The following is a 72089-nucleotide window of genomic DNA, read 5'->3' on the forward strand; positions in this document are numbered from 1 at the left end:
AAAATAAAACTCTACTTGGATATCTAGCAGAAATCTCAAAATTAACGTTCAAAAACAAATTTGCTCACCCACCCTTTGCACTTATTTTCTTTAGTGAGCCCCATCTTAATAAATGGTACTTCTCTCTGCCAAATTTTAGATACTTGGTAGTTACCTTTGATTCCTTTTCCTCCCTTACCTCATCTCCAATCACTCTCTGAGTCCTCTTAGTTCTACCTCCAAAATAGTATCTTCCCATTTGTCTCCTACTCTAGTTCCAGCAGCCTAGCCCAGACCATTATCATCTACTGCCACTACTGTATTCTAAACTCTCATAATTGGACACTGCCTAACTCAGCACCCTGCATTCCTTCTTAGCCCACTAATATTATTTCTCTATACAAGGTCACAATAATCTTTTAAAGATGAAAGTATGATCACATCAATTCCCTGCTTAAAATTTTGAGTGGCTTCCGACTTGGCAAACAGTGTGCTCAATTAAGGGTATAATTTAAGAGCTATGGCACTCTAGCCCCAACTTAGTCCAAGTAAACATCATCTCTCTCTCACCTAGATTAACATTTCTTTTGCATATAACCATACTTACCTCCTATTTATTATCCATATGATAGAATTATTTTTCTAAAATACAATTTTGAATATATATCTCTTTCTCCTTTATTCTAAACTCTTCCCATGGCCTTTTGGAAAAAGTTCAAAATCTTTAATATTGACCACAAGGTCCTTTATGATCATGCTCCTGCCCATTTTTCCAGCATCATTCCATGCCACCATAATCATTGATCATATATCCTTCAGTTATATTGTCCTAATGTTTCTTGAAGCCAAGCTAACTCCTATTTCAGTACCTTCATATGCATTTTTCTCTCTGTCTTGAACAGGACCCCATCCACTTTACCTGGCTAAAGACTATTCTTCTTTTGGATCTTATTTTAAGTCCTACTTTCAAAGAGAGATCTTCCCTGATCCTGTAGACTAAGTATTAGTTATATGCATCAAACTCTATACATTTTCTTTATAGAACTATTACAGTTTTAATTATGTAGCTCTTTGTGGATAATTTATTTAATATGAGAATTTCTAAGATCTATGAGTTCAGAGGCCATGGGAATATTGTAAGGTCACCAGCACTATCTAGGAGGATGCTGGGCAATAGTAAGCACTCAATAAATAATAGGATGAATGAACATGCCACAAGAATAAAAGAGAAAAATAAATTATTTCCATCTAGGAGGATCTGGAAAATCAGGAATTAAAGGAAATATGTGTTTAAAATCAAAGAGTTAGGAAAGTTCTTGTAATATTTGAAGACTAGTAAGCTACCTTTTGTAACTAAAGCATAAGGATTTCAGTGATATATGGAGTGACTGAATCAGAATATTTTTTAGGGAAGGTAACTAGAATTGGCAGTGTGTAAGATATACAAGACATAGAAAAGAGTAAGAATATGTATACAAGTAGGACATACTTGGTGCATAGCATTTGCATAGCAAGCTATATTATGCATAGGACCCTCCTAAAAGGTTACAATTATGTGTGTGTAATGTCACTCTGATACATATTATTTCATTTCAAAATTTTCATTGAAATTTTTGTTAAATATGGTTGTAGGTCCTCCCATTATGCCCTCATGATATCATAATTCTTAATACTAACAATTCTAACAATATGAAATTACATTAGCCTGACATATTTACCTTTTTGAAGTATGTTCACATATATTACCTTATTTGATTTTGACCAAAACTCATAAACTAGAGACAGCTTTTCTCATTTATCAAAGTGAAAACTGGACTCACAGAGGCTAAAAGACCATCCTAAGTTTATATAACTAGTATATGCAAGATGGAGCATTAGATCTTTTTTCCTAAGTCCAAGGTCATTCTCAATTCAGCACATATCCATGCATTTCAGCACTAATTTAACTGTCATTACTTTTTATAACTAATGCTTTTTATAAGGACTTCTTTAACAAGTTCTTAAAACTTTGAAGTAACAACAAGGTTAGCATTTGCTACTTTCAAGTTGCTCTTTTGAAATATTTCCACAATTTATAAGGCCTGAAAAAAGGTTGAACAAATGATTATATAGATAAATGGATTACAAATGTAGTATTCATTAAAGTTCAATGTTAGTTATTTATTAAAAATAACACCTATAGGGACACCTGGGTGGCTAAGTGGTTGAGCATCTGCCTTTGGCTCAGGGTATGATCCCCGGGGTCCTGGGATTGAGTCCCACTTTGGGCTCCCCACAGGGAGCCTGCTTCTCCCTCTGCCTATGTCTCTGTTTCTCTCTGTGTGTCTCTCATGAATAAATAAGTAAAATATTTTAAAAACCCTATTATTTTAGACCTTTTAAAAAATCTAGGGGCTATTTTAAAAGAGAAAGAATGAGTATCCATGTAAAAGAATTGCATTGGGTTGGTAGAACAGGGATCATCTCATTATCTTTAGAAGCTGAAGAAAGGATGGAAAGAAACGAGTAGAGATGCAAAAAGATGGAAATGCAAATATGATTCAACATCTTTTGAGAAAGATGATACAGCGTGTGTATTGTTTATAGTAATTTTGTTCAGAATGTCTTTTTAAGACTCATTTTTAGAGCAATTTTAGTTTTACAACAAAATTGAGAGGGAGGTACAGAGATTTCATATATACTCTCTGCCTTCCATACCTGTATAGCCTCCCCCATTATCCACATCACTCACCAGGATGTTTTTTAATTTTTTCTGGAGGATGAACCTATACTGACACATCATAATTATCCGAAGTCTATAGTTTACCTTAGAGTTTTCTTCAGATGTTTATGGGTTTGGAAAAATGTATAATGACATATACACTATTATAGTATCATACAGAGTATTTATCACTGCCTTAAAAATCATCTGTGCTCTGCCCTTTCATCTCCCCACCACTAGAAACCACTGATATTTCTATTGCCTCCATAGTTTTACCTTTTTCAGAATGTCATTCACCCCCACCCCTGCCCTCCTCCCCTTCCACCACCCCTAGTGCATTTCCCAGAGTTAGGAGTCTTTATGTTCGGTCTCCCTTTCTGATATTTCCTACCCATTTCTTCTCCCTTCCCTTCTATTCCCTTTCACTATTATTTATATTCCCCAAATGAATGAGAACATATAATGTTTGTCCTTCTCCGATTGACTTATTTCACTCAGCATAATACCCTCCAGTTCCATCCACGTTGAAGCAAATGGTGGGTACTTCTCATTTCTAATGGCTGAGTAATATTCCATTGTATACATAAACCACATCTTCTTTATCCATTCATCTTTCAATGGACACCGAGGCTCCTTCCACAGTTTGGCTATTGTGGACATTGCTGCTAGAAACATCGGGGTGCAGGTGTCCCGGCGTTTCATGGCATCTGAATCTTTGGGGTAAATCCCCAACAGTGCAATTGCTGGGTCATAGGGCAGGTCTATTTTTAACTCTTTGAGGAACCTCCACACAGTTTTCCAGAGTGGCTGCACCAGGTCACATTCCCACCAACAGTGTAAGAGGGTTCCCTTTTCTCCGCATCCTCTCCAACATTTGTTGTTTCCTGCCTTGTTAATTTTCCCCATTCTCACTGGTGTGAGGTGGGATCTCATTGTTTGATTTGTATTTCCCTGATGGCAAGTGATGCAGAGCATTTTCTCATGTGCGTGTTGGCCATGTCTATGTCTTCCTATGTGAGATGAAACAGAATAGAGAATCCAGAAGTGGACCCTCAACTTTATGGTCAACTAATATTCGATAAAGGAGGAAAGACTATCCACTGGAAGAAAGACAGCCTCTTCAATAAATGGTGCTGGGAAAATTGGACATCCACATGCAGAAGAATGAAACTAGACCACTCTCTTGCACCATACACAAAGATAAACTCAAAATGGATGAAAGATCTAAATGTGAGACAAGATTCCATCAAAATTCTAGAGGAGAACACAGGCAACACCCTTTTTGAACTCGGCCACAGTAACTTCTTGCAAGATACATCCACAAAGGCAAAAGAAACAAAAGCAAAAATGAACTATTGGGACTTCATCGAGATAAGAAGCTTTTGCACTGCAAAGGATACAGTCAACAAAACTAAAAGACAACCTACAGAATGGGAGAAGATATTTGCAAATGGCATATCAGATAAAGGGCTAGTTTCCAAGATCTATAAAGAACTTATTAAACTCAACAGCAAAGAAACAAACAATCCAATCATGAAATGGTCAAAAGACATGAGCATATTGAATATTCTTAAGCACTCTTTACAAATTTATTGTTTATATTTTCAAAATTCCAAGTTTCTTATTGTTTTAAAGATTTTATTTATTTATGAGAGACATGGAGAGAGAGGCAGAGATATAGGCAAAGGGAGAAGCAGGCTCCCCACAGGAGCCTGATGTGGGACTCCATCCCTGGACCCGAGATCATGCCCTGAGCTGAGGACAGACACTCAACTGCTGAGCCACCCAGGCATCCCCCAAGTGTCTTATAAAATCAGTAAAGTGGTGTTAGAATTTCAAGGTGACATTAAGAAAAATGAAAAGCCACAGTAAGATAAGCCACTTGCCAAATTAACCAGTGAGATTGCTTGTTAGTAGGTAATTTGATTTAGAAACACCAAAAGTTTTGGTTGAGTTTCAGGGAAGCATGCATAGAATGTGATGATAAATTAGAATGGTAAAATTTAATCATTTAACAGAAGACTGAATTACCAGAAAAAATTACTATGTTAGGAAAAATTGGAGAGCTAGCTGTGAGTTTCCAGCAATGTCTAGGAAAGGAAATTTCCTAATTACCAAATTGGAATAGTCTAGTCCCTGACCCAATGGTGGAGATGGGTAGGCAGATCAAATTAAATCTTGAAGCAGTAGTCATTGAGAATATCTACTGACTACTTTTCTAATGATTCCTGGCTCACTGTGGTAATTTCTTATTATAATTTTTATATATGTATTATCTGATAAATTCAGAATATGCTGGTTATCAAACTGAATATCCCTGTGTTTACAGTATTTCCCATTATAAACTAATAGATGGGCATTCTGTTTTACATGTTGTCTTGTAACTACGGTTTGAATTAAACTCCCCAATCCAGTACTGCTAGAACACTGATCAAGTCCTAAATAGTATCTACACAGAAGGAAGCAAATATTATGTCTGTGTGGAAGGACACATGGGTGACATCCATTTGTAATCAATAAAACAACTAGGTAGTACTACAGAATATGCCTATTTTTCCTATTTCTACTCTTTCTTATTAAAATTTCCCTTATGGCAATGGTTTTTAGACTTTAATTTATAGCATAATAACCTAAGGAAATTGTTAAAATTACAAATTCCTAAATTTCATCCACTGCCAGAGATTTTGATACACGTAATCTAGGATGGAACATAGGAATCTGCATTAAAAAAATCCTATATGATTCTGATCTTGAAGGTTAGTGGACTATACCTTAGCACCACTGTTCTACAGAGAATTTTGCTATCTTTAAAAAAGCCTGTGGTGCTTAAAGCATTCTTCACTGCTGGGCAAAATTTCATTGGTTTCTATTAGGTTTATGTTAATTGGCTAAATCAATAACATTGGAGCTAGTTCCAGGCTTCTGATTGGTCAGAACTGTGTATGCAAATTACAGCAAGCATTGAGGAAGTAGAAGATAACAGCTTTATGAGGATAACTGATTTGGGGTGGGGCTACGTGAAGACAAAATGGCTGCCAGCTTCACGGTGCCATATGCTTCAAGGTGAAAAACAGAAAATAAAATCCGTTGAGGAGGCCTTTGCTGTTCAGGAACAGAATCAAATAAGTACGTGTTTATGCCAATGAGTAGCCTAGGGGATATTTTCCCACTACCAGATCTCTCCATTTACCTTAAGTAAAACCTATGTAAAAGCGACGTGGTTCCTGTGGAACTCAACATTAAGCCCGTGTCTTTCTCTAAGATCCAGATGATTGCTGCTTCTAAACTCCTATTACATAGAAATTTTTGAGTTCCCTCTGGAAATGAGGAACTATTTAATTGAGGATGTGCAGTTGGAAAAATGATTCAGGAGATGGAGGGAGGGGAAAGTTCTTACTTAGGTAATCAGTGAAGAGTGGTATAGGCTAGTGTTGTAACAAGGAAGCAACACAACTAGGGTTTAAATCCATCAGACTCCAAAGTCATTTTACCTCTTTATTAGAATTTTCTAATATTATTATGCATAAGAGTCACCTGAAGGTTGTGTTAAAAATATAAGTCCATGACCCCTGGAATTCTGAAGTCCAGAAATCTATATTTTTTTTTTGAAATCTATATTTTTAACAAGTATCCTAGATGGCTGTGATATAAATGGTCAGTGTACACTCTGAGAAACATTTTCTCAGAGCAATGGTTCTTGAAGCTTTTGGTTTCAGGATTCCTTTACTTCATTACAAATTACTGAGGACCCCAAAGAGCATTTGCTTATGTGGTAAACAGTAAATAATATCAGATAAATAATAGCTATTGATACTTATGGTATTAAAAATGAAAACTGAGAAGTGTTTAAAATATTTATTAGGGATCCCTGGGTGGCGCAGCGGTTTGGCGCCTGCCTTTGGCCCAGGGCGCGATCCTAGAGACCTGGGATCGAATCCCACATCGGGCTCCCGGTGCATGGAGCCTGCTTCTCCCTCTGCCTGTGTCTCTGCCTCTCTCTCTCTCTCTGGGATTATCATAAATAAATTAAAAAATAATAATAAAAAAATAAAAATAAATTTGTATTTAAAAAAAATAAAATATTTATTAACTCATTGAAAATACCAGTTAATAAGACCATTGCATTTTAACTGGATAACATTTTAGGAAAAGTAATTATATCTTCCAAATTAAAAATATGAAAGAGCAAAGTGTATTATTTTATATTTTTAAATCTCTTTAATGCTGACTTAATAATTCTCATGTATGTTTCTACATTTAATCTATTGTGACATGATGCTTTGGTTGAAGTATATTAAAGGCCTCATATAAATAACATAGTTGGAAAAATGAGAACCTTGAAGACACCCTGAGAGCATGTTGGAGAACCCCACGGGTCCTGACACCACATTCTGAGTTACAATTTTAGAGTAATATCTGTTTGTTGCTGTCAGGAAAGTTTATGTTGGGCAGTCCATTTTGGTTATAAATGTTGAGAAATATCAAGGAAGGTAGAAAGTTAATGTATTCCAAAGATTATTTTAATTTTGTTAAATTATTTCATAAAATTTACTCATATTTCTTTTATTAATTTACTCTGTCAATTTGAAAGCACTGTAGAAATATAAAGTTAGGAGTCCAGATGTTGGAGCAGAATTTTCTTTAAAGAAATTGAGTTTCAGAACAATGATTCCATTGAAGGTAGAAAAATTTCAACAATAGGGAAGAATACATTAGGTGACCAATTATAAGTAGGAAAAGTGTGATAACAAGGAGCAATCTATAGTTATTTACAGTAGTTATTTACAGTTGATTAAATAATTATAATGGTGAGAAAGTGCTAATCATAACCTTTTATGGAGGATGATTACTTTCCCTGAATAAAAGAACATTTTGTTCTGGTTAGCATACATTTTCAAATTAGATTATTACATTTTTTTGTTGCTTTTAAGTTTTAGTTCTTTAACCTAAAACTTACCACCAGTTTGGTGCAAGAACTTTTACAAATATTATTTCTTATTTCCTTTTGGTCAATGTGAAAGAATCTGAAAAGGAAACTGGAAAGGAGCAGCTGGAAAAGTGAGAGGAAAATTAAGAGTGTGTGTAATCCTGGAAGCCAATTGAGGTTAAAATGTTTCAAGGAAAAGGGAGAAATCCACTGTCAATTGATGTTGATTGATGAAATTAAGATAAAGAATGAAAATTGATCATTAGATTTCATGACATGGAGGCTATTAGTGACCTGGACAATAAAAGTCCTCATGGAGTGGTTGAAGTAAAACCCCAGATTGGTGTGTATTCAAGAGAGAATAGTAGAAGAGTTGAAAATAATGAATAAACAGTCCTTTCCAGAGGTTTTGCTAAAAAATGACAATAGAGAAAAGAAACAAGATAATGGGAGAAATGGGGTTGAAAAAGGTGGTTTTTCCGTTAGTTTTTAAATGGAACACTTAGCATGTTATACACTAATGTCTTCTTGAAAGCTTCACTAGTGATCACAATACACATGGAATCCTTTCCTTATAGAACTCATAATCTAGTGGAGAAAAATGGTATTAAATTATTACATAAATAATTAGATAATTATCATTGCAATTAGTATTAAAAGAAACAGTACAAAGTTTTATCAGAGTATAATTGCCAGACCTAGCTTCTTCAAGAAAATCAAGACAAGCTTCTCTAAATAAATGATATTCAGGTTGCACATAGGGAGAGGAAATAGTAAATGGAAAGGCCCTGGGTAGAGGGAATGTGGCATATCTGAGATATTTAAAAAGGCCATTGATTTTGAGGTACAGAGAGAAGATGAGTGAGACAGAAGGTAAAGAGGAAGAGATAAGCAGTGAGGAGGTTATTTAGATTGGAGACTATATACTTACTTAAGGTCTTTGGTTTTTATGCCAAGGGTATTAAGGATCCTTGACTTTATGTGTTGGCCACAACAAAAGTGAACCAGCAAAAATTAAAAAGTTAAAGGTGGAAGAGATAGGAAGCAAAATAGAAAGGTGAAATGCATGTTCACTATTTATACTGCTGTAGACAGGACATTAGTCTGAGTCTATTTGTAGCTTCGTAATCAGTTATATCTCAATATATTCAATTTATTTGGTTTTCAGCAACTGAAGGATTTTTATCTAACATCAAATCATACAGTAAGAAGGTCCAATTTGTTAAGATGCCCAAAATGACCGATCATATCATTCCTTATTTATTATATTCCAATTGTTCTTTTTTCTTTTCTCTTAAAAATTAATATAAAACTTATTGTGAAATTTTCAAAAATGTAGAAAACTCGAAAGACTTTTGCAGTGAATATTGACGTACCCACAACCTAGAGTAAAGAACTTTTGTCATTTTTTTGTATATGCTTTCTCTGTTTTGCTGTTCAATTTGAATTACAGACCTCATGATGCTTCAGATGCAAATTTTTCAGCATGCATCACCTAAAAATAAGGATATTTTCTTCTATATTATCAATATTATAATATTTAAGATAACTAAAAATAATTTTCTCATATTTTCTAATATTCACTACTTTTAGATATCCTTCAGTGTCCCCTCAAAATGTTTTTTAAACTGTTTTCCTGGGGAATAATTAAATTATTCATTTTAAGTGTAAGAGTTAATTATTTACTGCAGATGTTTTTAATATCACAATCTAATTTTAGAAGATTTCCATCACTCCAAAAAGAAACCTCTTATACCTGTTTTTTTTTAATTGAACCAGGATAATAACAAAGTTCACACATAATATTTAATTTTGTCTCCTTAAATCATCTTTTTTTTTAGAATATCTTCATTTTGTTCCATGTAATTTCTAGAAAAGACCAGCTGTGTGTTTTATAGACTGGCCCACATTTTGGATTTATCTGTGTGTTTCCTCATTATGTCATTTAACTTGCTCCTTTATTTATTTATTTTTTTAAATAAATTTTTTATTTATTTATGATAGTCACACACACACACACACAGAGAGAGAGAGAGAAGCAGAAACATAGGCAGAGGGAGAAGCAGGCTCCATGCACCAGGAGCCCAATGTGGAATTCGATCCCGGGTCTCCAGGATCGCGCCCTGGGCCAAAGGCAAACCGCTGTGCCACCCAGGGATCCCTAACTTGCTCCTTTATATTCTCATATACCTGTCAATATTTTCTGTTAGTCTTGATTAGATACCTTATGGCTTATTTGGAATAAAGTTCAAATTTTTAATTATCTTCCTCTTCTAAAATGTATACCCCATGAAATCATGGACTTGACCTGTCTTGTTTAACATTAGTGCCTGTCTCATAGTAAAATCTCAGTAAATGTTTGTTAAGTGAATAATTGTATTACCTACATTTAGATTATGTATTTCCACATAGAGAATAAACCTTACTTTAAGATATTTTATTATTTTTTTAAGATTTTATTTATTTATTCATAGAGACAGAGAGAGAAAGAGACAGAGACGCAGGCAGAGGGAGAAGCAGGCACCATGCAGGGAGCCGGACATGGGACTCCATTCCGGGTCTCCAGGATCACACCCTGGGCTACAGGTGGCGCTAAACTGCTGCGCCACCTGGGCTACCCAGTTTAAGATATTTTAAAATTTAGTATAATCAGAATAAAGTTGTGGAAACATGATTTATGTTCTAAGCCAGTGATTCAGACTGATGAAAAGCAAGTCTCTTTCCATTTCAGCATGTGATAAATGATTTAGATGTTTCTCTGCCTTTGCTCAAATATTTTGGAATAGATTAAGCTACATAACTTACAAAGTTTTGGTAGCACTGCTTATCAGAAGATTTAAGGGACTGCATTAAATCTGCATTAAATAATCTGCTGGGATCCCTGGGTAGCGCAGCAGTTTAGCGCCTGCCTTTGGCCTAGGGCGTGATCCTGGAGACCCGGGACTGAATCCCACGTCGGGCTCCAGGTGCATGGAGCCTGTTTCTCCCTCTGCCTGTGTCTCTGCCTCTCTCTCTCTATCATAAATAAATTAAAAAATTTTAAAAAATCTGTATGCTTATTATTTTTTTAATCTTCTCATCTTTTTTTTAATTGGCGTTCAATGTGCCAACAGATAGCATATCACCCAGTGCTCAACCTGCCAAGTGCCCCCCTCAGTGCCCATCACCCAGTCACCCCAACCCCCCCGCTCACCTCCCTTTCCACCACCCCTTGTTCATTTCCCAGACTTAGGTGTCTCTCATGTTCTGTCACCATTTCTGATATTTCCCACTCATTTTCTCTTCTTTACCCTTTATTCCCTTTCACTATTTTTTATATTGCCCAAACGTATCAGACCATATAATGTTTGTCCTTCTCCAATTGACTTATTTCACTCAGCATAATACCCTCCAGTTCCATCCACTTTTTTTTTTATTTTTTTAAGATTTTATTTATTTATTCATGAGAGATAGAAGGAGAGACAGAGACAGAGACACAGGCAGAGACAGAGCCAGAGACACAGGCAGAGGGAGAAGCAGGCTCCATGCACCGGGAGCCCGACGTGGGATTCGATCCCGGGTCTCCAGGATCGCGCCCTGGGCCAAAGGCAGGCGCCAAACCGCTGCGCCACCCAGGGATCCCCTCCATCCACTTTGAAGCAAATGGTGGGTACTTGTCATTTCTAATGGCTGAGTAATATTCCAGTGTATATATATATGCCACAGCTTCTTTAACCATTCATCTTTCAATGGGCACCGAGGCTCCTTCCACAGTTTGGCTATTGTGGACATTGCTGCTATAAACATCGGGGTGCAGGTTTCCCGGCGTTTCACTGCATCTGTATCTTTGGGGTAAATCCCCAGCAGTGCAATTGCTGGGTCATAGGACGTATCTATTTTTAACACCTTGAGGAAACTCCACACAATTTTCCAGAGTGGCTGCACCAGTTTACATTCCCACTAACACTACAAGAAGGTTCTCCTTTCTCCACATCCTCTCCAACATTTGTGGTTTCCTGTCTTGTTAATTTTCCCCATTCTCACTGGTGTGAGGTGGTATCTCATTGTGGTTTTCATTTGTATTTCCCTGATGCCAGTGATGCAGAGCATTTTCTCATGTTTTTGTTGGGCATATCTATGTCTTCCTCGGTGAGATTTCTGTTCATGTCTTTTGCCCATTTCATGAATGGATTGTTTGTTTCTTTGCTGTTGAGTTTAATAAGTCCTTTGTAGATCTTGGATACTAGTCCTTTATCTGATAGGTCATTTGCAAATATCTTCTCCCATTATGTAGGTTGTCTTTTAGTTTTGTTGACTGTTACTTTTGCTGTGCAAAGCTTCTTATCTTGATGAAGTCCCAATAGTTCATGTTTGCTTTTGTTTCTCTTGCCTTCCTGGATGTATCTTGCAAGAAGTTACTGTGGCCAAGTTCAAAAAGGGTGTTGCCTGTGTTCTCATCTAGCATTTTGATGGAATCGTGTCTCACATTAAGATCTTTCATCCATTTTGAGTTTATCTTTGTGTATGGTGTAAGAGAATGTTTCATCCAGTTTCATTCTTCTGCATGTAGATGTCCAATTTTCCCAGCACCATTTATTGAAGAGAATGTCTTTCTTCCAATGAATACTCTTTCCTGCTTTGTTGCATATTAGTTGACCATAAATTTGAGGGTCCACTTCTGGGTTCTCTATTCTGTTCCATTGATCTATGTGTCTGTTTTTGTGCCAGTACCACACAGTCTTGATGACCACAGCTTTGTAGTACAACCTGAAATCTGGCATTGTGATGCCCCCATCTATGGTTTTCTTTTTCAGTATTTCCCTGGCTGTTCGGGGTCTTTTTTGATTCCATACAAATCTTAAGATAATTTGTTCCAACTCTGTGAAGAAAGTCCATGGTATTTTGATAGGGATTGCATCAAATGTGTAAATTGCCCTGGGTAACATTGACATTTTCACGATATTAATTCTTCCAATCCATGAACGTGGAATATTTTTCCATCTCTTTGTGTCTTCCTCAGTTTCTTTCAGAAGTGTTCTGTAGTTTTTAGGGTATAGATCCTTTACCTCTTTGGTTAAGTTTATTCCTATGTATCTTATGCTTTTCAGTGCAATTGTAAATGGGATTGACTCCTTCGTTTCTCTTTCTTCAGTTTCATTGTTAGTATGTAGAAATGCCACTGATTTCTGGGCATGTATTTGTATCCTGCCCCACTGCTGAATTGCCGTATGAGTTCTAGCAATCTTGGGGTGGAGTCTTTTGGGTGTTCTATGTACAGTATCATGTCACCTGCAGAGAGGGGGAGTTTGACTTCTGCTTTGCCAATTTGAATGCCTTTTATGTTTTTGTTGTCTTATTGCTAAGGCTAGGACTTCTAGTACTATGTCGAATAGTATTGGTGAGAGTAGACATCCCTGTCGTGTTCCTGATCTTAGGGGAAAGCCTCCCAGTGTTTTCCCATTGAGAATAATATTTGTTGTGGGGTTTTCTTAGATGGCTTTTAAGATGTTCAGGAATGTTCCCTCTATCTCTGCACTCTGAAGAGTTTTAATCAGGAATGGTTGCTCTATTTTGTCAAACGCTTTCTCTGCATCTATTGAGATGATCATATGGTTCTTGTTTTTTCTCTTGTTGATATGATCAATCACATTGATGGCTTTACGAGTGTTGAGCCAACCTTGCATCTCAGGGATAAATCCCACTTCGTCATGGTGAATAATCTTCTTAATGTACTGTTGGATCCTATTGGCTAGTATCTTGTTGAGAATTTTTGCATCCATGTTCATCAGGGATATTGGCCTATAATTCTCCTTTTTGGTGGGGTCTTTGTCTGGTTTTGGAATTAAGGTCATGCTGTCCTCATAGAACGAGTTTGGAAGTATTTCATCCTATCTTTCGGAACATCTTTAATAGAATATGTATTGTTTCTTATTTAAACGTTTGATAGAATTCCCCTGGGAAGCCATCTGGCCCTGGACTTTTGTGTCTTGGGAGGTTTTTGACGACTGCTTCAATATCCTCCCTGGTTATTGCTCTGTTCAAGTTTTCGGTTTCTTCCTCTTCCAGTTTTGGTAGTTTGTCATTTTCCAGAAATGTTTACATTTCTTTAGATTGCCTAATTTATTGGCATATACCTACCTGCTCATAATGCATTTTTAAAATCATTTGTATTTCCTTGGTATTGGTGTTGATCTCTCCTTTTTCATTCATGATTTTATTAATTTGGGGTTTTTCTCTCTTTTTTTTAAATAATGCTGGCCAATGATTTATCTATGTTATTAATTCTTTCAAAAACCAAATCCTGGTTTTGTTTATCTGTTGCACACTTCTTCTGGTCTCTATTTCATTGAGTTCTGCGCGAATCTTTATTAACTCTCTTCTTCTGCTAGGTGTAAGTTTTATTTGCTGTTCTTTCTCCAATTCCTTTAGGTGCCCAGTTAGCTTGTGTTTTGAGTTCTTTCTAGTTATTTTGTGGGATGCTTGTATTGTGATGTATTTCCTTCTCAGGACTGCTTTTGCTGGATCCCAAAGATTTTAAACTGTTGTATCTTCATTCTCTTTAGTTTCCATGAATCTTTTTAATTCTCTAATTTCCTGGTTGGTCCTTTCATCTTTTAGCAGGATGCTCTTTAACCTCCACATTTTTGAAATTCTTTCAAATTTATTCTTGTGATTGAGTTCTAGTTTATGCATTATGGTCTGAAAATATGCAGGGTACAACCCCAGTTTCTTGGTATCGGTTGAGACCTGATTTTTGACCCAGTATGTTGTCTATTCTGGAGAAATTTCCATATGTACTTGAGAAGAATGTGTATTCAGTTGCATTTCAATGTAAAGTTCTGTAAATATCTGTGAAATCCATCTGGTCCAGTGTATCATTTCAAGGTCTTGTTTCTTTGGAGATTTTGTGCTTAGAATATCTGCCTTTTACAGAAAGCGCTGTGTTGAAGTCTCAGTATAAGTGTATTATTGTCCAAGTATGTGTTAACTTTGGTTATTAATTGATAAATTTGGCAGCTCCCACATTAAGGGCATAAATATTGAAGATTGTTAGGTCCTCTTGTTGGATAGATCCTTGAAGTATGATAGAATGTTCCTCTTCATCTCTTACTACAGTCTTTGGGATCAACTTTAATTTATCTGATATGAGAATTGCTACCCATGCTTTCTTTGTAGAACCATTTGAATGGTAAATGGTTCTCCAACCTTTCATTTTCAGGCTGTTGGTGTCCTTAGGTCAAAAATGAGTCTCTTGTAGATAGCAAATAGTTAAGTCTTGCCTTTTTATCCAGTCTGAACCCCTGAACCTTGATGTGATCATAAAGCCCATTCACGTTCAGAGTTACTATAGAAAGATATGAATTTGGGGATCCCTGGGTGGCACATCAGTTTGGCACCTGCCTTTGGCCCTAGGGCGTGATCCTGGAGACCCGGGACTGAATCCCACGTCGGGCTCCAGGTGCATGGAGCCTGTTTCTCCCTCTGCCTGTGTCTCTGCCTCTCTCTCTCTATCATAAATAAATTAAAAAATTTTAAAAAATCTGTATGCTTATTATTTTTTTAATCTTCTCATCTTTTTTTTAATTGGCGTTCAATGTGCCAACAGATAGCATATCACCCAGTGCTCAACCTGCCAAGTGCCCCCCTCAGTGCCCATCACCCAGTCACCCCAACCCCCCCGCTCACCTCCCTTTCCACCACCCCTTGTTCATTTCCCAGACTTAGGTGTCTCTCATGTTCTGTCACCATTTCTGATATTTCCCACTCATTTTCTCTTCTTTACCCTTTATTCCCTTTCACTATTTTTTATATTGCCCAAACGTATCAGACCATATAATGTTTGTCCTTCTCCAATTGACTTATTTCACTCAGCATAATACCCTCCAGTTCCATCCACTTTTTTTTTTTATTTTTTTAAGATTTTATTTATTTATTCATGAGAGATAGAAGGAGAGACAGAGACAGAGACACAGGCAGAGACAGAGCCAGAGACACAGGCAGAGGGAGAAGCAGGCTCCATGCACCGGGAGCCCGACGTGGGATTCGATCCCGGGTCTCCAGGATCGCGCCCTGGGCCAAAGGCAGGCGCCAAACCGCTGCGCCACCCAGGGATCCCCTCCATCCACTTTGAAGCAAATGGTGGGTACTTGTCATTTCTAATGGCTGAGTAATATTCCAGTGTATATATATATGCCACAGCTTCTTTAACCATTCATCTTTCAATGGGCACCGAGGCTCCTTCCACAGTTTGGCTATTGTGGACATTGCTGCTATAAACATCGGGGTGCAGGTTTCCCGGCGTTTCACTGCATCTGTATCTTTGGGGTAAATCCCCAGCAGTGCAATTGCTGGGTCATAGGACGTATCTATTTTTAACACCTTGAGGAAACTCCACACAATTTTCCAGAGTGGCTGCACCAGTTTACATTCCCACTAACACTACAAGAAGGTTCTCCTTTCTCCACATCCTCTCCAACATTTGTGGTTTCCTGTCTTGTTAATTTTCCCCATTCTCACTGGTGTGAGGTGGTATCTCATTGTGGTTTTCATTTGTATTTCCCTGATGCCAGTGATGCAGAGCATTTTCTCATGTTTTTGTTGGGCATATCTATGTCTTCCTCGGTGAGATTTCTGTTCATGTCTTTTGCCCATTTCATGAATGGATTGTTTGTTTCTTTGCTGTTGAGTTTAATAAGTCCTTTGTAGATCTTGGATACTAGTCCTTTATCTGATAGGTCATTTGCAAATATCTTCTCCCATTATGTAGGTTGTCTTTTAGTTTTGTTGACTGTTACTTTTGCTGTGCAAAGCTTCTTATCTTGATGAAGTCCCAATAGTTCATGTTTGCTTTTGTTTCTCTTGCCTTCCTGGATGTATCTTGCAAGAAGTTACTGTGGCCAAGTTCAAAAAGGGTGTTGCCTGTGTTCTCATCTAGCATTTTGATGGAATCGTGTCTCACATTAAGATCTTTCATCCATTTTGAGTTTATCTTTGTGTATGGTGTAAGAGAATGTTTCATCCAGTTTCATTCTTCTGCATGTAGATGTCCAATTTTCCCAGCACCATTTATTGAAGAGAATGTCTTTCTTCCAATGAATACTCTTTCCTGCTTTGTTGCATATTAGTTGACCATAAATTTGAGGGTCCACTTCTGGGTTCTCTATTCTGTTCCATTGATCTATGTGTCTGTTTTTGTGCCAGTACCACACAGTCTTGATGACCACAGCTTTGTAGTACAACCTGAAATCTGGCATTGTGATGCCCCCATCTATGGTTTTCTTTTTCAGTATTTCCCTGGCTGTTCGGGGTCTTTTTTGATTCCATACAAATCTTAAGATAATTTGTTCCAACTCTGTGAAGAAAGTCCATGGTATTTTGATAGGGATTGCATCAAATGTGTAAATTGCCCTGGGTAACATTGACATTTTCACGATATTAATTCTTCCAATCCATGAACGTGGAATATTTTTCCATCTCTTTGTGTCTTCCTCAGTTTCTTTCAGAAGTGTTCTGTAGTTTTTAGGGTATAGATCCTTTACCTCTTTGGTTAAGTTTATTCCTATGTATCTTATGCTTTTCAGTGCAATTGTAAATGGGATTGACTCCTTCGTTTCTCTTTCTTCAGTTTCATTGTTAGTATGTAGAAATGCCACTGATTTCTGGGCATGTATTTGTATCCTGCCCCACTGCTGAATTGCCGTATGAGTTCTAGCAATCTTGGGGTGGAGTCTTTTGGGTGTTCTATGTACAGTATCATGTCACCTGCAGAGAGGGGGAGTTTGACTTCTGCTTTGCCAATTTGAATGCCTTTTATGTTTTTGTTGTCTTATTGCTAAGGCTAGGACTTCTAGTACTATGTCGAATAGTATTGGTGAGAGTAGACATCCCTGTCGTGTTCCTGATCTTAGGGGAAAGCCTCCCAGTGTTTTCCCATTGAGAATAATATTTGTTGTGGGGTTTTCTTAGATGGCTTTTAAGATGTTCAGGAATGTTCCCTCTATCTCTGCACTCTGAAGAGTTTTAATCAGGAATGGTTGCTCTATTTTGTCAAACGCTTTCTCTGCATCTATTGAGATGATCATATGGTTCTTGTTTTTTCTCTTGTTGATATGATCAATCACATTGATGGCTTTACGAGTGTTGAGCCAACCTTGCATCTCAGGGATAAATCCCACTTCGTCATGGTGAATAATCTTCTTAATGTACTGTTGGATCCTATTGGCTAGTATCTTGTTGAGAATTTTTGCATCCATGTTCATCAGGGATATTGGCCTATAATTCTCCTTTTTGGTGGGGTCTTTGTCTGGTTTTGGAATTAAGGTCATGCTGTCCTCATAGAACGAGTTTGGAAGTATTTCATCCTATCTTTCGGAACATCTTTAATAGAATATGTATTGTTTCTTATTTAAACGTTTGATAGAATTCCCCTGGGAAGCCATCTGGCCCTGGACTTTTGTGTCTTGGGAGGTTTTTGACGACTGCTTCAATATCCTCCCTGGTTATTGCTCTGTTCAAGTTTTCGGTTTCTTCCTCTTCCAGTTTTGGTAGTTTGTCATTTTCCAGAAATGTTTACATTTCTTTAGATTGCCTAATTTATTGGCATATACCTACCTGCTCATAATGCATTTTTAAAATCATTTGTATTTCCTTGGTATTGGTGTTGATCTCTCCTTTTTCATTCATGATTTTATTAATTTGGGGTTTTTCTCTCTTTTTTTTAAATAATGCTGGCCAATGATTTATCTATGTTATTAATTCTTTCAAAAACCAAATCCTGGTTTTGTTTATCTGTTGCACACTTCTTCTGGTCTCTATTTCATTGAGTTCTGCGCGAATCTTTATTAACTCTCTTCTTCTGCTAGGTGTAAGTTTTATTTGCTGTTCTTTCTCCAATTCCTTTAGGTGCCCAGTTAGCTTGTGTTTTGAGTTCTTTCTAGTTATTTTGTGGGATGCTTGTATTGTGATGTATTTCCTTCTCAGGACTGCTTTTGCTGGATCCCAAAGATTTTAAACTGTTGTATCTTCATTCTCTTTAGTTTCCATGAATCTTTTTAATTCTCTAATTTCCTGGTTGGTCCTTTCATCTTTTAGCAGGATGCTCTTTAACCTCCACATTTTTGAAATTCTTTCAAATTTATTCTTGTGATTGAGTTCTAGTTTATGCATTATGGTCTGAAAATATGCAGGGTACAACCCCAGTTTCTTGGTATCGGTTGAGACCTGATTTTTGACCCAGTATGTTGTCTATTCTGGAGAAATTTCCATATGTACTTGAGAAGAATGTGTATTCAGTTGCATTTCAATGTAAAGTTCTGTAAATATCTGTGAAATCCATCTGGTCCAGTGTATCATTTCAAGGTCTTGTTTCTTTGGAGATTTTGTGCTTAGAATATCTGCCTTTTACAGAAAGCGCTGTGTTGAAGTCTCAGTATAAGTGTATTATTGTCCAAGTATGTGTTAACTTTGGTTATTAATTGATAAATTTGGCAGCTCCCACATTAAGGGCATAAATATTGAAGATTGTTAGGTCCTCTTGTTGGATAGATCCTTGAAGTATGATAGAATGTTCCTCTTCATCTCTTACTACAGTCTTTGGGATCAACTTTAATTTATCTGATATGAGAATTGCTACCCATGCTTTCTTTGTAGAACCATTTGAATGGTAAATGGTTCTCCAACCTTTCATTTTCAGGCTGTTGGTGTCCTTAGGTCAAAAATGAGTCTCTTGTAGATAGCAAATAGTTAAGTCTTGCCTTTTTATCCAGTCTGAACCCCTGAACCTTGATGTGATCATAAAGCCCATTCACGTTCAGAGTTACTATAGAAAGATATGAATTTGGGGATCCCTGGGTGGCACATCAGTTTGGCACCTGCCTTTGGCCCAGGGTGCGATCCTGGAGACCCGGGATCAAATCCCACGTTGGCCTCCTGGTGCATCGAGCCTGCTTCTCCCTCTGCCTATGTCTCTGCCTCTCTCTCTCTCTGTGACTATCATAAATTTAAAAAAAAATTAAAAAAAGAAATATATGAATTTTGGGGATCCCTGTGTGGCTCAGCAGTTTAGTGCCTGCCTTTGGCCCAGGGTATGATCCTGGAGTCCCCGGATCAAGTCCTACATCAGGCTCCCTGCATGGAGCCTGCTCATCCCTTTACCTGTGTCTCTGCCTCTCTCTGTCTCTCTCTCTGTCTCTGTGTGTGTGTGTGTGTGTGTGTCATGAATAAATAAACAAAATCTTAAAAAAAAGAAAGAAAGATATGAATTTAGTGTCATCATAATACCTATTCAGTCCCTGTTTTTTGGATTGTTTCTTTGGACTTCCTCTTTCTTTCACAGAGTCCCCCTTAATGTTTCTTGTAGAGCTGGTTTGATGGTCACATATTCTTTCAGTTTCTGCGTATCTTGGAAGCTCTTTATCTCTCCTATTCTGAATGAGAGCCTTGCCAGATAAAGTATTCTTGGCTGCAGGTTCTTCTCATCTAGGACCGTGAATATATCTTGCCAGACCTTTCTGGCCTGCCAGGTCTCTGTGGAGAGGTTTCCTGTTAATCTAATATTTCTCCCCGTATAAGTTAGGGATCTTTTGTCTCTTGCTGCTTTAGAGTTTTCTCTTTATCTTTGGAATTTGCAAATTTCACTATTAAATGTCAAGGTGTTGAACTTTTTTTTTTTCATTTTAGGGGGGGATCTCTCTGTCTCCTGGATCTGAATGCCTGTTTCCCTCTCCAACTTAGGTAAGTTCTCAGCTATGATTTGTTCAAATATGCTTTCTGTTCCTCTTTCCCTTTTGGTGCTCTCTGGAACCCCAATTAGATGTAGATTTTTTCCTTCTGAGGTTGTCATTTATTTCCCTTAACCTTTCCTCATGATCTTTTAATTTTTTTTCTCGTTTTGTCCTCAGCTTCTTTCCTTGCTATCAACTGGTCTTCTATGTCACTCACTCTTTCTTCTACCTCATTAACCCTCATCATTAGGACCTCCAGGTTGAATTGCATCTCATTTAATTTATTTTTAATTTCGGCCTGATTAGATCTAAATTCTGCAGTCATGACATCTCTTGAATCCTTTATGCTTTTTTCCAGAGCCACCAATAAGTTTATAATTGTGCTTCTGAATTCGCTTTCTGACATCGAATTTTAATCCAAATTCTGTAACTCTGTGGGACAGAGTACTATTTCTGATTCTTTCTTTTGTGTTGAGTTCTTCTTTCTAGTTATTTTGCTCAGTGCAGAGTGGTTAAAAACAAGTTGTACTTGAAAAATGAAGGGAAAAAAAAAGGAAAATTCAGGAAAAAAAAACAAGAACAAAAAAAAAAAAAAGAACAAAAACAAAGAAACAAAAAGAACGAAAACCAAAACCAAAACCAAAACCAAACTAAAAAAACAAGGAGGGGTATCCTCTGGTTCTGTATAATGTAAGTCCCTCAACTTCCCCTGGAGCTTTCCATCACTGCTTGGTCAAGAACTTGGGAAGATCTTCCCCTGTCCTTCCAGCTGGTCTTCTGGGGGAGGGGCCTGCTGTGCTGATGGTCAGGTGTGTGCACCTGGGGGAGCTGCCCAGTCCCCTGCCGGGTGCATGGCTCAGTGGGAGCTGTTTATCCTGGTGAAGCCCCCCTTCCCTGGCATCCCGACCCTCCCAGGGACAGGGTGACACCAGGAGGAACAACAACACTGGCGGCATCCAGCTCTCTAGCCCTGGAGTCAGCTCCCTCAGTAACCACCGCAGCTTCCAGTCCGCTGTGCCCTGGATGCTCCGGGGGGCGGGGGTCGCTGATCTGCATGGCTTGGGGGCACCCGGTGGCAGGAGCGTCCTCACTGTCTTGTGGCCTCCCGGCCTCCGCCTGTCCCAAGGGGAGCACAGAATCCTGGGCTCTGTCTTGCAGCGCCCTGGGATCCAGGGCCTGTGCTGCTGGAATTGCTCTCCATGGGCCGCACAGCCCCCTTCGCTTGTGGCCGCCTCTTGAGCTGTTCCCAAGGCCCTTCCGGGTGTGCACCCCAGCCCTTTATGGAGCTCGCCCCGCTGGGTTTAGCCGCTGTCCCCTGAGGCGCACTTCCTCTCTTGGTGAGATTGGAACCTGGGTGTTCCACTGCCCCTCCTGGGATCCTGCACGAGTTCTCTGTGAGCGCCTTTCAGTCTGGGAAGAATCCAGTGCAGATTTTTGAATTTCCTGCTTCTTCGGGGCTGGGCTTTCCTGTCCTGGAGGCTTTCACAGCCTGGCCTTAGCCGAGCCCCTTGCGGGGACCTGTCCCCCACTGGATTCTTTTTTATTTTTTTTTCCCATCTTCCTACCTTGTTAGAAGCCCGAACTCTTCTCTCTGTAGCGTTCCAGCTGTTCTCTCTTTAAATCTCAGGCCAAATTCGTAGGTTTTCAAGATGATTTGAAAATTATCTAGGTAACTTGGTCAGGACAGGTGACTTGGGGACCCTACTCTTTTGCCATCTTGCCCCCAATCTGTATTCTTATATTCAAGGCGGTTGAAAGAATTTCAGATTAGAATTGACTTCTTCCATAGAGAACAATTTATCTGGAACTATTAAGTTTGGAGTAAGTGAAGCAGTTACTTGAATCTTTAGATTTCGAATTTAGGCAATTATATAGGCATATTATTTCAGTGTCAGTCAAATGGTGAAAAGATTTAGGGGAGTCTAGGTAAAAACAGCTGACTTCCTAGTATCAACTTTACTATGTTTCTGAATACTGTATGACAACTGGCACGATATAATAAATAGGTAAAAATAAATGATATGAAATGTTAAGTGTCAAGTTAGCAAATCCTGTGGCTCAGAATATATGCCAAAGCAGTGAATAGAGTATGGTAGTCTAGGCAATGCTATGCCTTTATCCTTTAGGGATCTGCAGTTCAGGAAGGGAAAAGGAAATTAGAAAAAACAATCTACAAATATAAATGGCAGAAACGTATACATATGTGCAAAGAAATAGAGATAAGTGTTAAGTAACCTGTACTATAAAGAAAGAAACTCTTAGTAGTTTACAGATTATCCATGCTCATTTGGATAGTTTCCATTTCCTTTTTTTTACTGCTTATAGTTAATACTGTTACTTAAGCATCCCCACATTTGCAAGTGAAAAGAGAAGGGCAAACTTGAATTAGTCCATTTTAACTGTTCTGGTAATCATCAGGTTGGGTAAGGAAAGAAGTTTAAAATAATAACTTATATGGTGATTTGAGTTTTCTTTACATTCCCGTTTTCTCAAGGTATCATTGCTATCACAAAATTTAGTTGTATCCAGCCACATGGTAATACAGAAAAGAAACATTGACTGGCTTAGGCTAGACTCCCATCCCTACCCCCACCCCAAGAAAGATTTATGTTTCATATATCTGAAAATTTTAGATTGCTTTGACAAACTAATGGAACTCCTGCTTCAAGTTGTCCCAATTTAGAGAAACTGATAATATCAACCAATTTAAATTTTATTAACATTAGACTCTCTTCTGCCCTTTCAAGTAAGTACTTGTCCTGTGACCTTCTGAACTTGAGGGATAGAGGTACAGCTACAAATAACCATCATATTTTCATTAGAGTTCTCAGTGAGAATTTGTAGGTACTTTTCATGCTATAACATTCTTTAATAATGCAGGTTTTAAATCAGGCTGCTACAAGTCTAATCTTGGTTCTAGCACTTACTAGCTATGAGACCTTGGATATTTTACTTAATCTTCCTGAGACTGAGTTTCTTCTTCTATCAAATGGGGAAATTAATAGTATCTACTTCGTGGAGTAGTGAGAATTAAATGAAATAAACCATGTAAACTACTTGGAACAGTACCTGTTTATGGTGAATACTCAATTTACTGTTCAATATTCACCATGAACAGTGAATGATAGCCAAAGAGTATTCCATTTGAACCTGGAGGCAAGGAATGAGATTATAAGAGAATGATCATATATAAACTCAACTTTCAGAAATGAGAACTGAGATACAGAGATGTCATATTATTTGTTGAGAGAATTCAGCAAGTAAATGGATGGGCCAGGCCTTCAACTCTAATGATAATGAATTCCAATGATGATTTGCTGCATGTATGAAGTTAATATAGTCTGCCTGTTGAATTTTTCTGAGATATTTTACCTGCCTTCATTAAACCATATCTTTTTCAGTGTTCTTCCTGGAATTGAAATCTGTTTTATCTTTCCCTGAGGATGAATACTGAGTCATTTTTTCACATGGTTGTTCAAATTAGGCCAGTCATGGAAATGACCCTTTGATTCTGGCATAATAAAGTAATGCTAATACAAATTTTTAGTCTGTGATGCTTCTGAGCACAGCTTACTATTGTTTGCAATAAGCATCATAATTTAGTTATTATAACAAGTCTATATGCTCTGGTATTTGATTTTTTAGGAAATATATGTATATAGTCATTTCTAATGTGAAAAGAGATGTGACCCATGTAAATGAACCCAGCTTTAGTAAATAACCGTGATGCTTTTAGCTATTTCATAGCCAGTATATTCATACATACACATTACATCAAATTATCTGTTCCGTTTTTTGAAATAAATTTTAAAAATTATGTTAGGGTGACAGGGTACAGAAGGTAGTGATTGAACCATTCATTCATTTAAAACCATTTAAGGCTATTTAAAGCCATGCATAAATAGATGTTGTTTTTTTTAACTGTGTTCTCTGGCAAAAAAAAAAAAAAAAAGACAAGGAATTCCTGCTGGTATTTTGCTTCCTATGTTTAGGGCCTTATCTTTTATAAGCTGTTAGATAGATGACACATTTTAGACTACAAATGGATACACAGTGCATTGCTTTAAGAAGCATCTTATGATCCTCTAATATAAAATATATCACTTTAACACTGAAATATAGCTAAAATTATAAGGAATATGTGAAAGGTGCAGTCCAATCTCACTTTGAAAGTCTATTATATGAATGGCATTCCATTTACACTCTGGCCAGGTATGAACAATATTGATTTTAGATGTTTAGTGCTGAAAAACACTGACTTAAGAGATCTTGTCAAAGGTTTCTACGAAATTCATATTGCGAGACATTTGTTAAAGAGAAACTAGGTCTTGTAGGGAGAAGATATGTGGCAAACCTTATTTTGGGGGTATATTTTCATAGGAGTCATATCACACAGATAGAAATAAACTACTATCCAAATTAGCTTTGGTTTATGTAAGAGGACTCCTTGAATAGAAGAACTGGAATTTTCAGTGCTCCTAGGACATTTTGGTTACATCACGTACAGCCACATCTTATCACATCTGAACACACATTATAGGGCAAAATTTATTGTTAAGGATGACTCAAGGAAGTTGCTAGTGAGTATCCAAAACTTACCAAATGTATTTTCTTAGAAAATGCTTAGTTGAATTTGGTATATAATGGTTTTCTACATAGGGTTTCTCAAAACATTAACACTGGCACTATAAACAATAGCATTATTTTGTTCATGGCTTCTTCAGTAGGGCAAAGTGCTAAAGGGGCAGAACTAGTTCTTCTTATGGCCTTTGCTCTTTTCTTTAGACTATTAGACTTTTCAAGCAACTTCAGAAATAATTCAGTAGAGCTCCTTCCTATTAATCAAGAAATAATCATAACATGGACTCTTGATTAAGACTCAGTCATATCACCTCAATACCCCATTATAGTCAACAAACTGTTCTGTGTACCATCTGTAAATAACTTGTACTCGTTGTACAAGTGCCAGATATTTATTTCAAACTTCATATGTGGGATCCCTGGGTGGCGCAGCGGTTTGGCGCCTGCCTTTGGCTCAGGGCGCGATCCTGGAGACCCGGGATCGAATCCCACATCAGGCTCCCGGTGCATGGAGCCTGCTTCTCCCTCCGCCTGTGTCTCTGCCTCTCTCTCTCTCTCTCTCTGTGACTATCATAAATAAATAAAAAAAAAAATTAAAAAAAAATTTAAAAAAAAAAAAAAAAAAACTTCATATGTGATTGAATAAATTTACCACTTCATATATTTCCTAGCCCTGTCTACTAAGAGAGCCTAGTGCAGTGATACCTTGATAGGATTCTAGGGCTAATGCAGGGGATATACAAAATGATTCTTGAGCATCTTAGTCAGAAATCAGGGACTGCTTAAGAAACAATGTGATGAGTAGGGGATGGGACAAATCGATGATGGATATTAAGAAGGACACTTGTGTTGAGCACTGGGTATTATATGTAAGTGATGAATAACTAAATACCACTCCTAAAACCAATATTATACTATATTAACTAACTAGAATTTCAATAAAAATTTGAAACAAAAAAGAAACAAAATGATGAGGGTATGTCAAAAGGACACTGGAGCAAACTAAAAGAGCTCACAAAGGCCAAAACTAGAACTATTTCAGCAACAAAATAAAGTGGCACTGAAATACTACCTAAACTGTAAAATCAATACTCTTGATCCATACTGATACAAATAAGTGAAAAAACAAACCCGTGGTTATGAATGGACAAATCTCCTACACACATAAATTTCAAATAACTTATGTAGATAGATACTTCTCCATCAAGGAGGTGGAGCATCTCTATTCCTTTTGTGTGGACTGCACAAAGTGACTTCCTTCCAAAGAGTACAGTATGTAAAAGGAGGGTAATCTTAAAGTGGAGAAATATGACAAACACTACCTTAGTCGGGTGATCAATGCATGTACCCTTGATATATGATGTAATAAGAATGGTACCTTACCTGTGTTCTTTCTTCTAAGAACTTAAACCTAACTACAACATGAGAAAAACATCAGAGAAACACAAATTGAAGTGGATTTCAATAATTTCTGATCAGTACTCCTCAAAACATTCAAGGTCATCAAAACCAAGGAAATTCTGAGAAACTTTCATAATCATGTGGCACCTGGGAGACATGAATTTCTAAATGTAGCATGATATCCTGGTTGGATTCCTGGGATAGAAAAAAGACATTAGTTTAAAACTAAGGAAATTTGAATAAATAATAGACTTTAGTTGATATGAATATGTCAGTATTGGCTCATCAGTTATGACAAGTGTTCCATATTAATGTAAGATGTTAAATAAGGGAAACTGGGTACAGAGGACACAGGGATTGCAACTTTTCTGTGAATCTAAAAGTATTCTAAAATACAAATTTTGTTTTAATAAACCATTTCACACAAAATTGATTATTAAAGACATAAATGTAACACCTGAAAACATAAAACTTTTAAAGGAAAACATGAGCAGTAATCCTTTGAATATTGGCCTTAGCAACATTTCTCTGAAGATGTCTTCTCAGGCAAGGGAAACAAAAGCAAAAATATACTATTGTAATTATATAAAAAATAATTTTTCAAAGTGAAGAAAACCATCTACAAAATGAAAAGGCAACCTACTGAATGGGAGAAGACATTTGACAATGATATATCCAATAAGGGGTTTATCTGCAAAATATATAAAGAATTTATACAACTCAACTCACACACACAAAAATAAAAACAATCTGATTTAAAATAGGCAGAACTGCATAGACATTTTTTCCAAAGAAAATGTACAGATGACCAAATGACACATGAAAGGATGCATGGCATCACTAGTCATCAGGAAAATGTAAATCAAAGCCATAATAAGATATCACTTCATACCAGTCAGAATGGCTACTATTAAAAAAAACAAAGAAATAACAAGTGTTGGCAAGGACGTAGAGAAAAAGGAACCCTTGTGCACTGTTGATGGGAATGTAGATTTCTGCAGCCACTATGGAAAACAGTATGGAGGTCCCACAAAAAATTAAAAATAAAAATACCCTATGATCCTATAATTACACTGTTGGGTGTTTCACCCAAAGAAGACAAAAATACTAATTTGAAAAGATACATGCACCCCTGTTTATTGTAGCATTATTTACAAAAACCAACATATGAAAGCAACATAAGAGTCCATTGATATATTAATGGATTAACAAGGTGTGTGTATCTGTAAAATGAGGTATCACTCAGCCATAAAACTGAAACCTTGTCATTCATGACAACATACATAGATGGACTTAGAGGTTATTAATCTTAAGTTAATTAAGTGAGACATAGAAAGACAAATACTGTATGATTTCACTTACATGTGGAATCCAAAAAAAAAAAAACAACAACGAAACAAATTAGTAAAAAACCAAACCGATTCATAAATACAGAGAACAAGCTGATGGTTGCCAGAGAAGAGAGTATAAGGGGATGGGCAAAAGGGGGACTAAGAGGTACAAACTTCCACTTGTAAAATGAAAAGTCATGGAGATGAAAAGTACAGCATAGGAAAATAGTCAATAAAATTGTAATAACTTTGTATAATTATAAATGGTATCTACACTTATTGTGAGCATTGCATAATGTATAGAATTGTTGAATCACTGAAACTAATTGTTGAATCATCTGAAACTAATATAATATTGTGTGTCAACTATACTTCAATAAAAAAATCCTTTCCAAACCAGAATTCATAATGTATATAACTATATTATGGTATGTTATATTAAATTGAATTTTTAAATAAAAATATTAAAAAGCATTTACTTCATTGGCGTAAATGCTAAACAGTAATGATGATTTGTTTTTCTAAATATAAAATACAAAATATGTTACTATATTAAGATAAATAAGAGGGTGAAACATTCATTTTTTAGACAGCTAAAATTTATGCTTACAAATTCTACCCTCGGGATCCCTGGGTGGCGCAGCGGTTTAGCGCCTGCCTTTGGCCCCGGGGCGCGATCCTGGAGACCTGGGATCGAATCCCATGTCGGGCTCCCGGTGCATGGAGGCTGCTTCTCCCTCTGCCTGTGTCTCTGCCTCTCTCTCTCTCTCTCTCTCTCTCTGTGTGACCATCATAAACAAATAAAAATTTAAAAAAAAGAAATTCTACCCTCTCATAACCATTCTCTTCTATTTTATCTCTTGCAGTATTTTGTTGCTGCTGTAAGTTTTTTGGTATAGTCCTTAACATGGTAGAGACTGATATTTTATTATTTGGCAGTTCTATAAAGGGAATAAAGAGGCAGTATTTCAAATACTGCACCTTTCCTTTAGAATAAAAAATGTTTCATGACACAAGTATGCTAGAGGGAATTCACAGCAGGAAAATGGTTTCAACAGAGCTTTCTATCAGGTTGATCCCAGTTAAAATAAGGCAATAATTCCTCTCTCAAAATAGTCATATTAATAATTAAAACATAATGCATTCATGCTTGAGTTTTATTGAGAAGAAAGGCTATCATGTTGCATACACTTGCTAGAGTTAGATGTTTTCAAGAAATTGTGAAGCATCATTAAATTGCTCCATAAACCCTCTGAGTCTTATTTGCCTGTGAATTAGATTGTTGGGTGGTTGTTCTGTGTATCATTCAGTGTGAAATGGCAAAACATACTGTGATAATTTAAGGTATTGTTAGAATATACGTGCAGACTTACTTGTTTTTTATAATTTAGTAAATTGATTACTATCTTAATTCCTTTAGGTAGCTTTATAAAAAGCATGTTATTTGAACTCAGTTTAACTAGTGTGAGCAAAGAACAATAAGCTTCTTTTTATAGAAACCTCATCAAAATGTCCGGACCTTTGCAGAAGAGTTGAGTGCTTCAGATTAAGTCTCAGATTGATTACCAACTAACTTAAAAAGGTTTTTCAACTGAAGTGCATTTGTCTGTGAGAATTCTTCTGCAGTTAGACATATCACTGAAAATTCAATGAAACTAATTTTAAAATACAGTAAGTCTCTAAAATAACTAGCATTGGTGATATTTACAATATAGACTACATTGTGAAAAATTAAAATATGCCTTTAATTAACTAAAATTCATACTGACTTTTACCAGAATATGTTAAGTGAAAAATAGTACAGATCCAATCACTTTTAAGAAGGAGAAAATTATATGATGACTGATCTTCAATAATGTAATAATGTCAATATTTTGCATTGTATTTGGCTTTTTCTTTTTACCTCAGGGCCGTAGCATCTGCTGTTCCTTCTGCTATTCAGTTAGCTTTGGCTTATTATCCATATCCTGTTCAACTCTTTCATCTGGCTATCTCTGATTTATCCATCATGTCTCAGATTATATGGTAGGATTCCAGAATTGACCTTTCATTCTGAATTATGTCCCTCATTATAGCTTTCATTAGCATCCTGTACTTTTCTTTCATCATTCTAATCATGGTTATAATTATATACTCTTTTTTATATTTGTGTAATGGTTATTACTTTACTAGACCATAATCTCCATTTCATATAACATAGTTTCTGGTACATAATAGAACATCAAAAGAGAATTGTTTATGTTGCAAAATAATTGATTGATGGTTATTTTTATTTCATTATTTTACTTTTTATTTTTTTATTTCAAGTTTTTATTTAAACTCTAGTTAGTTACTATATATGGCAAAATTGAATTCAGATGTAGAATTTAATGATTCTTCCCTTACATATAATACCACTGCTCATCCCAAGTGCGTTCTTTAATACCTGTCACCCATTTAACCCATCCCCGACTCACTTCCCTCCACCAACCCTGTTTGTTCTCTACAGTTGAATCTCTTATGATTTGCTTCTCTCTCTGTTTTTTTTTCCCTTCCCTGTGTTTATCTGTCTGTTTCTTAAATTCCACATAAGTGAAATTATTTGGCATTTCCTTTCTCTAACTACCTATTTCACTTATCATAATATACTATAGCTCCTTCCATGTCATTGTAAATTTCAGATTTCATTTTTTTAAAGATCTTATTTATTCATGAGAGACACAGAGAGAGAGAGAGAGGCAGAGACACAGGCAGAGGGAGAAGTAGGCTCCATGCAGGGAGCCTGACGTGGGACTCGATCCTGGGTCTCCAGGATCAGGCACTGGGCTGAAGGTGGCGCTAAACTGCTGAGCCACCTGGGCTGCCCTCAGACTTCATTCCTCAGTTGATGGAAATTTGGGGTCTTTCCATAATTTGACTATTGTTGATAATGCTGCTATAAACATCCTGGTGCATGTGCCCTTTCTAATCATCATGTTTGTATCATTTGGGTAAATACCTAGTAGTGCAATTATCAGATTGTAGGATAGTTCTATTTTTACCTTCTTGAGGAACCTACATATGGTTTTCCAGAGTGGCTGCACCAATTTACATTCCCACCAACAGTGTAAGAGGTTTCCCCTTTCTCTGTATCCTTGCCAACATGTGTGGTTCCCTGAGTTGTTAATTTTAGCGTTCTGATTAAGTGTGAGTTGGTAATTCATTGTAGTTTTGATTTCTATTTCCTTGAGGATCAGTGATGTTGAGCATCTTTTCATGTGTCTGTTACCCATTTGGATGTCTTCTTTGGAAAAACCTCTATTCATGTCTTCTGCCCATTTCCTAACTTGATTATTTGATTTTTGGGTATTGTGTTTGATAAGTTCTTATACATTTTGGCTACTAACCCTTAATCAGATATGTAATGTGCAAATATCTTCTCCCATTCTGAAAGCTGCCTTTTAATTTTGTTGATTTTTTCTTTGCTGTGCAGAAGCTTTTTATCTTGATGAAGTGCCAAAAGTTCATTTTTTTTTCTTTTCTTTCCCTTGCCTCTGGAGACATGACCAGTAAGAAATTTCTATGGGCAATGTCAAAAATGTTGCTGGCTGAATTCTCCTCTAGGATTTTTATTGTTTCCTGTCTCATATTTAGGTCTTAAAATCCATTTTGAATGTATTTTTGTGTATGGTGTAAGAAAGTGTTTCAGGTTCATTCTTTTTCATGTTGCTGTCTAGTTTTTCCAACACCATTTGTTGAAGAGACTATCTTTTCTCCATTGGTATTCTTTCCTGCTTTTTGAAGTTCAGTTGACCATATAGTTGTGGGCCCATTTATGGGTTTTCTGTTCAGTTATATTTATCTATATGTCTGGTTTTCTGCCAGTACCGTACTGTCATAACTACAGCTTTGTAATATAGATTGAAATCTGGATTCTTCATGCATCCAACTTTGCTTTTCTTTTGCAAGATTGCTTTGGGTGTTTGGGGTCTGTTGTGCTTCCATACAAACTTTTAGGATTGTTTGTTCTAGGTCTGTGAAAAATGCTAGTGGTATTTTGATAGAGATTGCATTAAATATGTAGATTTCTTTGGATAGTATAGTTATTTTAATAATGTTTGTTCTTCTAATACATTAGCATGGAATGTTTCCAGTTTTTGTGTCCTCTTAAATTTCTTTCATAAGTGTTCTATAGTTTTCAGAACACAGATCCTTCACCTTCTTGGTTTAGTTAGGTTTATTATTAGTGGTCTTATGTTTTTCATGCAGTTTGAAGTGGTATCAATTCCTTGAGCTCTCTTTCTGCTGCTTTATTATTGGCATATAGAAAGGCAACAGATTTCTGTACATTGATTTTGTATTCTGAAACTTTGCTGAATTGGTATGCTCTAGCAATTTTTGGGAGAAGTCTTTCAAGTTTTCCACATAGAGTATCGTGTCATCTGCAAATTGTGAAAGTTGACTTCTTCCTTGCTCATTTGGATGTCTTTTGTTTCTTTTTGTTGTCTGATTACTGAAATTGTGACTTCTAGTACTATGTTAAATAGTGATGATGGGAGTGAACATCCTTGTTTTGTTCCTGATGTTAGAGGAAAAGCTCTCAGTTTTACCCTATTGAAGATGGTATTAGTTGTGGGTCTTTTTTATATGGCCTTTATGATGTTGAGGTATGCTCACTCTGTCCCTACTTTGTTGAGGTTTTTATCCAGAAAGGAAGCTGTATTTTGTCAGATGCTTTTTCTGCAACTACTGAGAGTATCATGTGTTTCGTATACTTTCTTATATCAATGTGGTGTATCATGTTGTTTTGTGAATCTTGAACCAATGCTGCAGCCCAGGAGTAAATCCCACTTGATCTTGGTGAATAAATCTTATAATGTACTGTTGAGTTCGATTTGCTAGTATCTTGTTGAGACTTTTTGTATCCATGTTCATCATGGTTATTGCCCTGTAATTCTCTTTTTTAGGGGGTCTTTGCCTGGTTTTGGAATCAAGGTAATGCTAGACTCATAGAAGGAGTCTGGAAGTTTTCCTTCCATTTCTATTTTTTTTTTGGGGGGGGCAGTTTCAGAAGAATAGGTGTTAATTCTTCTTTAAATGTTTGGTAAAATTCCCCTGGAAAGCCATCTGGCCCTGGACTTTTATTTATTAGGAGATTCAGATGTGTATGTGGTGTGCACTATGCTCCTATGTTTTGGCTGCTGTTTTCCTCATGTTTGTCCTCTGCAGAGTTTCTCCTTGCTTGCAGTGGGCAGTGTTTGAACCTTGTCCACTGCATGGCAAGTTTTAACTAGGTATGTTTTAGTCAGCTTGTTAAAAGTGGCTAGATCATACTTCCCCTAAAGCTGAAGTTTTGCAGCACTCTGGTAAGTAGACTTGATGAGTGCAGAGGCTTATGCTGTTCTTCTGGGGGAGAATCCTGCTGCTACTCTGACTCTCAGGCACATTTGCCCTAGTAAAAAAGAACCTGAAGAATGCAGTGAGGTGGAGTTTGGTGTAAGCAGCTCAAGCCTCCACTGTGGGAACTGTTCTGTTCACTGAAGTCCTGTGCTGATGGGGAGGGGAAAAAATTTTATCAGCCATGTCTGTCATTCCCAGATCGGGGAGTAGTTCATGCCTGCCACTGTTCAGGAAGCCCTTTCAGAAAAGTGAAAAATTTCCCCTTGTGTGTCCCAACATCCCTCAGATCCCTGCCTTTACCCTATGTGTGTCCAAGCCATCTGTCCACATGGTACCACAGTACTCCTGTATTTTTATGTGAGGCATACTAGCTGTGTTTCAAAACTCCAAACTTTAGGGACCTTGTGTGTCACTGCCTGTACTGATCCTTTTGGGAAGGATCCTGCTGCATTGTGGCTGGTGCTGATTTGTCCCAAAAGGGCAGTTGCATGAACATGTAGGACCTTGGAGTTTATGTTAAAGTGTAGCAAAAATCTGGTGCCTAGAATACCTGCCCTCATCAGCTGCCTCTGCGCCTATGCTAATACATAGAGCAGCCCAGTGGTGTCCATCAGTGCTTTTGTCCCCAGAGAAGTAGTGCCACCTATCCCAAATGCATTCCAAGAAGGGGAACCATCTGTCCCAGTGGGTCCCAGTGGGGGTCCCCAGACCATGCTGTCCACTACTAGCTTTCTGTTCTCCTCCACTGGAGCACCTCTACACCTGCCAGGCTCTACTCTGGCAATGGCACGGACTTCTAAAACTTCAGACTTTGAGCTCTGCTGCTTGTAAAAACTTATGATTATCAGTACCTCACCCTTTTTTCCCCATCAGTAGTTTGGGGAAATGTTTTTCTTGTGCAATGCCCTGTGTGCACACCTGACTCCCCCTCCCCTTCTTTCTTCTTCATCAGGGCTCACACCCCTCTATAGCACCAGCAATTCTTTTCTACCCCAAATCCCATATCCACACCACCTATCTTCCATGATGTGGCCTTTTCCCTCCCTCTAGTTGTGTATTTTGTTCTTTCATCCCCCAGGTTGATTTCCTAGGTATTCAGAATGATTTGATATTTGTCTCTCTGTGTTCCAGGGATGAGGCAAGTGTATGGTCCTCCTACTACTCTGCCATCTTAACTCCTATCCAAGTCAAAAGGGAATTATTTTGAGGATGACTGAACATTTAGTTATTATAATAACTCAGATTATCAGCAGGACTGTCACAACTTGTATCTAATCTCTATACAAAATTAGCATACTTTTCATGGAGATACAGAGAATCAAGTTTTTTCCTGGAATAGAAACAAAATATTTTAAATTCAAAAGCAAAGATTGACTAAGAGACTGTGTTGGTGTTGCTTTTTCTTTTTACTCAGTGTGCAGTTTTGAAGGCTTCCTGAACTTTTCTGGTGTCAGCACCCTCTCCTATTCCCTTCTGCAGTTTTCAAAACTTTAGCTATTGGTCTCAAAACTTACCTGGACCTGCCTTACATTTAACAGATGACCTTGGCACCTACCACTGAGTGAAAATGAAGGCCAGTATGTGAGAACTACTTCAACTTTTTCTCTTTCATTTCTCCCTCCACAAAAAAAAGCCCTGTACTCATAGCGTTTATTTATTCTTTGCTTTTGTTCTTGCAAAAAGAGACATCTCCTACCTGTGACTTTGAGTCCTCTCTGCTTTCTCAATGGTTTTGCCACATTAGTTATTCCCCTCTTTTATATCTGCTTAAAACTCTTTCATTATCCTCCATTCTTCTTGTTCCCTATGAATATGTTTAAATTCCATAAGTAACAAAAACAAAAAAATCATTCCTTTAATTCTGTATCCTTCATGATACTTAACATCTTATCCCTTTACTTTTCTTCTAAAATTAATCTGTACACGTATACCCTGTATCTCTACCTTCTCACCTCCCATTTAGTTTTTAAAGTCTTTAACTTGTGGTGGTCTGGCCTCTACCCTCACTACTTAATTAGCAAAGGTTACTTGCATTAGCAAAGTTTACTAATGATTTCCTCATAGCCAGATGTAATGGATATTTTAAGATTTTATCTTACTTGATCCACCTGCTGTATTTTTTTAAGGATTTCATTTATTTATTTATTCATAAGATACATACAGAGAGAGGCAGAGACATAGGTAGAGGGATAAGAAGGGTCCCTACAGGGAACCTGATGCAGAACTCGATCCCAGGACCCCAGCATCATGACCTGAGCCAAAGGCAGATGCTCAGCCATTGAGCCACCCAGGCACCCCCCATTTGCTGTATTTAATATTGTTGTCCATGATATCTTTTCTTTTTTTCTGGATTATTTAAAGGTAAAGATGATACCTACTTATTGTAGAAAATGTAAACATTATAGAAAAACATACAAAAGGAAATAATACCTCCCCAATATGCAGAGTTAACTAAAACTAATATTTACATTTGATGAACTATTCACTCAACAGCATGTTATGGATATCTATTCCATTATATATGTATAGTATAATTCATATAACCTGTTTGTTATGTTTTTTGAATTTTTATTTTTATATTTTAAAGACTTTATTCACTCATGAGAGACAGAGAGAGAGGCAGTGACATAGGCAGAGGGAAAAGTAGGCTCCCCACAAGGAGCCTGACATGGGACTTGATCCCGGACCCCAGGATCAAGACCTGAGCCCAAGGCAGGTGCTCAACCCCTGAGCCACCCAGGCGTCCCTGTTTTTTGAATTTTTAAAAAGATTTTATGTATTCATTTACATAATTTTTTAATGTAAAAAGTGCATGTGAGCAGAGGGAGGGGCTGAGGGAGAGGGAAAAAGAATCTCAAGCAGACTCCACATTCAATGTAGAGCTCGACATGGGACTCAGTCCCTTGATCCTGAGATCATGACCTTAGCCAAATTCAAGAGTTAGATGCTTAAATGACTGAGCCACCCAGCTCCCCAAACTTATTTGTTATTAATGGACATTTAGTTTTCTTCGCAAACTTTCGATATATAAAAATTGCTCAAATTAAATTCATGAACATAAACCTTTGAGAATTGTTGTCCTCACTCTGAAGCTTTATTCTCCTTTCTTGTGTTTCTGTAACTCTTACTTTTTTTCCTGATAACAATCTAACTCTTACCATACTAGCTAATTTTCCGAAGTATTATTTATAGGCTTCCCTCTCTCTGGTAATCTCTTGAATATTGTTTTTTTTTAATTTTTATTTATTTATGATAGTCACAGAGAGATAGAGAGAGGCAGAGACACAGGCAGAGGGAGAAGCAGGTTCCATGCACCGGGAGCCCGACGTGGGATTCGATCCCGGGTCTCCAGGATCACGCCCTGGGCCAAAGGCAGGCACCAAACCGCTGCGCCACCCAGGGATCCCTCTCTTGAATATTGTTAAATTGGATCCAATGCTCAAGCATTTTTTCATTTGAAATCCTCCCCAAGGTAGTTTAATTTTCTATCATGTCTTTATCCTTCACTCAGTGACTGCCAATTCTATATATCTCACTCAGGTTACATTCCAGAGCACCAATACCCATACATATAATTTACATACGTGCAGCTACATCCAGAATTCTCATAGGCACTTCAAACTATATGAACCCAATACTGAATGTAGATATTTCCATAACCTGTGGCATTTCCTATATTATCTAGTCATTGGCATTGCCTATTACTTACATATAGTCCCCTCTTTTATCTAAAATGCTGCTGATTTTAGTTTAGACCCTTTCATTTGTTGTCTGCATTAATACTTAAGTGATATCATTGCCTTCATTCTTACTTGCATGTAATCTAACTTCCGTGGTGTAAGAGATTTTTTTCTTAAACATTCAAACATGAGCATATCATTCTCCTGTATAAAATAGTTATTATCTCCCAATTAACTTCACTTTAAGTCTCATAGAATTAATTTCAGCTTTCTTAGCATCACATCCAAAGTTTTTATGAACTGGGCATTGCCTATCTCTCTAGATGATGTCAGGACTAGGTCTCAAGGAACTGAAGTTAGAATGGATTACTCTATTCTAAGTGTCCAGTAGCGGAAAGAACCAGCAAGTTGAATATGAACTAAAGTTTTTAAGGACTTTGGATGATAAGGTCAAAGAAACAATAATATCTGATAGATCTTTAGATTATTAGTCAGAATGAAAATGACAGAAAGACCTAAGAGGAGCTGGATAGAACTAAAAGATGAGGATAATAATAATCAAGAACACAACAAATCAAAATGCAGGAAACTATCACCAAGATTCACTGTAACATCTATGACATTGAGCTTATGATAAGCAGATATGTTAGGTTGATTTAATGGGTCATAGTCAGGATGGAGACTCACAGGAAAATCTGTGATATACCTGATCATCTTTTTATTTTTTTAAAAGGACTTTGGTAACTTCCTAACAACTATATATTTTAGAGGGGCTCTGTGATCAGGCTGTTTCCTGTCTTTGCAGCCTCACCTCCAGCCACTGCATTCTTGACATTTAGGGTCCATCAAAAATAAACACATTGTGCTCTTTCATATCCTTGTGTTTATTTTCACATTTTTTTCTCTTCCTGGAATGTTCTTCATGTCTTCATTTACAGGGTGAACTTTTATTCTTTAAAATCCTGTACAGGACTGACAAAAAGATGGTGGAAGAGTAGGGTCCCCAAGTCACCTGTCCCCACCAACTTACCTAGATAACTTTCAAATCATCCTGAAAACCTACGAATTTGGCCTGAGATTTAAAGAGAGAACAGCTGGAATGCTACAGTGAGAAGAGTTCGCACTTCTACCAAGGTAGGAAGATGGAAAACAATAAAGAAATAAAGCATCCAAGAGGGAAGGGCCCCCCACGAGGAGCCAGGCTAAGGCAAGTGCCCCCAGGACAGGAAAGCCCAGTCCTGGAGAAGCAGAAACTGTACCAAGCTTCCCAGACAGAAAGACACACCCAGGGAATTCAGGCAGGATCCCAGGAGGGGCAGGGATGCCCTCAGGCTCCCAGGGGCACTAACAGAGGAACTCCACTCTGGAGGAGAGCGTGCCACACAGCAAGGCCCGAGCTCCCTAAAGGGGCTGGAACTCACACCCAGCTGGGCCCCAGGAGCAGCTCTGGCTGCGGCTCAGGCAGCAGCTCCACGTGGAGGGGGCTGTGCAGTCCTGGGAACGCAGTCCCAGTGGCGCAGGCACTGGAGGCAAGGGCGCCAGGGGACACAGCCCAAGATCAGGCGCTCCCCCTGGGACAGGCAGAGGCCAGGAGAGCCCAATACAGTGAGGAAGCTCCTGCCGCTGGGAGGCCCCGAGCTGTGCAGATGGGTATCCCCACACCCCAAGAGCATCCAGGCCCCTGCGGACTGGAAGCTGTGGTAGTTACTGTGGGAGCTGACTCTAGAGCTGGAGAGCTGGCCGTCACCACTGTTGATCTTCTTCCTGGTGTCACCTTGTACCTGGGACTGAGCAGGGGCCTCACAGGATAAATAGTTCCCACTGAGCCGTGCACCTGGCAGGGGACTGGGCAGCTCGCCAAGGTGCACACACCTGAGAATCAGCACAGAGGGCCCCTCTCCCAGAAGACCAGCTCGAAGGACAGGGGAAAAGCAAGTTATTGACCAAGCATCGCTGAAAAGTTCCAGGGGAAGTCGAGGGATTTACAGTATATAGAATCAGAGGATACTCCCCCTTGTTTTTTTTTTTTTGTTTGTTTGTTTGTTCCCCCTCTTTTTTTCCTCTCCTTTTCTCATTTTTTCCAGTACAACTTGTTTTTGGCCACACTGCACTGAGCAAAAGACTGGAAGGAAGAACTCACCACAAAAGAAAGAATCAGAAGCAGTACTCTCTCCCACAGAGGTACAAAATTTGGATTACAACTCAATGTCAGAAAACCAATTCAAAAGCACAATTATAAAGCTACTGGTGGCTCTAGAAAAAAGCATAAAAGATTCAAGAGACTTCATGACTGCAGAATTTAGACCTCATCAGGCCGAAATTCAAAATCAATTAAATGAGATGCAATCCGAACTGAAGGTCTTAATGACGAGGGTTAATGAGGTAGAAGACCAAGGGAGTAACATAGAAGACAAGTTGATGGCAAGGAAGGAAGCCAAAGAAAAAAGGGAAAAATAATTAAAAGATCATGAGGAAAGATTAAGGGAAATAAATGACAGCCTCAGAAGGAAAAAATCTACATTTAATTGGAGTTCCAGAGGGTGCCGAAAAACAAAGGACCAGAAAGTGTATTTGACCAAATCATAGCTGAGAACTTCCCTAAATTGGGAAGGGAAACAGGCATTCAGATCCAGGAGATATATCCCCCCTCCTAAAATCAATAAAAACCACTCAAAAACTTAACATTCAAGAGTGAAACGTAAAATTCCAAAGATAAAGAGAAGATCCTTAAAGCAGCAAGAGACAAGAGATCCCTATCCTTTATGGGGAGAAGTATTAGGATAACAGGAGACCTCTCCACAGAGACCTGGCAGGCCAGAAAGGGTTAGCAGGATATATTCAGGGTCCTAAATGACAAGAACCTGCAACCAAGAATACTTTTTCCAGCAAGGCTCTCATTCAGAATAGGAGAGATAAAGAGCTTCCAAGATAGGCAGGAACAGAAAGAATCTGTGACCACCAAACCAGCTCTGCAAGAAATATTAAGGGGGACTCTGTAAAAGAAAGGGGAAGTCCAAGGAAACAATCCACAAAAACAGGGACTGAATAGGTATCATGATGACACTAATTTTGTATCTTTCAATAGTAACTCTGAAGGTGAATGGGCTTAATTACCCCATCAAAAGGCGCAGGGTTTCAGACTGATTAAGAAAGCAAGACCATCTATTTGCTGTCTACAAGAGACTCATTTTAAACAGAAGGACACCTTGGGCCTGAAAATGAAAGGTTGGAGAACCATTTACCATTCAATGGTCCTCAAAAGAAAGCAGGGGTAGCCATCCTTATATTAGACAAATTAAAGTTTATCCCAAAGTCTATAGTGAGAGATGAAGAGGAACACTATATCATACTTCAAGGATCTATCCAATAAGAGGACCTAACAATCATGAATATTTATGCCCCGAAGGTGGGAGCTGCCAAATATATCAATCGATTAATAACCAAAGCTAAGATATACTCAGATAATAATACACTTATACTTGGTGACTTGAACACAGGGCTTTCTATAATCGACACATCTTCTAAGCACAACATCTCCAAAGAAACAAGAGCTTTAATGATACCCTGAACTACATGTATTTCACAGATATCTACAGAACTTTACATCCAAACCCAACTGAATACACATTCTTCTCAAGTGCACATGGAACTTTCTCCAGAATAGACCACATACAGTGTGACAAATCATGTCTTAACCAATACCAAAAGATTGGGATCGTCCCCTGCATATTTTCAGACCATAATGCTTTGAAACTAGAACGAAATCACAAGAAGAAGTTTGGAAGGATTTCAAATATGTGGAGGTTAAAGAGCATCCTGATAAAAGATGAAAGGGTCAACCAGGAAATTAGAGAAGACTTAGAAAGATTCATGGAAACCAGTGAGAATGAAGACAAAACTGTTCAAAATCTTTGAGATACAGCAAAAGCAGTCCTGAGGGGGAAATACATTGCAATACAAGCATCCATCCAAAAACTGGAAAGAACTCAAATACAAAAGCTAACCTTGCACCTAAAAGAACTGGAGAAAAACAGCAAAGAGATCCTATACCCAGCAGAAGAAGATAATTAATAAAGATTCGAGCAGAACTCCATGAAATCGAGACCAGAAGAACTGTGGAACAGACCAACAAAACCAGGAGTTGGTTCTTTGAAAGAATTAATAAGATAGATAAACCATTAGCCAGCCTTATTTAAAAGAAGAGAGAGAAGACTCAAATTAATAAAATTATGAATGAGAATGGACAGATGGCTACCCATACCAAGGAGATAAAAATGATTTTAACAACTTATTATGAGCAGCTATACGCCAGTAAATTAAGCAATCTGGAAGAAATGGGGGCATTTCTGGAAAACCACAAACTGCCAAAACTGTAACAAGAAGAAATAGAAAACCTGAACAGGCCAAAAACAAGGGAGGAAATTGAAGCAGTCATCCAAAACCTCCCAAGACACAAAAGTCTAGGGCCAGAAGGCTTCCCTGAAGAATTCTATCAAACGTTTAAAGAAGAAACCATACCTATTCTACTAAAGCTGTTTGGAAAGATAGAAAGAGATGGAGTGTTTCCAAACTTGTTCTAATAGGCCAGCATCACCTTAATTCCAAAACCAGACAACTACTCCACCAAAAAGAAGAATTATAGGCCAATATCCCTGATGAACACAGATGCAAAAAAACTCAATAAGATACTAGCCCATAGGATCTAACAGTACATTAAGAAGATTATTCGGGCAGCCCCGGTGCCGCAGTGGTTTGGAGACACCTGCAGCCGGGGGAGTGATCCTGGAGACCTGGGATCGAGTCCCGGATTGGGCTCCCTGCATGGAGCCTGCTTCTCCCTCTCACTCTGCCTGTCTCTCTCTCTCTCTCTCTCTCTCTCTCTGTCTATGAATAAATAAATAAAAAAAGAAGATTATTCACCATGACCAAGAGGGATTTATCCCTGAGTTGCAAGGTTGGCTCAACACTTGTAAAGCCATCAATGTGATAGATCATATCAACAACAGAAAAAACAAGAACCATATGATCCTATCATTACATGTAGAGAAAGGATTTGACAAAATACAGCATCCATTCCTGATCAAAACTCTTCAGAGTGCAGGGATAGAGGGAACATTCCTCAGCATCTTAAAAGCCATCTACGAAAAGCCCACAGCAAATATCATTCTCAATGGGGAAACACTGGGAGCCTTTCCCCTAAGATCAGGAACACGACAGGGATATCCACTCTCACCACTGCTATTCAACATAGTAGTAGAAGTCCTAGCCTCCGCAATCAGGCAACAAAAAGAAATACAAGGCATTCAAATGGGAAAAGAAGAAATCAAACTCTCCCTCTTTGCAGATGACATCATACTGTATATAGAAAATCCAAAAGACTCCACCCCAAGATTGCTACAACTCACATGGCAATGAACTAGGGGTGGTGGAAGGGGAGGACAGTAGGGAGTGCGGGTGAATCAGTGACAGGCGCTGAGGGGGGCACTTGACGGGATGAGCACTGGGTGTTATTCTGTATGTTGGCAAATTGAACACCAATAAAAAGTAAATTTATTATTAATAAAAAATTTTAAAAAAAAACAAGTTTTTTTTAAATTTTATGATAGTCAGAGAGAGAGAGAGAGAGATAGAGAGAGAGAGAGAGAGGCAGAGACATAGGCAGAGGGAGAAGCAGGCTCCATGCACCGGGAGCCCGATGTGAGATTCGATCCCGGGTCTCCAGGATCGCACCCTGGGCCAAAGGCAGGCGCCAAACCGCTGCACCACCCAGGGATCCCAGAAACAAGGTTATCAAATAAGAGACTGATGTAAAGAGATAATAGAGTGTTATGTTAGGTGTTCAAGGCTTGGAGTCAGGCTGCTTTGGTTTAAATCCTAATTTGGCCATTTATTAACTGTTACTTTATGCAAATTAGTCAAATTCTCTAAGCCCAGTTTATTCAACAGTGAAATAGAAATAATAATAGAATCAACCTCATAGGATTAGTCTAGAGATTTAATAAGATAATCCACTGCAAAACACTAAGCAGTCCCTGGCAGATAATAACATTTAATCAATACTAGAGATTAATAATCCAAGTGAGAGATGATAGTGCCTGGACTAAATTGATGACAATATATTTGGAGAGAAGTGAATGCGTATGGAACCTATTGTGAAGTCTTAAAAAGCAGTTATACTAATGGATTAGATGTGAGATTGAGGGAGAGAATTTTTCAGGTATGATTCCTAGGTTTCTGTCAGAGCGGAGTGGATTATGCTGCACTTTTTTAAATTGGAGGAGATCTGCCTCACATAGAATTTAGCTATAGAAATTTATCTTTTTATACTGTATAAGGCCAAATGAAGGAAAGAAAAATATCATATAATATAAAAGGAAGTATTTATTTAAAATTTATATAAGTCAGAACCTTATATGGGGTATATAAAATCCATTGTTATATTCATACAACAATATCTAAAGTATGCAAAAGTCTTAAATGTGTATATTCTTTGTTCCCAAGGTCTAAAATTTTAAAAATTTCTACTGTACTATATGATAGTGAACAATTAAGCCAATGTGTTTTGCTGTATATATATTAAAGGTGTTTTGTAACCATTTCCTTCTGCTTCCCTAACAGAATGGGGCCTGCTTGATATATCAGCAGGTGAAGAACCAAAGAAGAGTTTATCTTTATTCTTCTTAGCATTGAGAGTCTGCTCTTGGATCCATTAGGCACAATGGGGAAGCGGGATAATCGAATTTCCTATATGAATCCTATAGCAATGGCCAGATGGAGGGGCCCAACTCAGTCTACAGGCCCAACAATACAAGATTATCTGAATCGGCCAAGGCCTACCTGGGAAGAAGTGAAGAAACAATTAGAAAATAAAAAGAAAGGCTCCAAGGCATTAGCTGAATTTGAAGAAAAAATGAATGAGAATTGGAAAAAAGAATTAGAAAAAAGCAGAGAGAAATTATTGAGTGAAAATGAGAGGTCTTCTAAGAAAAGGGAAAAAAAGAAAAAGAAAAAGAAGAAATCTTGTCGATCTTCATCTTCTTCATCAAGCTCTGATTCTTCAAGCAGTTCAGATTCTGAGAATGAGGAAAAGAAACAAGGAAAAAAGAGAAAGAAAAAGAAGAACCATTCATACAAATCATCAGAAAGCTCTACATATGAATCTGGATCAGAGAGCAAGGAATCTGTAAAAAAGAAAAAGAAGTCAAAAGATGAAACAGAGAAAGAAAAGTATATTAGAAGTCTCAGCAAAAAAAGAAAGAAGACTTATCCTGAAGATAAACCTTTGTCTTCAGAATCCTCATCAGAATCAGATTATGAAGAGGAAGTGCAAGCAAAAAAGAAGAGAAGACATGAAGAGCGAGAAAAAGCAACAGAAAAAGCAAAGAAGAAGAAGAAGAAGAGGAAGAAGAAACAGCACAAGAAACATAGTAAGAAGAAGAAAAAGAAGTCGGGTTCAAGTCACAAGTCAGGATAACAAGAAAAAAGTTAAGATTTTCCTATTTTAAAAAGCAAGGATTTAAGAAAACTTCAACTGTGAATGTTAAGTCATATTTACCAAAATGCATGTATTTCCCTGTGCTAGTAGAATTATACCTGGACTGAGTGCCAGTCATATGCCACTGTGCCAGAAAGGGCCATAATCATTGCCTGCAGCATAAATATATAATTTTGTTTGTTTTTGTGTTTTTCCTTCCAGTTGTTGATTCTTCTGAGAGCTAAAATCCTGTTATTCATATTAGTGGTTAAAACATTTGGAATTGACTTAAATGTTTTAGATAATTTTGACCCCCCAAATATATCTAATTTAAAAGTATATAACTCAGATAAATCTTTAAAATATAATCAGAAATATCTAGATGACTATAGTTGACATTTTTGAAAAATGTATTAATATAAAAATCCTTACTCTTGAAGATTATTCTACTTCTTAAAAAATTTTAGTTTACATGGGGAAAGGGCTTGTGGGGGGGGAGTTTGATATCACTTTGGCTAGCTGAATAGTGTGCCTTTGATCTTTACACATCCTATTTTTGCCAGTGCAGCAACCATTCTTTTCTTATCGAGTGAAATTCTGAGATGTTGTATACTGTTTCAACTGAACAAGAAGACAGGAAGTGTAAGTAAGCCCCCAGTTCTATGAAATTTACCTCCACTTTAACAGTACTGAATAATGTTTAGCATTAGAGTGTTACATTATTTGAATTAACGTTGATACCCTTTGAGGGGAATCATTTTAAATAAACCCTGGTAATTTTTGATTAATAAAGATTCTGAAATATTTTGCATGTTTTATACTATTGATTTTTGATTATACAAGGATATTCTATACAACCAGTAATCCTTTTTATATGATTTGTGCTTAGGATACAAGTTTGTAATTTCTTAATCTAACTATATTTCATTACTAGTTTTAATTGCACGCTAGATAAAATAGCATGTAAAAAGAAGGTTTTTTTAAAAAAATTAATGCCTTCATATTGAAGCTTGTTCACTGTAAGCAAGTTAAATGCCAGACCTCTAGTATGCTATGTGTCTTGTTACATAAAACTACTGCCAAAATCTTAGTAAGTATGCTGTTTAAAAATTCCATGTGTTATAAACATTAGTATTGAATTAAAATAGGAGTTCAATTTAGGAGATAATGACATCTTTGATCTTCCTGTGTCATACTTTACTAAGTTTTGGTGCCTTGTGTTTGTTGCTGGTTCATGTTTACCAGTAATGCTAAAATAAGTTGAGAATTATTTTTGTTTTATATATATATTGGAGTAATACAAGTTATCAATTGATGTCTCAAAAAAACCCACCTGTTACAGAGGATGTACTAATTGTAATGTCATATTTATGGAGTATTTTGGCATGATGGGAGAATTGATAGCTATTTTTAATAGCTGATTTCATATCAGCTCTGTTGAATTACATGTAAAGTAATTACAAAGATAGAAAACATCAAGTTAATAAAAATTGGTTCCCCAAATTTTTGCAGTTGAAATATCAGAATCTCTCAGTAAGGCTCTTGAAACATTATAAATGTAATGTCTTGTTAGATCACCTTAAAACTTCATAAAGTTGTTTTCTAAAAAAAAAAAAAACAAAACAAAAAAAACTATATATGCTGATAAAAATATTGTATTTAAGGGATATTTTATATCCATATAGAGTTTTCCAAAATTGTTTTTCATTAAAATATAAAAATAATCTTATATTATTTGTACAATATAGCAATGACATTAACAGCTTACCAAATATCTGTGTGCTCCTATTCACTTCCTAGCCCTTTCTAGTTAGGCAATGCCATTTTAATACTTCTAGCAGAGGGATTAGAGAAGTTGTAAACAGAAATGAGGTGTCATTTCAATACTGGAGCAGCAAAATATCCTGCATGACCATGAAGCTCTCTCTTTACCTACCATGGTGACCTGAAAGCAATGTATTCTAAATGACGTACTTATAAGATGGATGCAGCCTGTATCTCTAAGTTACTGTTTATAAGGGACCTGCCCTGGAGAGCTGATGGTCTTGCAGTGTACGTTTTGAGAGTAAGAAATAAACTGTTATATGTTAACCCACTGAGATTTGGGGTCTTTTTTTTTTATTACCACAGCATCACCTAACCTAATCTAATATCATAACATTATAGAATGTCTCTTTTGTTATTTACATAAAATAATTCATGTGTCTTCTATCATATATTTCTTCAGATTGTTTCAGAGGTGATCATTTTTGCCATAGTAGAAGGAAGTGTCATTTTATTTGCACTAGCTTTTATGTAATGACTGAAGAAGTGGGTGGTCTAGGATAACATTCTATGTTTATCAGCAATGCTGACTATCTGGAAAGTAAAACTATTTCATTATTCCTCTCATTATAGCCAAAATAATATTCCAGTAAAGAGTTCAGGAAGGAAATTTTAAAAGCATTCTTAGGGATTTGATAAGGAAGAGGAATTCTTTTTTTCTTACATATAAGTATAGATGATATGATAAAGTGATATGGAACTATGTAGAGGACAATAGATTAAATAGATTTAGGTGAACATTTAACATGTAGGCTCCAGATTGAAAACAAAATAATTTATCCCTTATGTGAAAAGCACTTGAGTTATTAGTGACTTGCTTTATATGATTCATAAGGAAGTTAAAAATAGAACTACCCTATGATCCAGCAATTGCTCTACTAGGTATTTACCCAGAGGATACAAAAATAATTCAAAGGGACATGTGCACTCAAATAGCATTATCTGTAGTATCCAAATTATGGAAATAACTCAAGTGTCCATCAACTGACGAATAGATAAAAAAGTGGTATATATGTGTATACACACACACACACACACACACACACACACACACATATATATATATATATATATATAATGGAATATTAGTCACAAAAAAAGAATGAAATCTTGCCATTTGCAGCGATGGGGATGGAGCTAAAGAGTATTATGCTAAGTGAAGTAAGTCAGAGGAAGACGAATACCCATATGATTTCACTCATATGTGGAATTTAAGAAACAAAACAAATGAGCAAAGGGGGGAAAAGAGAGGTAAACTAAGAAGCAGCCTCCTAATTACAGAGAATAAATTGATAGCTACCAGAATGAAGGTGGGTGGGGGAATGAGGTGGATGAGGATTAAGGAGTGCACTTGTGATGAACATAGGGTAATGTGTGGAAGTCTTAAATTATTATATCGTACACCTGAGACTAATATAAGACTGTATGTTAACTAACGGATTTAAAATTTTAAAAAAAAACTTAAAAAAAAAGAAATACCTTTAGCCATAATATTCAACTAACTGACTATGAGAAGAGAAACAGTCAGAAAAGCAACAAGAAAGTAGATAGGCAGGGAAAATCAATACAATGTAGATTAGGAATGTAACTGTGAGCACAAAAAGAATTTGAAAGATCTGGGGTGCCTGTGTATCTCAGTTGGTTAAGTATCTATCTGTCTTGCATCTTCCTTCGGCTCTGGTCATGATCCCAGGGTCCTGGGATCAAATCTGGCATTTGGTTCCTTGCTCAGTGGGGAGCCTGCTTCTTCCTTTCCCCCAGATCATACTCTCTCACTCTCTCAAGTAAATAAAATTTTAAAAAAGAAAAAGATCTCATAATAGTGAAAGGGAATATAAGGGAAGGGAGAAGAAATGTGTGGGAAATATCAGAAAGGGAGACAGTACATAAAGACTCCTAACTCTGGGAAACGAACTAGGGGTGGTGGAAGGGGAGGAGGGCGGGGGGTGGGGGTGAATGGGTGACGGGCACTGAGGGGGGCACTTGACGGGATGAGCACTGGGTGTTATTCTGTATGTTGGTAAATTGAACACCAATAAAAAATAAATTTATTTTAAAAAAAGAAAAAGATCTCAGGCTGAAGATAATGAATTAGATTGGAATTAAGAAGAGTGAATAAAATGTGGGTATCTGGTTTTGTATCTTGTAATAGTTCCTTTGTTCATTATACATATCTGAAGAGAAGGTTGAACCGTTGAAAGTTGCACATTGTAACTCTGTAGTTATTTTCTGTTTGATCATATTTATTTTACCAAAAAAAAAAAAAACCCACAACACTTTTGTGATGTAGGTTTGGAGCTACTTTTGTTGAGTCATGTAATTTGTAGTCAGACATTCAAAAATATGTAGCATTTTAGAACTGGAATGACTTTCCTAATCTTTCTTGAGCTACAAAAAGGATGTGCTATTTCTTCAAATGGCTCAATCACTTTTACTTGATTCTCTTATAACACCTTATTCTATCCTGTATTATATAATTTATGTAATTATGGACTCTAGTCCTTAAAAGCACTAGCTTTTGGCTAAGCACTATGTTGAAATTATCACTCTTCCATTTCTTGATACGTGACACCTAGTTCACATCTTTGTGCCTCAATTTCCTTAGATAAAAAATCAGAAAAATAACATTATACATCTCTAGGATTGTTATAAGACATAATAACATTTAAAGCATGTAACACAATTTCTGGCATATAATAATGCTTAGTGAATGTTATTTCTTCTTTTTCCTCTCTCTCCTCCAACCATCATCATCATTACTATAATTATTACTATATCCTAAATTCCCTACCATATTGTAATCTTAAAAGGTAGAGTCTTCTATTTTTTTTTATTTTAATTCAATTAGCTGGCATATTTACTGTTCAGCAATTTATGGTTGTGTATAAAACCCAATTCTCATCACATCACGTGCCCTCCTTAATGCCTATCACCCAATTACCCCATCCCCCACCCATCTCCCCTCCAGCAACCCTCAGTTTATTTCCTATAATTAAGAGTCTCTCATGGTTTTTCTCCCTCTCGGATGACTTCCCATTCAATTTTGCCTCTTTTCTCCTATGATCCTGTTTGCTATTTCTTATATTCCACATATGAGTAATACCGTATGATAATTGTATTTCTCTGATTGACTTATTTCACTCAGCATAATACCCTTCAGTTCTATCCACATCGATGCAAATGATAAGTATACATTCTTTCTTTTTTTTTTTTTTTTTTTTTTTTTTTTTTTTTTTTAATTAACTTTTATTGGTGTTTAATTTACCAACATACAGAAAAACACCCAGTGCTCATCCCGTCAAGTGTCCACCTCAGTGCCCGTCACCCATTCCCCTCCAACACCCGCCCTCCTCCCCTTCCACCACCCCTAGTTCGTTTCCCCGAGTTAGGAGTCTTTATGTTCTGTCTCCCTTCCTGATATTTCCCAACATTTCTTTTCCCTTCCTTTATATTCCCTTTCACTATTATTCATATTCCCCAAATGAATGAGAACATACACTGTTTGTCCTTCTCCGATTGACTTATTTCACTCAGCATAATACCCTCCAGTTCCATCCACGTTGAAGCAAATGGTGGGTATTTGTCGTTTCTAATTGCTGAGTAATATTCCATTGTATACATAAACCACATCTTCTTTATCCATTCATCTTTCGATGGACACCGAGGCTCCTTCCAGAGTTTGGCTATTGTGGCCATTGCTGATAGAAACATTGGGGTGCAGGTGTCCCGATGTTTCATTGCATCTGAATCTTTGGGGTAAATCCCCAACAGTGCAATTGCTGGGTCGTAGGGCAGGTCTATTTTTAACTCTTTGAGGAACCTCCACACAGTTTTCCAGAGTGGCTGCACCAGTTCACATTCCCACCAACAGTGTAAGAGGGTTCCCTTTTCTCCGCATCCTCTCCAACATTTGTGGTTTCCTGCCTTGTTAATTTTCCCCATTCTCACTGGTGTGAGGTGATATCTCATTGTGGTTTTGATTTGTATTTCCCTGATGGCAAGTGATGCAGAGCATTTTCTCATGTGCATGTTGGCCATGTCCATGTCTTCCTCTGTGAGATTTCTCTTCATGTCTTTTGCCCATTTCATGATTGGATTGTTTGTTTCTTTGGTGTTGAGTTTAATAAGTTCTTTATAGATTTTGGAAACTAGCCCTTTATCTGATAGGTCATTTGCAAATATCTTCTCCCATTCTGTAGGTTGTCTTTTAGTTTTGTTGACTGTATCCTTTGCTGTGCAAAAGCTTCTTATCTTGATGAAGTCCCAATAGTTCATTTTTGCTTTTGTTTCTTTTGCCTTCGTGGATGTATCTTGCAAGAAGTTACTGTGGCCAAGTTCAAAAAGGGTGTTGCCTGTGTTCTCCTCTAGGATTTTGATGGAATCTTGTCTCACATTTAGATCTCTCATCCATTTTGAGTTTATCTTTGTGTATGGTGAAAGAGAGTGGTCCAGTTTCATTCTTCTGCATGTGGATGTCCAATTTTCCCAGCACCATTTATTGAAGAGACTGTCTTTCTTCCAATGGATAGTCTTTCCTCCTTTATCGAATATTAGATGACCGTACATTTCAGGGTCCACTTCTGGGTTCTCTATTCTGTTCCATTGATCTATGTGTCTGTTTTTGTGCCAGTACCACACTGTCTTGATGACCACAGCTTTGTAATACAACCTGAAATCTGGCATTGTGATGCCCCCAGCTAAGGTTTTCTTTTTTAAAATTCCCCTGGCTATTCGGGGTCTTTTCTGATTCCACACAAATCTTAAAATAATTTGTTCTAACTCTCTGAAGAAAGTCCATGGTATTTTGATAGGGATTGCATTAAACGTATAAATTGCCCTGGGTAACATTGACATTTTTACAATATTAATTCTGCCAATCCATGAGCATGGAATATTTTTCCATCTCTTTGTGTCTTCCTCAATTTCTTTCAGAAGTGTTCTATAGTTTTTAGGGTATAGATCTTTTACCTCTTTGGTTAGGTTTATTCCTAGGTATCTTATGCTTTTGGGTGCAATTGTAAATGGGATTGACTCCTTAATTTCTCTTTCTTCAGTCTCATTGTTAGTGTATAGAAATGCCATTGATTTCTGGGCATTGATTTTGTATACTGCCACGCTACCAAATTGCTGTATGAGTTCTAGCAATCTGGGGGTGGAGGCTTTTGGGTTTTCTATGTAGAGTATCATGTCATCGGCGAAGAGGGAGAGTTTGACTTCTTCTTTGCCAATTTGAATGCCTTTAATGTCTTTTTGTTGTCTGATTGCTGAGGCGAGGACTTCCAGAACTATGTTGAACAGCAGTGGTGAGAGTGGACATCCCTGTCTTGTTCCTGATCTTAGGGGAAAGGCTCCCAGTGCTTCCCCATTGAGAATGATATTTGCTGTGGGCTTTTCGTAGATGGCTTTTAAGATGTCGAGGAAAGTTCCCTCTATCCCAACACTCTGAAGGGTTTTGATCAGGAATGGATGCTGTATTTTGTCAAATGCTTTCTCTGCATCTAATGAGAGTATCATATGGTTCTTGGTTTTTCTCTTGCTGATATGATGAATCACATTGATGGTTTTACGAGTGTTGAACCAGCCTTGTGTCCCAGGGATAAATCCTACTTGGTCATGGTGAATAATTTTCTTAATGTGTTGTTGGATCCTATTGGCTAGTATCTTGTTGAGAATTTTTGCATCCATGTTCATCAGGGATATTGGTCTGTAATTCTCCTTTTTGGTGGGGTCTTTGTCTGGTTTCGGAATTAAGGTGATGCTGGCCTCATAGAACGAATTTGGAAGTACTCCATCTCTTTCTATCTTTCCAAACAGCTTTAGTAGAATAGGTATGATTTCTTCTTTAAACGTTTGATAGAATTCCCCTGGGAAGCCATCTGGCCCTGGACTCTTGTGTCTTGGGAGGTCTTTGATGACTGCTTCAATTTCCTCCCTGGTTATTGGCCTGTTCAGGTTTTCTATTTCTTCCTGCTCCAGTTTTGGTAGTTTGTGGCTTTCCAGGAATGCGTCCATTTCTTCTAGATTTCCTAATTTATTGGCGTACAGCTGTTCTTTCTGATGGCTGAATAGTATTCCATTATACATATATACCACATCTTCTTTATCCATTCATCTGTTGATGGATATCTTGGCTCTTTCTGCAGTTTGGCTATTTTGGACATCTTGCAATGATGATATGCAGTGTATTGCATATGACAGATGCCTCATGACTTTCATTGAATTGAGTTAATTGGTCAGGCCCTGGGAGATTGGAGAATGTGAGTGAATGCAATACAACACTCTATAGTTACCTTGAACAACCTGGGGGTTAGTGGCACCAAACAATGTGCAGTCAAAAATTTGTGTATAACTTTTTTTTAAAGATTTTATTTATTCATGAGAGACACACAGAGAGAGGCAGAGACACAAACAGAGGGAGAAGCAGGCTCCTCACAGGGATCCTGATGTGGGACTAGATCCCTGGACTCAGCATCACGCCCTGAGCCAAAGGCAGATGCTCAACCACTGAGCCACCCAGGCATCCCTGTGTATAACTTTTGACTTCCCCAAAACTGAACCACTAATAACCTACTATTGACCAGAAGACTTACTTATATAAGATGAATAGTCAATTAACATATATTTTATCTTATATGTATTTTATACTGTATTCTTAAAGATGGAAGACGTTAAGAAAATCCTAGGAAAAAAATCATGAAAAGAAAATACATTTACAGTACTCTGCTGTATTTATCAAGAAAAGTCTGTGTATAGGCAAACTCATCCTGTGCAAGGGTCATCTGTCTCAATTTTTTTAAAAAAGTTTTTATTCATTCATGAGAGATGCAGAAGGAGAGGCAGAGACACAGGCAGAGGGAGAAGCAGACTCCATGCAGGGAGCCCGACGTGAGACTCTATCCCAGGACTCCATCCCAGGACTCCAGGATCACGCCCTAAGCCAAAGGCAGACACTTAACCACTAAGCCACCCAGGCGTCCCTAACTGTCTCACTTTTAAAACAGATTTCTTGAGATCCAATTCACATTCCATATGATTCAACTTCTTAAGTATACAATTCAATGTTTTTAGCATACTCACCAATATATGCAACCATAACTACCGTCAATGTCAGGTCATTTTAATCACTTCAAAAAGAAACTCCATATCCTGCCTTCCTTACTACCCCTAGCCTCTCTACCCTACCCTAAGCAACTACTGACATACTCTCTGTCTCTATACATTATCCTGTCCTGGAAATTTCATATAAGTGAAATTATACAATACATGTTTTTGGTGAGTGGCTTCTTTAATGTAATTTCAAGTTTCATCCATTTTGTATCATGTATCAAGAACATATATTCCAAGATAAAATAAAAGAAAGTCTAGTACATCCTATGAAGTTTCTGCTAGAACCAAAGAAACACCACCTTTCATAGATATATGCCTGGCATCGATAATATGACTTGCACTGCTTTAAAAATCCTGATTATACAGCATACTATTTGAGTAATTATATTTTCTGGATGTAAAAATGTTCAAATAAGGATTCATAAGAGGAAATTGGATCTGTCTTTGTTATGGAGGCTGATAACAATGATACAATATGAGTATGATTTTGTGTTCAGAAACTTGGCAGGAACAGAACTATTTTTAAGGAAAACTTGGATATGATATTCCCTCCAATAAGCTACTACTTTGAATGGCGTAATCAAGAGTTCTACATGCTATGTTTCAGAAGTCTTTTCCCAGAAGCTGTTTACTAAAATTAAATGTTATCATTATTAGTAATTTTGCCATTTTAAATCATCTAATTGCTATTTTTAGCAACTTGTTGCTCATGTGAAGAAAGTAAATCTCTTCTTTTTTCCTTGAATTTGAGCTATAATGAAGTTTATAAAATTACCTTATATACTGAAAAATGATCACCCACTCTACTATCTTATTGAAAATTCAGAATACTATAGCTTTATGGAAATTTACAAAATATAAATGCAAATCAACTTATTGACTATTAAAATAACCTCTTGTATCACTTGAAATGGTAGTAAGTCATCAAATATTTACACAGACTTCATTTTTCAAAAAATATTGATCAGATATTTTAGGAATAATACTATGTCTAATAATAACTACTGAAAATATGACCTTGTAAAAGCCTAGTTTTCTCCACACAAGGAGAAAATTCTGGATAGTTTGAATTTCTGCATTTAGTTGTACATCCTGCTGAGTGACAGGCTCACAGACTATGAAGTTAGTGTTCCTTCCCATCATTCATACTATCCCCTGATAGCTTTAGACGCTTGTAAACTTGCATCAAAGAGCGTGATGCAATGCTGACAACTCCGGAGAACTTTTATTTACCTATTTTTATTTAAGGAGTCAAAGTATGTATGACTTTCACAGAAATCCTGTTTCCCAGAAATAATTATAAAGGATAGCTCCAAAACAGTTTTGTTTATATTAAAAATTAAAGGTTTTCCACCTGTTGCTATATCCTTTCCTTTGAGGATTTAAATACATAGTGTGACCAAAGATCCCCACTTATTCTCTGAAGGATTACCCATAGGCAATCAAATCTCACACTAGAAAAGAAAAGGAACTTTGTATGATCTCATACCCAGCGTCATATCAGGATTGTTGTTGCATATGTTTAAAATAAGCTTAGAAGACAGGAAGATGGCAGTGAAGTAGGAGGAACCTAGGCTCACCTCGTCCCACAAATAGAACTAGATAACTATGAAATCATCCTGAGTATCCCAGAAATTGACCTGAAGACTGACAGAATAAATTCCAAAGGGAGAAAAGAGGCATTATCGAAGAAGGTAGGAAGTACAGAGACATGCTTTATGGGATAAAGAGATCCTGGCCGCTGCGGAGGGGTGGGAGCCATGGTCACAGAGAAGGGTGAGAGAGAAAGAGAGGAAGAGAGAGAACAACATATAGGGGGATACACAAGTATATTTCCCCATAGCCACTGACTAGAAATACAAGAGGGGCTGAGTTTTGTGAGTGCTTGCATCTATTTGGGGCTTAAAGCCTGGAGTTTCAAGTCAGTGAGCTTGACTGGGATAGTGCCTAGAGGGCATTGTGCTGTTCTTAGAGAGAAGGAAAGAAGAAGAAGAAAGAAAGAAAGAAAGAAAGAAAGAAAGAAAGAAAGAAAGAAAGAAAGAAAGAAAGAAGAAAAGAAGAAAGAAAGAAGAAAGAAAGAAAGAAAGAAAGAAAGAAAGAGAAAAAAAGAAAGAAAGAAAAAAAGAAAGAAAGAAAGAAAGAAAAGAAAAAAAGAAAATGAAAAAAATGAAAATGGGGGCATACAGCACGGAAACAGTGGAGAGAAGAGGAGTGCCTGGGGCACAAAGTGGAGAGATTATTTGTTCTTATCAGTACCTGTTGAGAGGCAGCTTTCATGGAGACACCTCTTCAGGAACAAAGGAGCTGGCCAGCACCATTTCACTCCCCTACCACTCAGCATAAACACAGAGCCACCTATAAACTGTGCAGTTTGGACAATGGCTACTTAAATTGATTACTAAGTCCCATACCCAATGCTCCAGTGGAACTGCCTTTCTCAGTAATACCTGCCACAGTTTCAGTGTGGTGGGTTCATCCCCCAGGAGACTAACACAAACCTCTGGCCAAACCACATCTCCTGACCAGAGAATTTTGCAGGGCCTCAGTTCAGTTGGAGTTGGTGACAGGTTTCATTTCACAAGCAGATCAAAACAAACATAGTTAAAACTCACCACATTCAAGCCAGGGACCAAACACTGCCCACAGCAGGCAAGAAGAGCTCCTACAAGACACTAGCCTGCAGGATAGTGCAGCTAGAACACAATAGCAGAGCACACACAGCTCACACCAAAGACACTCTCTGAAGTGCCAGGCCCTAGGCATTACATGACTTTCATAAGGCCATTACTTTCAGGAGCAGGAGATATGTTGCTTTTCTGACACAGAAGAAGGAAGATGCTTAGACAAAATGCCAAGATGAAGATATTTATCCTAAATGAAAGAACAAGACAAGGTCATAGCCAGAGACCTAAGGGCAACAGATATAAGTAACATGCCTGATGGAGCATTAAAGCAATGATCGTAAGTATAGTCACTGGACTTGGGAGAAGAATGTAAGACATCTGGGAGACCCTTACCACAGAGATTAAAGAGATAAAGAATCAGAGATGAAGAATGGAATAAATGAGATTAGAAACACAACTGATACAATGAACAGCAGGTTGGAAAAAGCAGAGGAATGAATTAATGACCAAGAAGACAAAGAAATAGAAATTAATGAATCTGAACAAAAGAGAGAAAAATTATGCAAAACAAGTGTAGACTTAGGGAACTTAGTGATTCCACCTAATGTAATAACATTCATATTATAGGAGTACCAGTCAAAGAGAGGGAAGAGAGGACAGGTAATTATTTGAAGAAATAATAGCTGAAAACTTACCTAATACAGGGAATGAAACAGAAATCTGGTGGCAAAGAGAACTATCAAAATCAACAAAAGCAGGCCAACTCCAATATATATTGTAATTAAATTTGCAAAATACAATGATACAGAAAAAAATCGTAAAAACAGTAATATAAAAGTAGTAAGTTACAAGGGAAAGCCCATAGGGCTAGCAGGAGATTCCCAACAGAAACATTGCAATCCAGAAGGAAGGTGCATGATATACTTAATGTGCTGAATGGAAAAAAAAAATCTGCAGCCAAGAATACTCTATTCAGCAAAGCTATCATTCAGAATAGCAGGAGAGTGAAAGAGTTTCCCAAGCACAAAAACGAAAGGAAATCATGACCACTAAATCAGCCCTGCAAGAAATATTAGAAGGGACACTTTGGAGAGACAAAAAGTGATGGCATAATGGTAGGAAACACAAAAGCAGTAAAATGAAGAATTCTGTAAAAACTCAGTCAAGGAACTCGCCAAAAAAATATAAAATATAATAGCATTTACCTAAAATGTGGGAAGGAGATGAGAAAATAATGGGTTCACACATAGATGATCATCAACTTATAGACTGCTATATGCAGAAGAGGTTATATACCTAAAGAAGCTAGAAAAAGAACAAGAAACAAAACATTAACAAAAGGAAACAATATAGAAACCAAAGAAAAAATATAACACATCAATGAAACTAGGAGCTGGCTCTTTAAAAAAAATCAACAAGGGGCACCTGGGTGGCTCAGTGGTTCAGTGTCTGCCTTTGGCTCAGGTCGTGATCCTGGGGTCCCGGGATTGAGTCCCCTTTCAGGCTCCCTGCAGGGAGCCTGCTTCTCCCTCTGCCTATATCTCTGCCTCTCTCTCTCTCTCTCTCTCCCTCTCTCTCTCTCTCTCTGTCTCTCATGAATACATAAATAAAATCTTAATAAATAAATGAACAAATAATAAAATTGATAAACCTCTAGCCATATTTATCAAGAAAAAAAGGACTCAAAATCACAAATGAGAAATGAGGAATAACACAAAAATACAATTATAGGAAAATATTATGAAAATTAAGTGCCAAAAAATTAGACACCCTAGAAGTGGATAAATTCCTATAAACATATAAATGACCAACACTGAAACAGGAAGAAATAGAAAATCTGAACAACCCATAACCAGCAAAGAAATTTAATCAGGAATCAAAAATTTCCCCAAAAAACAAAGTCCAGGATGAGATAAGTTCACAGGCAAATTCTACCAAACATTTAAAGAAGAGATACTTATTCTTCTCAAACTTTTCAAAAGGAAAGGAAAGGAAAGGAAAGGAAAGGAAGAAAGAAAGAAAGAAAGAAAGAAAGAAAGAAAGAAAGAAAGAAAGAAAGAAAGAAAGAAAGAAAGAAAAAAGAAAGAAAGAAAGAAAGAAAGAAAAGAAAGAAAGAAAGAAAAAGAAAGAAGAAAGAAAGAAAGAAAGAAAGAAAGAAAGAAAGAAAGAAAGAAAAACATTCAAATCCATTCTATAAGGACAGCATTACCTTGATAGAAAAACCAGATAAAAACTCCCTTAATAGAGAGAACTACAGGCCAATATGCCTGATAAATACAGATGCAAGTTTTGCTAAAATGTTAGTTTGGGATGCAATAAATGCTCAATAAAATGCTAGCAAATGAATTCAAAAATTCTCAATAAAATTCTAGTAAACTGAATCCAATGATATATTAAAATTCATGCATAACATCCATTCATGATAAAAAGTCTCAACAAAGTAAGGTTAGAGGGAACATACCTCAACATACTAAATAAAAGCCATATAGGAAAAATCCACAACTAATATCACCCTAAATAGGGAAAAACTAAAAGCTTTTCCCGAATGGTGAGGAACAAGACAGGGCTATCCAGTCTCACCACCATTATTTAACATAGTCCTGGAATCATATCTTCAGGAATCAGACAACAAAAAGAAAATAATGGCATCCATATTGGTGTGGCAGAAGTAAAACTCTCACTATTTGCAGATGACCTGGTACTATATATTGAAAACCTGAAAGTCTCCACCAAAAAACGACTACTAGAACTGATATATGAATTCAGTTGTCACAGGATACAAAACAGTGTACAGAAATCCGTTGCATTTCTACACACTAATAATGAAACAGAAAGAGAAATCAAGGAATCAATCTCATTTATTATTGCACCAAAACCCATAAGGTATCTAAGAATAAAACTAACCTAAGAGGTGCAAGTCCTGTACTCTGTTTGAATACTGTAAAGCACTGATGAAAGAAATTGAAGAGGACACAAAGAAATGGAAAGATCCAGGCTAATGGATCAGAAGAACAAATATCACTAAAATATCTATAATACACAAAGCAATTTAGACATTTAATGCAATCCCTATCAAATACCAATAGCATTTTTCACAGAGATTGAACCAAAAATCCTAAAATTTGTATGGAAACACAAGAGACCCTGAATAGCCAAAACAACCATGAAAAAGAAAAGCAAGGCTGGGGGCATCACAATTCCAGACTTGAAGTTATATCTCAAAGCTGTAGTGATCAAAACAGTATGGTACTGGCACAAAAATAGACACTAACTTAAGTATTTATCAATATATCTAATTTTCAACCCATCCACTCCACATTCTGATCATTATTCAATTAGTTCACCTAATTTTGTTTTTAAGATGCATCCCATTTTCTCCCTACCTCAAACTTCACAGGATTAAATTTATCTAGATCTTTTTCAGATATAATCCACAAGAACATGCTTTCCTTCATCATAGATTTTTGACCTGTATAAAGATTTTACCAGTACAACAAACTTAATAGAAAGTGAAGAAACATAGTTAAAACCCTGTTACATCTTTCACAAATGAGCAGGAGGGAAACCAGTGAATAAAATTCATGACCTAGTATAACTCAAAATCGTCTCAATATTTCAGTACATAAAAACAAGATAAAAATAGAAAAAAATAATTATCAACCAAAATTTGAAACTTTAACAATAACATATTTTGGCCATTAGTCACTACTACTCCTGCCTAATAGCCAAAATTTCTAGACTTAACAAAGAATCCAATATAAATAGCTTCTATAAGCCCAATAGTTTTTTTTATAATATTGCATAAATCCTTAACAATCAAATTCTAAAGATGAGTGCAATTAACTAACAGGACAAATTTTGATTACCCGCACTATGTGTCTGTATATGCATATGAAAACCTTAGAAACCTGTTTATAGATATCCAGCGTATACCCATTTAGCCATACACAGTAGGCTATACCAAGAGTACTGCCTAGAAGATGTTGTCAGAGATCCACCCATTTAACAGATGTCACTCACAAATGAGAGTATTTTTAAGGGTTTATTTACAAAAGGGCTATTTACAAAGGTGTTAGCAGAGTGTAGGAGAACCCTTGGGATAGTGCAATAAACCAGGGCTAGTAACAATTAGCTAGTTCCAGGCCTGAAGGGACTAGAACTATGAAGGTGAGAGTTCTGTAGAGAAAGCTACCTTGAGCTAAGCAGGGTCACAGTCAGCCTGAGTTGACATTTCAGGGAACAAATACCCTGATCTTACTTCCCTCCTTTCTTCTGATCTCCTGTCCCTGTTCCTCATTAGCTGAACCCAACTTGAAATCAGAAGTCATGGGATCTCATTTATATATCCCATATAAGTCAACTTCCCAGAGCACAGAGCCAGTTAAAGAAGGATGGTGAGTAGAACTGCAGAGGGCAATAAGAGATACCTAACACTGCCCACCCTCTTTGCACCTCAGCATCCATGTTTGTCTTCTGAGTGAAAATTTCATGTCTCCATCCTTACAGGGTGATGTCACTTTTATTGTACTCCACTTAAAATATTAGCCACTATTGACATTATTCATTAAAATGGTGGTGGAGCTGAGGAGGGAGAAATAAAAAGGAACATAAAGCATAGCATTACATTTTTCTCCTGTGCTCCCCTTACCTTCTGCCAACATCTGGATGGATGAGGTTTTTTACCTGGTTGAGTATAACAAACCTTTATTCCGGAAGGATCTGAGTTCTGTGGTTCTGCATTTATTGGATTGTTGCAGTTTCAGTTGATGAGGACAGTTGGGAAAGGGAGTAATAAGCGAGTGCCGCTAGTTAATCCCTTGCCAAATGGTGAAGCCCCTGGATTCTAAGCCCAATCCTATTGGTACCATTGTATAGCAATAGCTCAATTTCTGCCTAAGATTAGAATCAACTACCTAGTACAATACAGTGATTTCCTTCTTTGCCTACTGGTTTAGTGTCATGAAGAGGTCAAAGAAGGCTATGAAGTAGTCTCAGCTTCCCATCCATCAGACCAATGACCTTGTTTCCTAGTGGGGGTATTCCTCCCTTGTACACTAGGATTTGCAAACCTACCATGCCCAAGATTATGGGAATGGAAGCAAAAATTCCTCAAACATATTATAAGCTGTAATAGCAGGAAGGTCCACTCCCGTCCTGCTAGTTACTGGCTATGAGAGAAACTGCACTATTTACTAACCACTGATTTAAGGCATGCATTTCACCTTTAGGAAAAACATCTTAAACTTGTATATTGTTTTCTCCTCTTTGTCATAACAAATGAATCTTCAGCAGACCACATTAGGCACGTAATAAAACTAGTGAATTCTATAGATATAAACCCACAGTTATCAAGTGTATCCCCTAGTTAGAGATAATATCATGTGGGATACCGTGGCAATTGATAAATACATACTACAAGTCCATGAGCAGTGGTACTGGCAAAATCTTTCCAGGCAGAAAAAGGAAATACATATCCAGAATATGTATCTATACCATCAAGGACCAAGTGTTGGCTCCTCCATAAGATGAGGGGCCCAATTATATCAATCTGACACCAGATAGCCTGTTGGTCTGTTGGAAATGATACCATATTAGGAGGTCAATATTGGCCTCTGCCGTGAGCAGGTTGGGCACTTAGAATTGGTGGTAGCCAAATCAGCTCTGACAGTGGAAAGACCATATTGTTGAACATCATGCATTGAATCTATCCCTGATACCATGTATACTTTGTACATGAGCCTATTTAATAAGCATCAGCGTGACTGGGGAAAGAGACTGACTAACCAAAAGAGCAGGTTATCTTGTCCATCTGATTATTGACACTGTCTCCTGACATGGATACCCCCTGGTTGGTATTTGCATAAGGCATGTGTGCCTTCATACTCTTAGCTCATTTGAAGAAATCTATCCAAATACCTCCTCTCCCTGACTTTCTTGTCACTGATTTCCCAATTCTGCTCTTTCCAAATTCCTAACCAATCCATTAGCCTTCACTCATAAAGTAATGTAGATACTTTAGGCCATCTCTCCTTCCACTGATGTGCAATGCCATTATACTGCCAAATATCCCACCCTCTGGAAGAATTTCCCTTCAGTGATTTTCACAACCATTTTTTTTCTAGGTAGTATTGTCATACCATGAATATCCATCTATAAATCATGTCCATGCTTTTTCCTTCTCATTAACTACTCATAAGGAACTCCTGATAAGATAATTGGTGTGTTTGAGAGAGAAATGGTAAAGCAGTATAATCAGATACTTTGAGAATCTGAGATAGTTGCTCATAATTTTTAATAGACTTTATTTGTAGAGCAATTTTAAGTTCAGAGCAAAATTGAGTAGAAAGACCAAAATGTTCACATATCTCCCCTTCTTTCCTCACATGCATAGCCTCCCCTACTACCAACATCCAGCACCAGAGTGGTACATTTGTTATAACTGATAAACCTCAATTGATACATTATTATCACCCATAGTATATATTAGAGTACACTTGGTATTGTATACCAAGTCTGTGAGTCTGTGAGTTTGGACAAATGTATAATAACATGTATCCACAATTATAATATTATACAAAATAGTTTCATTGCCCTAGAAATACTCTGTGCTTTGCCTTTTTATCCCTTCCTTTCCTCTTATCCCTGGCAACCATGATGTTCTTACTTTCCCCATAGTTTTGCCTTTTCATATGTCATATAATTGGAATCATACAGTATGTAGACTTTTCAGATTGTCTTCAGTAATATGCATTTTAAGTTTCTTCCTTGTCTTTTCATGGCTGCACAATTCATTTCCTTTTAGTGCTATATAATGTTCCATTATCTTGATGTACCACAGTTAATTTATCCATTCACCTACTGAAGGGCATTTTGTTTGCTTCCAAGTTTTAGCAATTATGAATGAAGCTGCTATAAAGATTTATGTGCAAATTTTTGCATGGATGTATTTTCAATTAATTTTGGCTACATACTAAGGAACATGATTACTGGATCATCTCCTAATGTTTACATGTCCTTCCAGATCTCTTTAGGCCAGGTATATATCACTAACATTTTATAGTGAAATACTGCTGTTCACGTCAAAATTTGTGGCGGTGTGAATCAGCACCAGGTCATTATGAGCAACACAATCTCTTCTAGGGCCCATTCTTAAACCAGGAGTTGCTTTTTAAATGGAGAATAGAGTAGAGTAAGACTTTTCTCCTAAACCAAAGAGTTCTCTGCTATTATCTTCCCATTGGTGTTTAGAAGAGGGTCTCTTTCTGTCACAGAACCTTCCCATAACTTTGGGACCTCTGGTTCATAAACCCATAGTAGTGCAGCATGCTGCACTACACCCTGAAATGGATGGAGAGCCCATTATTTTCTAGAACCCAATTAAAAGCAGAAACTTTAGACTACCAGTGGATCTGTCAGATCAGCATAAATGTTTTAGGTTGCCTCCCAAACCAAAAAAGATCCACTAAGCACTATGCATATTTTTTTGTGGTGAATGGTAAAAAAACTTGTCTTTCATTTTGGAAGGAAATCCCAATATACCCAAGACCAGCAGACTCCTAGAAGCTTCAGATCCTAAACTTCTCCATAGTTTACCTCCTACTTTCTGGCATTCATATATCTTACTAAGACATCTATGGAAGTGCTACTCAAAGTATGGTCCATGGAATTATGATAGTATCATCAGGGTACAAAAAATTAATGAAAGAAATGGATATTTTTAAAAAGTTATATAGAAATTTAACATACTTGAAACATCCAATCATATTTTTCAGTAATTAATTTTATTATACTTTATGAAATCGTCAATCTTTGATTAAATGAAAAAATGATCTAATTAAAACTTTTTAAAAATTGGAAATGAAAAAAAAAGTGATCCTTTGCCGGTGAAGTTTGATAAGAACTAATGTAGGATGCTTACTAATTCCTGTTCAGTAGGTCCAATTAGCATAATATCATCAATATAATGGACCAAAGTGATATTCTGCAGGATGTGAAGATAATCGAAGTCCTTCTGGACCAAATTATGACTGAGAGTAGGAAAGTTCACAGTCCTGATGCATTACAGTAAATAATATGTTGTTGTCCATGCCACATAAATGTAAACTGCTTTTGAATTCCTTACTGATTAGAAGGAAAAGGAAAACATTTCACAGGTCAGTAGCTGCATGGTAGATTCCACAGGCTGTGTTGCTCTGCTCCTATATTACATTTGAAACCATAGATGCAATTGGCATCACCTCCTGATTATTTGCAATAATCTATTGTCATTTTCCATGATTCATCTGGCTTTTACACCAGCCAAACCAGCATGATAAGTGTATTTGCCCTGCATCCTAAAGTCTTTGGAGGTGGCACTAATCTCTGCAAATCCTGACAGGACTTTTGGTTTATTGTCTTGGAAGAGGCCCACTTCCACAGTGTGCCCGTCAGTTGAAGGGTTCTGACCCAATTATAGTTGAGGATTTAGAGAAGAGGCCATGGATCCCCACTATTTTGACTCATTAGGTTTCTAACTTAAATTGGAATTTTTCCACCTTTATTATCAACTAGAAACTTAGTAATAATATTTAATTTATATGGACTCTGTGATCAGGTGGCCACTGCCACAGTTTGTTTTATGTCAAAATACTGATTACCATTACATTTCTTGGCCTATTGGGTAATTGCACACACCTTGTTTCTGATAGTTAAATATTACTGTTTGACCTCTATCACACCAGGATCTCATTATTCCCATTGATGTTAAGGAATCCAAATCCACCACAATCTCCTATAGATATTTCTGACTAACAGTTCAGCCAGTACAGAGTTGAGAAGATTGCATATAACTAATCCATTCCAATATTCCCATTTCCCTGGGCCTTTAGTCTCTTTCTTACAGTGCAGCAGTCTTAAACATCAATGTGAATCAGAATTACATGGAAGGTTTATTAAACCACACATTACTGGGTCGTATACCAAGAGTTTTTTATTAATTCTGGAGTGGTTCCCCAAGAATTTGCTGTTCTAAAAACTTCCCAGGTTAGGCTAATGATGCTTGTTTAAGAATTACTTTTTGAGAATCCTGTTCCAGTGTATACTAGGAAAATACTAGAATTTTTACTTCATTAACTGTAGGCCATTCTTGTGTCCAGAAATCACTTAGCCAATCTAGTAGACTGTTAAAGATATTCTCAGGTTCTTGAGCCCGCATATCAAATGCTGAATCCTAGATGAATACATTCATGTCAATGAATTCAGTCCCTTGAGTTTTAAATTTCATCCACCTTGGTTTAACATCCTTATAATACACTACTATACATGCCCTCCACACTTTTTTATGGTCCTGAAGACACTAATAGGTGATGACTCACAAAAATAGTTTCAGGTATTGAGGCAACCATTCCTGGTGCTACTACTGGAAATGTTTGTTTCTCTCAATTTCTCTTTGTTTCTAGTAGTTTCTAACTACTTTTGCTCTATATATTTAACCTTTCTTTATTGTTTTTGCTCAAAACATGGCTCTTGTAAGAAATTATTAATGGATTTCATTCCTTTTTTTAAGATTATGTATCTGAGAGAGAGAGAGGCCATAGAGGGAGAGGGAGAAGCAGACTCCCTGCTGAGCAAAGAGCCATATTATGAGGCTCAATCACAGGACCTTGATCAAACTGACAGCCACCCAAGTGCCGCTGAATTTTAATTCTAATTCAGTCTTCATTGTTATATGATTTGATGGAGGAATCTAGGCAGTGAACATTCCTTGTGATAAGTATTATACTTTGCTGCCAGGTTAGATCACAGTTTGTTTATTTGCATATGGACATCCAATGACTGAGGTCACTGACTAACCACTGGGGCAATCTTTATTTCTAGAGGACACTTCTATTTTCATGCTTTCCATGGTATCTTCCTTCTGCAACAGTAAATTGAGTCCTTCTCATGCTTTGAAATTTTCTGACATTCCCTTATGCTGCATTTCTCTGACTTCAGGTGAAACAAATTCCATGCATTTGAAGACTCATATGGTTACACTGGGTCCACTTAGATAATAGAAGATACTCTCTGTATCTTAATGTTTGTGGCATTAATTACATTTGTAAATTTCATTTTGCCATGTAATGTAACATTAATAAATACTGAGATTAGGATTGTAGACAATTTAAGGGATATTCTATATACCATAATCTAGCTCTGGTCCACTAAGATTCATATCCCTCACAATTGAAAAATATATTAACCTCATTCAAAAGTCCTTAAAGTTCTTATCCCATTATAATATCAACTCCAAGTCCTCAGAGGAGTTAATATGACAGAGGACTAGGGAGACCCTAAGCTTGCCTCATCACTCAAAAACTGCTAGATAAATATAAAATGATTCCGAACACCCAAGACATTGATATGAGGACTAAGAGGACAAACTATTAACTCCTCTGAATGAATGAAGCAGGGAGAAAAACAGCGACATTGTGAAAGGGAGAAGCTGCAAGAGTTGATGTGGGGGAGAAAAAAATTGCAGGTGCTGCAAAGAGTAGGGAGCCCTGACCATGGAGAGAGGAGCAAGAGCGAAAGAGAGAGAGAAAGAGAAATCTTGATGCCAAAAATGTTAAAGAGAAAAATATATATATATAAAAGAAAAGAAAAATGAAATATAAGAAATAGAAAAATAAAAAGAAGCAAGCCTGGTCCTATTTTCACCACAAGATGACATTTTGGAGCATTCTTTAATCAGTAGACTGGGTACATGCCTGTGTACAACACAGGAGGGCCTGTGTTGGTCTTCTGAGAGAGAGGCCTGCTGGCCTGGCTCATAAGCAGACTTGTCCTTATAAAAATGCCCCTAACAGGTGCAGGGGGTGGAGTTTAGTGTAAGGGACTGAGGTCCAATTGTGCTGGGAGGGGTGAGGGAAGGGTGATGGAGAAGGAATATTGCCCTGCCCTCTGGTCCCCAGAAAGGGGAAGTCCTGGCCAAAGCTATTCAGGAGGCCCTTTCAGAAAAGCTATCAATCTCCTGTGTCCTGAGCTTTCATCAGACCCCTGTCCTTAACTGTCTGTTCCTATGCCATCAGTGAACCCAGCACCATAGATCTCCTGTATTTTATCTCTGGCCAGTGGCTGAGTTTCAAAACTACAATTTTTAAAGGGTCTGTCAAGGGTTGAACCCACTCCCCTCCCCTGGAGGAGAGCCCCACGACATGCCCAGGACCAGCCTGTCCCAGAAAAGCAATAGCACAGTGTGTGCATGGAAGCTAGAGCTTATTATGATACACAGCAAAAAGCTGCAATAAGGTTATCTGCCATCTGTGAGTGACCCAGTCCCCTACTATGTTCTGTCTCAGAAAAGCAGTCACACGAAGCTTGAATCTATCGTGGCAGACAGTGAAAAGCAGTGGCCAGGTTATCTGCAGTCGGCCCATGTCTCCGCTCTCTGCTCAATTCTGTCCCCCCAAAACAGTTGCTTGGTGACCACACAGTGGTTTAAGCCTACTGTGATCCAAAGTGAAAATCTGCTACAAGAGTATATGCCCTTTGTATACACTTCTGTCCCCATGGTTGAGTACCATTCAATGAATCTCAGCTGCCCCTTGTCCATAGAGAGGTAAACTATGCTCTTCAACAAGTACCCTGGGAAGGGGACCAATCTCTCTCAGTGCAACCCAGAGGATCTCCTCACCATGGCTTATTGTGGGGGACCCCCATGCGCCCCCCTCGTGCTCTCTCCCACTCTCTTCCTCTCCCTGACTTTGCTCCACTAAAAGGGATCCTTTCCCTTTGTGGCCCAACACCTCTCTTCCCTGAGAAGAGAGCTCTTCCTCTTCTCTTCCTCTTCACAGCTCCAAACCTCGCATCTAACAAGTTCTCTCCATCCAACTGTACACTTTGTTTTCTTAGTCTTCAGGTCATATTCCTAGTTGTTCAAAATAGCTGGATGTTGATCTAGCTGTGTTCAAGGAATGAAGCAAGTTCAGGGTCCCCCTACTATTCCACTGTCTTAACTCCTGCCTCTCTGAAACCCTTTTAAAGCTATATCTAAATACCCAGAATGTTAAAATGAAATTTCATTATGGATAGCACCATTTATTCTGGAAGAGGGATACAACCTAAAGCATTATAATTGTACAAAATACCTTTATAATGAAAGTGAGAAAAAATAAAAATGATTCATTCAAAGAAGCCTAGAGTGTTATAAGATTGGTTATTTACATGTCTTTTAAATATATTGCTGGCTGATTACCACTTTCTAAATTCCAAATCTGAAGCTAAGTAAAATTTATAAAACTTTTTATCAATTTAAATGACTACATAAGATTATTTAAAAAGTTTTAAAATTGTATTCAATTTTCAGTGATTTGCTTATGCTTTTTTTCATATTAGAAGATAATGAAAATAGAGTATGTAAGCCTTTCTTCAACTTTTTGTTTATGGATTCTTCACTAGTTAAAATCTCTCTTCCTGATTCATTATTGATCCTTAAAGGAAAGAAGTGAGGGAATGTTACATAGTGCCAAAAAATTTATTCAGTAGTTATTGGCGAGCCATTGTACTGAAGTGGAAACAGTACAAGATTTAAGTCAAGGGCAATGTGTTTTAAATCCTGTTTTATTTACTTAATTCAGAAAACTGGCCAGTTTTCTTTGAATATTTTTTACCCTTCCTCACTTTTATTATAAAATATTCTGTAAAGTTATAATGCTTCAGATTGTATGCTTCTCCCAGAATTTATTTATTTAACCTCTTGACTTTCAGTTTCCTCATCCATTATATTAGAAAAAATATATATACTTTCCAGGATTTCTGTAGTAATTAAATAAAATATCACATAAAATATATCAGATACAGAGGTTTGGCATATAGTTAATTCTAAATAAATATTAATCTTTTACTGAAAAATCAGACTGTATTTTGAGCAGCATGTCAGAAATCACACACACACACACACTCACTCACACAAAGTATATGTATATATTTAAATTATATTTATTTTGTCCACACATTAATGCATACTTTAAATTTGTAAGGAATAATACAAATTTAGAAAACATTAAAACATTAAGAAAAAAATCTTAGGCATAACTACTGTTAAAATGTTGTATAATACTGTGATTTATTTCAAACATTTCTTTGTTGGGAATTATTTGTGTTTTCTGTGAGGTATTTGGATAAAGCTAGGCAGTTAAATTTTTCAGTACCATGTGCTTCCTAAATAAAAGAAACAATTACATTGTAAATTGACTTGCAACCATAAAGCAGGAATTATCCTCCATATTTATTTTTGGGAAGTTGTGTGTGTGTGTGTGCGTGTGTGTGTGTGTGTGTGTGTGTGTGTGTCTTTATAAAGAGGTGAAATTTTCCAACCAGACACATGCCATTGAATTTTCTCTCCTTGTCAGTTTTTTCTAAAAGATTTTAGTTACTTATTCATCACACACACACACACACACACACACACAGAGGCAGAGACACAGGCAGAGGGAGAAGCAGGCTCCATGCAACAATCACAGTTGTATAAAAGAGCAAAACTGGAGAGGGGAGGGGCAAGATGGCGGAGGAGTAGGGTCTCCAGGTCACCTGTCCTCAGCAAATTACCTAGAAAACCATCCAATCATCCTGAAAACCTACGAATTCGGCCTGAGATTTAAAGAGAGACCAGCTGGAACGCTACAGTGAGAAGAGTTCGCGCTTCTATCAAGGTAGGAAGACGGGGAAAAAGAAATAAAGAAACAAAAGGCCTCCAAGGGGGAGGGGCCCCGAGGAGCCGGGCTGAGGCCGGGGCGAGTGTCCCCAGGACAGGAGAGCCCCGTCCCGGAGGAGCAGGAGCTGCACCAACCTTCCCCGCGGAAAGGGGCTCCCCGGGAATTGGAGCAGGATCCCCAGAAAGGCGGGGACGCCCTCGGGCTCCCTGGGACAGTAACAGAGGAACTGCGCCCCGGGAGAGTGCGCCGAGCTCCCTAAGGGCTGCAGCGCTCGGCGGGACCCGGAGCAGCTCGGAGGGGCTCGGGCGGCGGCTCCGCGGAGGGGGCTGCGGGGCTCCGGGAACAGCTCAGCGGCGGCGGCTCGGGCGGAGGAAGAAGCTCCGCGCGGAGGGGGCTGCGCGGCTCCGGGAACAGCTCGGAGGGGCTCGGGCGGCGGCTCCGCGGAGGGGGCTGCGCGGCTCCGGGAACAGCTCAGCGGCGGCGGCTCGCGCAGAGGAAGAAGCTCCGCGCGGAGGGGGCTGCGCGGCTCCGGGAACAGCTCGGAGAGGCTCGGGCGGCGGCTCCGCGGAGGGGGCTGCACCGGAGGGAGCGCGAATCCAACAGCGCAGGCCCCGGAGCACAGGGCGCCGGGACACAGCCCAGGATCCGGCCTCCCCCGGGACAGGCAGAGGCCGGGAGGGCCCAGGACAGCAAGGACGCTCCTGCCTGGAACTGAGCAGATCAGCGGCCCCGCCCCGGAGCCCCCAGGCCCTGCAGAAGGAGAGCCCCGGAGCTACTGCGGGGGCTGGATCCAGGGTCCCAGAGCTGCCCCCGCCACTGTGGCTTCCTCCCGGGGCCTCACGGGGTGAACAACCCCCACCGAGCCCTGCACCAGGCAGGGGCAGAGCAGCTCCCCCAAGTGCTAACACCTGAGAATCAGCACAGCAGGCCCCTCCCCCAGAAGACCAGCGAGACGGACCAGTTCCAAGGGAAATCAAGGGACTTAAACTACACAGAATCGGAAGATACTCCCCCGTGGTTTTTTTTGTTTTTTGTTTTTTTGTTTTTGTTTTTGTTTTTTTTTTGTTTGTTTGTTTTGTTTTGTGCTTTTTTTTTTCTCTCTTTCTTCTTGATTTCTGATTGCTTCCCCCACCCCCCCTTTTTTCTTTTTTCTCCTTTCTTTCTTTTTCTTTCTTTTTCTTCTCTTTTCCCCCTATTTTTTTCTTCTTTCTCTTTTTTCTTTTTCTCTTTTCTTTCCTTCTCTCTCTTTTTCTCCTTTTCCCAATACAACTTGTTTTTGGCCACTCTGCACTGAGCAAAATGACTAGAAGGAAAACCCCTCAAAAAAAAGAATCAGAAACAGCCCACTCTCCCACAGAGTTACAAAATATGGATTACAATTCAATGTCAGAAAGCCAATTCAGAAGCACTATTTTACAGCTACTGGTGGCTCTAGAAAAAACCATAAAGGACTCAAGAGACTTCATGACTGCAGAATTTAGATCTAATCAGGCAGAAATTAAAAATCAATTAAATGAGATGCAATCCAAGCTAGAAGTCCTAACGACGAGGCTTGACGAGGTGGAAGAACGAGTGAGTGACATAGAAGACAAGTTGATGGCAAAGAGGGAAACTGAGGAAAAAAGAGACAGGCAATTAAAAGACCATGAGGATAGATTAAGGGAAATAAATGATAGCCTGAGGAAGAAAAACCTACGTTTAATTGGGGTTCCCGAGGGCGCGGAAAGGGACAGAGGGCCAGAATATGTATTTGAACAAATCCTAGCTGAAAACTTTCCGAATCTGGGAAGGGAAACAGGCATTCAGATCCAGGAAATAGAGAGATCCCCCCCTAAAATCAACAAAAACCGTTCAACACCTCGACATTTAATAGTGAAGCTTGCAAATTACAAAGATAAGGAGAAGATCCTTAAAGCAGCAAGAGAAAAAAAGTCCCTGACTTTTATGGGGAGGAATATTAGGGTAACAGCAGACCTCTCCACAGAGACCTGGCAGGCCAGAAAGGGCTGGCAGGATATATTCAGGGTCCTAAATGAAAAGAACATGCAACCAAGAATACTTTACCCAGCAAGGCTTTCATTCAAAATGGAAGGAGAGATAAAGAGCTTCCAAGACAGGCAGGAACTGAAAGAATATGTAACCTCCAAACCAGCTCTGCAAGAAATTTTAAGGGGGACTCTTAAAATTCCCCTTTAAGAAGAAGTTCAGTGGAACAATCCACAGAAACAAGGACTGAATAGATATGATGACACTAAACTCATATCTATCAATAGTAACTCTGAACGTGAACGGGCTTAATGACCCCATCAAAAGGCGCAGGGTTTCAGACTGGATAAAAAAGCAGGACCCATCTATTTGCTGTCTACAAGAGACTCATTTTAGACAGAAGGACACCTACAACCTGAAAATAAAAGGTTGGAGAACCATTTACCATTCAAATGGTCCTCAAAAGAAAGCAGGGGTTGCCATCCTTATATCAGATAAATTAAAATTTACCCCGAAGACTATAGTGAGAGATGAAGAGGGACACTATCTCATACTCAAAGGATCTATCCAACAAGAGGACTTAACACTCCTCAATATATATGCCCCGAATGTGGGAGCTGCCAAATATTTAAACCAATTAATAACCAAACTCAAGAAATACCTTGATAATAATACACTTATACTTGGTGACTTCAATCTAGCTCTTTCTACCCTGGATAGGTCTTCTAAGCACAACATCTCC

The 72089-nt window shown here is 37.8% G+C and overlaps 1 protein-coding gene across 1 annotated transcript; it reads left to right on the plus strand.

Annotated features, from left to right (window-relative positions):
* The first annotated feature begins 20282 nt into the window (after positions 1 to 20282).
* FAM133A (family with sequence similarity 133 member A) lies at positions 20283 to 44463 on the plus strand. The gene is made up of 2 exons (XM_041742069.1): positions 20283 to 20318; positions 43278 to 44463. The coding sequence occupies exon 2, from the start codon at positions 43378 to 43380 to the stop codon at positions 44131 to 44133; it is 756 nt and encodes a 251-aa protein (XP_041598003.1). The 5' UTR covers positions 20283 to 20318; positions 43278 to 43377; the 3' UTR covers positions 44134 to 44463.
* The last annotated feature ends 27626 nt before the right edge of the window (positions 44464 to 72089 follow it).

Source organism: Vulpes lagopus, chromosome X (assembly GCF_018345385.1).
Source record: "Vulpes lagopus strain Blue_001 chromosome X, ASM1834538v1, whole genome shotgun sequence".
Classification (NCBI taxonomy): domain Eukaryota; kingdom Metazoa; phylum Chordata; class Mammalia; order Carnivora; family Canidae; genus Vulpes; species Vulpes lagopus.

Bases quoted from the DNA above. Each gene is read 5' to 3' on its own strand.
- FAM133A (XM_041742069.1), top strand. From the start codon at position 43,378: ATGGGGAAGCGGGATAATCGAATTTCCTATATGAATCCTATAGCAATG.